At 33.0% G+C, this 65,956-nt stretch overlaps 3 protein-coding genes and 2 pseudogenes across 3 annotated transcripts; 2 read left to right on the top strand and 3 right to left on the bottom strand.

The window, feature by feature from the left end:
- Positions 1-17,302: 17,302 nt before the first annotated feature.
- On the bottom strand, positions 17,303-37,260 carry LOC128169395 (uncharacterized). Its single transcript, XM_052835546.1, has 11 exons — positions 37,195-37,260; positions 36,696-36,885; positions 36,214-36,324; positions 35,807-35,873; positions 35,574-35,707; positions 33,528-34,025; positions 32,252-32,359; positions 20,299-20,757; positions 20,103-20,200; positions 17,430-18,599; positions 17,303-17,329 (listed from the first exon to the last, which is right to left on the bottom strand). Exons 1-11 carry the CDS (start codon positions 37,258-37,260, stop codon positions 17,303-17,305), a joined length of 2,928 nt encoding a protein of 975 aa, XP_052691506.1.
- A 12,826-nt stretch (positions 37,261-50,086) lies between these two features.
- On the bottom strand, positions 50,087-56,048 carry LOC128169396 (uncharacterized). The gene is made up of 2 exons (XM_052835547.1): positions 54,909-56,048; positions 50,087-54,811 (listed from the first exon to the last, which is right to left on the bottom strand). The coding sequence occupies exons 1-2, from the start codon at positions 56,046-56,048 to the stop codon at positions 50,087-50,089; spliced, it is 5,865 nt and encodes a 1,954-aa protein (XP_052691507.1).
- A 3,041-nt stretch (positions 56,049-59,089) lies between these two features.
- Positions 59,090-60,283, top strand: LOC128169397 (uncharacterized; annotated as a pseudogene).
- A 13-nt stretch (positions 60,284-60,296) lies between these two features.
- Positions 60,297-63,553, top strand: LOC128169398 (uncharacterized; annotated as a pseudogene).
- Positions 63,554-63,751: 198 nt separating this feature from the next.
- On the bottom strand, positions 63,752-65,885 carry LOC128169400 (uncharacterized). The gene is made up of 3 exons (XM_052835549.1): positions 65,718-65,885; positions 64,890-65,002; positions 63,752-64,392 (listed from the first exon to the last, which is right to left on the bottom strand). Exons 1-3 carry the CDS (start codon positions 65,860-65,862, stop codon positions 64,303-64,305), a joined length of 348 nt encoding a protein of 115 aa, XP_052691509.1. The 5' UTR covers positions 65,863-65,885; the 3' UTR covers positions 63,752-64,302.
- Between the last annotated feature and the right edge of the window lie 71 nt (positions 65,886-65,956).

Below are 65,956 nucleotides of genomic sequence, written 5' to 3' on the forward strand. Positions count from 1 at the left end.
AAAAAAAAAAAAAAAAAAAAAAAAAAAAGTCTGAAATCTTGTTAAGAGACAATCTCATGATTCATCAATTTCAGATAAGCCTGAAGGTTTCGACCACCTCTTACTTTGTGTATAAAAAAAATGTTTAGCATACATTGATTTTACATGTATGACAATTGTGCTCTGCCAGAACAGTATTACCCCCCCCCCCCCCTGCATTTCCTGTTGCCACTGTTACTACCTTAAAATATTTTTTTTGGAAATCAACTTCAACATCCTAAAACAGCGTATGGTCAATTTAAATTTGAGGAATTTGTTGCGTGCATGTAACCTTTTTTTTTTTTGTAAATACTAAAAAAAAAACCCAAACAAACAAAGACGATAAAACTTGAAATGAAGTAGCAATTATTCAAGGATTAAAATTGTAAGCTACATGTACACTATCTTCTTCAAAGGAATTTCTCTAAGGACAAGAATTCAAGAATGTGGGAAACTGTTTGCATGATTTGAAGAGCGAACATGACACAGGGCGAGAACAACCTTGTATACAGTTATTATAAAAATGATCGTGACTAACAGAACTCCTAACAAATAATAATCATGAAAATAAGTTTACATGTAATGATACGGGGCTAAAATTACCCTATATGCAGTACTAGTGTGTAAATGTTGAAGCAGTTTATTCTGACGATAATAACGTATAATTTTAAGGGTCACAAGTCATCATGATAATGAATTAATATGCAAGATTCACATGTTCTTTTTTTTTGTTATAGGATGTAGTGGTGGATGGTCAACTGTTCTTAAAACTAGTACTAACGGAACGGCAATCACCGGACGTAAACGAGATCTTGTCGATCGTTTAGTAGCTGGAGATGACATCAGAATCTCATTTAATGAAAAAACATATTTCACATCAATACAGTCAGCCACTTTGACTGACAATGACAATGTTTGTGTTCAAGCTCTTTTTCAACTCAGTCGATCGCTTTCAAACACCGATTTTGATAGCGATATACACTGGGAATTTTTAATAGTATGTACAACTGGCCACCTACACGTATCTAAATGGTCTGTTGGTGAGCATGTAAATAGAGGTCGGGAAACAGGGAGAGCCGATATAGAATGGTATGTAAGGTAAGTATCCAAATATTACCCGATGTTATGCATATGCTTAGAAATCAAAGTTCGGATTTCAGTTTCTCTATCATGTCAAGTATTGAATTATGATGTCACTTTAAATATATATGTAGATCACAGCTTGGTCAGAAACGTGTCTTCTGCAATACGTATACGGGCGGGAGAATATGTGGTGAAAGATCTCTGTTGGAAAAGGCAGTATACATTGGCGCTAGTGTTAAAGTTTTTAATCCAGAAGATGGATTTATAACCAGTTTAACTAGAGTTGATGTGTCGAGTGATAGCTCGTCTATACACGGACAATACCCATGGCGCCTCGGACAAATCAAAGTGGGTGAGGGGTACGAGTTCACAACAAGAGTTTTCTGGTGGTTAACGATATGGTCAACCACAGGCTCTATTCCGACTTCTCAATGGTTTGTTGGGGAGCATACAAACCGGCTAAGAAGTCTGAAGAACGCCAGTATGGAGTGGATTGTGGATGATTGCTGGACACAAACCTACACTAACGACTTCTTTGGAAATAGTTTAAACGGGTCTTTAGACCTTCTTGTTGAAGCTGTTTTGGCAGGCAAAAGAGTACGAGTTAAAATCGACCTTGAAGAGTATGTTGTAGAAACAGATAACCTTTTTATAAAAGATGGCCATGTTTCTGCTCAACTTTTGGGACAATATACTAAAACGCGTCGTGCATATGACTTGCCAACTAATGTTCCGTGGGTCTGGTCATCTGTTTCAACGACAGGTCACATTACAACAGTACAAACAGTATTGGAATCTCTCATCTAAAATACACTAGAGGTGGCGATGAAAAAACCACGTGGTTTGTTGAGTCGAGACCGTGGTCAAGAGTACTTACTACTTCTAGCACCGGCATTGCCACACAAGGTTCCAAAGCTAACCTGATAACTGCCTTACAGCGCGGGTATTCCCTTCGTTTAGTAGTTAATGAAGAACAAGGTTCTGTCAGCGTCATAGAGGCAGACAACATATTCATTCAAAACTCGGAAGTTTCAGTATAGACTATCAGATATATCGGCGATGAAAACGGAACTAGGACGATTCCGACACACTCTCCCGTCTATTGGCGATTTAGTATGACATCAACAGATGGCAAACAGCGTGTTGTTTTGTGGAAGGTTGGGGAACACTCATCACTTCCGGCTTCAACCAAGAATTTCCAAGTAGACTGGGTTGTAAGTTGATCGTAGAAATGAGGTGTTTTAAATCTAGTTTATTACTGATTGACTTTCTCATAGAGATAAGAAATGAAAAAAAAATGTCTCAAAATAGTTTTTACTTTACAAAATATATTGACCTAATATTTGTTTAACCTTTTAACTTGATTTATCGCTAACACTTTTCATTTTATATAAATGACAATATCCGCCTAAACAGAAGTCACCTTTTTATAAAAACTCATTTATAAGCTTGTTGTTAAACTCGTTTTATCCTCAAAACACCTGTTCAACAACATATTTACTTTGATTGAGTTTATTTATGTTATTCACTTAAGAAATATGATACAGAAAGGATTGCATTGTATGTTTTTATACTGCAACGGACTGTATATACAGCGGCCACACGCTTTTGCAAAAAAAAAAATTAAAAATATTTATCAATTGTATTTATATTTAGATATTGAGACAATATGATAAAAACAAAATTGTCTCAATATTTACATATAAATACAATTGATAAACATTTTTAAATTATAAGCTTTCGAAGTTTGGCTTCTTTTGATACGGGGCCACATGTCAGAGTTAAAAGTTATATGACAAATACAGATAAAATGGCCGTTGAGAACAGGCATGTTGAAACCACGGGAACTAAAATCAGTGGCCGCTGGCCGCGTTCGACAGGGGGCCGCTTAAATCAGTTAAAATATAGTGAAAAACTAAACGTGCGGAATTTAAACTTGCCGCTCATGGCGAGTGGCGGCTGATTTAAAGTGGCCGTAACAACAGGTGCGACTGTACTTATGTTTTGTTTCCTCTCTTTAAGTTGTATATGGTCAAATTTTATAGATAAAGATAAATTTTCATATAACATTCACGCCTTATATATATATATTTTTTTTTTTACATATTTGTTATTTTACCATTAAATGTTTCACTTTTTTGTACTTACTATGTAACCTAATCAGCGACTTAAAAAACCTTAATTCTGTATTTCCTATGTAGGTATTTAAAACAAAGTACTTGTATGATATATGATCCATCCTTTGAAAGTTTCAACGAAAAAACACGTTATCACATTAACGTGGTATGATGATCGATCTTTCTGTGGATAATATAACACCATTTGAAAAAGCTTTTACCGTTTTAAAATAGGTTTTGAACATTGTTTGAAAAAAAATATGGAGCTAGGTTAAAAACACCAATAAACTACTATGTGTAAAACAAAAACCAAAAAAAAAAAAAACCCGAAGACCAAAAAAAAAAACAAAAACAAAACAGAACAAAAAAACCCCAGAAACAAATCTGTAAAACACTGAAGCAGAAAGAAAAACACTGAAGACAGACAAGTTCAGATGAAAACAGACTTATCCTGGTGACAACAATGATGACGTTTATAGATCAGTTTGCTACTATCGAACTTCCCTACATTATACCGGAACACAACCATCGCAGTAGCTCTGTACAGTCTAGACGGGACTCCCAAAACGGAGTTAACTCCCAAAACGGAGTCTTTGGCTCCATCATGCATTGCGGTAAAATGGCGTTTCTAATGTAATCAACGTTTGAGTTATGCCCCTTAGTTCTAAATAAATTTCTAAAATTGGCCAAAAACACGACAAAAATTAGTTTTAAACTTTCAAAAAAAAATTTCAAACATTTAATTGTCATATTTATGTCAAATGTTCATAACTGTTTACTTGTATTACGTAAAATTAATTTTTAAAAGGAAAAATTCACCCATCTCTTCGATCGCGCTAACTATAACTTTTTAGAAATAAATTAAATGCTTGGATATGATTATTTATCATTGTTTGTTGATGTTGGTCTCATTTACATCATTTTCAGGCTTAATTACTTAATTATCTTGAATAATTATGCATTTAACATGATGGTTTCGAAACGCCGCCAGCGATTAGACTTGTTTTGATGATAAATATCTGTTTAATTTTAAGAGTTATTGTATCTAGAGTGACAATTTGTTTAATTTTCTGGGTTTATAAACAACCAATCCTATTTTTGCAACACAAATAAGACGTTTTTAATCATCGCTAGAGCAGCCAGTTTTTGTTAGTAGTCGGGGCTCTTTTCGTTTATGCACAATACGAAGAAAGTACAATTTAATGCAATTTACCTTTTAGTAACGATAAAATTCCATGAAAAACACAAAAATATCACTTTTTAAGCATTGTCCAAACATCCATCTTCGGAGATAAATAACTTTCTTAAGTGCAAATAAACACCTATTTCGTGCAAAAGCGATCGATAGAAAATTATATCCTGGGTCTTTAAAAACATTTTATAGGTCTGCCAACACATGCAGTACTTTGCAAGATGATTTCTTGTGGACCCCTTCTTTTCATCGAAAAATCGCAATTTTTTGTACAAGTGCGCATGCGTAGACTCCCAAAACGGAGTCAAAAATACTTGCAGAAATTCATTTCCGTTGGCTCCGTTTTGGGAGTCCGTTTAGACTGTTGTATCACATGGCATGCTAAAACAGCTGCATATGAAATTATTCATTGCAAAAGTTCAACGTTATTCTTATGAGATATCCAATTGTTGTTTATGATAATAAAAAAAGTTTTTAAAATAACAATTTTAACAATACAAGTAACATATTCAAATTTTGCACTGATCGTTTTAGTAGTAACATTGATAATGTAGATTATTCACGTGTAGAATAAAAAAAAAATCCTGTCAATATTTAACTTGATCCGGTCGCTTTTGGATAAAGACAGTGATTTTGAATGTCCTATAAAAGTTAAACGCAACCCTTAATCTTGACAAGGCATCATTGAACTTTTGCAACATTTGACGAATGTTTATGATATTATGTAAATATATCGATTATAAAACGCATTGTTAATCAGGATCTTTGATTTGTGTATCTTGGTGAAAAATTTTTCTTGACATGGCCTTCAGATTGTCGATGATACTAATTGGTTTTGGTCAATTATGTTGTTAACTTAATGTCAGTTGAAATGTAAGTAGAACTAGACACGATCTCGTTGCGAGCAACGAGGAGGTCTTCCGTCCGATTTTCAGAAGGTGATATGACGTCATCGACTTTAATTTTCGACAACAAAACATGATCAGGATATAAAAGTTGAGTACTAATGCTTTCCTGTAATGCTTTTTATAAGTTATCTTACGTTGCTTTTTTAAATACTTGCATTTCTTCCAATTAAGTTAGAAAAGATTACTTTTTACCTATGGCCCCTAAAAACCCTAGTAACGCTTGAGAAAAGCAGGATATTTAAACGTATTATACTTAATTTTGCTTTTATATCCTATTACAAAACATTTCCCAGTAAACGACTATATAGATAAAAGACCTTAGAATAATCTTGATCCATCATTTGAGAAGTCACTCCCTTTTTCTTGATATCAAATGAAAGGTCTTTAAATTTTAAACATATTTTGTTAAACAAGTCTTTGTAAATTCCTTACTGTTCATGAAATATATGGGGAAAATGTTTTAGGGGCTGATCCATTATCACCTTATAGGGGCTGTTTAACGACATTTTTCTTCTATACTGCATATCAAATGATTTTAACTTTCTGATATATGGGTGATTGATTCTACAGGCATTTGACCTACAAAAACAACTAATTAGGTAACACACGATAAAACCATTACATTGCTTGGATAGATAACTGTAACATAACATATCTGCTTTAATGACATTTCACAAAATATCTCTCAGTAAAGGACTAGAAAAAAGTCTTTAGAGCCCTCTGGTCCCTTAAGTTGAAGGGGTCAGCCCCTTTTTCTTAATACAAAATGAAAGGCCTTTTAATTTTAAACACATTTTGTTAACCAAGTGTTAAAAAATTCATTACCGTTCTTGAAATATATGGGAAAGAAAGTTTTAGGGGCCGATTTATTATCTCTTTATAGGGGCCGTTTAATGAATAATTAATAACGTTTAACATTTTTAAGGTTTAATATTGTTTAGTACATCATTTTGAGCATTTTTTCTTCTACATTACATTTTCAATGATATTTCATTTCTGATTTATGGGTAATTAAAATGTCGGATATTTGACTAACATATCTGCTTTTAAGACCTTGAAATGAAAATTGGTCCTGTAAATAAGATCGATGGAATCTAATATTTATCAGAAGAATTGAAAACTTTGCAAGAATACACGATCAAGACCCATTGCATTAAATACATTCTATTATACTTAATTTGCAACATTGTCCTCTAAACCGGATGTTGTCTAATCCGGTCAATGTTGTTAGAACCACTGGATTAGACAATATATTTACAAAATTATTTCGCTTCGTGTTCAAACCGACCCCCTTACGTCGTAGCTAGTATGGTTGTATTACAACTTTGACGTCTGTGATTTTCATATGATCTATTATAACTAATAAACAAGAGGTCAATGGGGCCACATCGCTCACCTGAGCAACAATGGTCGTTCAAAAGATAGTGAGCCATATGACTCTCGGTAGAATAACAAAAAAATGAATATAATAAAGTATTCGAATTTTACACTTATTTTTGCATACACGTAATTTTTGACATTGTACCTTCATGAAATACTGTTTTTACACAGAATAAAAAAATCCTACGCAAGATAAAAAACTAAATATTTGGTAGGGGTACTCTGTTATATAACTTCTAATTCCCTGTATTTTCGTTCTGCCCCCTCCCCCACTTAATAAAGCGATCAAATTATATGAGACCATATAGGTACATATTATTCCTCAACTACTTACTAGTTATTGTATTTTTTAAAAAAATAATAGTTATTGTATTTTATCAAAAAATCCTACATGTATATATGCGAAGAAGAAAATTGCACCTCAATGCGCTCAATTTCTCAAATTAAAAATATTCAACAATTTAATTTGTCTTCTCCGTTATAATTAAATGACTGTTGTTTACCTCGCGTAAACTCGTGACTTTTTTAAACTTTACTCACACTTGATTGATGAATACACTGGAATGAAAAATGTTGTCACGCGACATGTTAAAGAGCTATAAAAATCAATGTTACCGTATTGACAGGCACATCACTCTAATTTACTATGGCCCACCCATTATTTTCATTTTTATTCAAAAATAATAAATGGCTACAAACCAGGATAATATTCCGCTGTAATATTTTCTTAGGAATAGCGATAATTCTTTAAATCCCGCAACAGAAATGTGTTAGAATTATGGAAACTGTTTTAACGATGTCGTTTTATTTACTCACATTTCACATTATTCATTGTATAAAGAGGGGGTCCCAGAGAGTAGTGATATACAACATATCTATACTACTATATTAAAATAATAGACTCGAATTTTTAGTCTTTAATACCGAGAAATCGGAAGAATACTGTCTTTTGTTTTATATATTTTAAACATCATTGGTTCTTGAAGATTACCAATTTGTTTTTATTTTTTCTCAGTAAAGCTTCGCTTATTAATAATCAGCGAAAATTCCTCAAAAAATCCCGGAAATCACCTGAATTTTTTTAATTTTACAATCTTGCGCTTGCGCAATACATTCACGCTAACGGGATCTTTTGTTTGTTTCCATAATATCACATCTGCATGAATAAACTCAGAAATGATAATACAGATACGGGTAAATTTTCATTGGACTTTTGCTATATATTCTGTTCATATACATGTATATTTATTTTAATGATTTCTTATGAGAGAAAGTATAAAATAACAAATATACTTTTCAACTAAGTTCTTACTTTTGTCTTCGTGATGACAAAAATAGTTGATTACATGCAAAAAAGTAACATTATATTTGTTAGGAGAGTGAAGATAGAATATGTTTTATCGTAAAAATGAATAATGTCCTACGGACCCAGTTTTACAACGAAAATACGTGCACGTTGGTGAAAAGGTGTTGAATTCTTACATTCTCTGGATTAAAATTTTTAGTTGAAAGGTATTTGCAGTCTCAAAAAGGTTTGTTGTGATGAATTTGACTATCATTTTCAAGGCAACTTTATTAATTTTCTCCAAAATCGTTCCGGAGCGATTCTGCAATTTTCTGCTACATTACGGGTATAAGGGATGCATTATAACTAGCTGTGGTGAGGGCCTCTCCCGAGACACAGTTAGATTATTCAAATTAAGGAAAGTGTAGTGAAATTAATAGCATTATTGTAGGCCTATAGCTTTGTTATGTAAATGTCAATAATAAGGTGTGTCGATGTACCTATTTCGTATATGTCCGATATGCAATGTCAACCCGTGCACGCACGGGTCAAAGTCTAGTTATTCTTTATTTTTTTGTGTACTAGTATTTAACATACTCTAATTCATACAGAACTTCTAATGATCAACCAAAATTTCAGCGTCAATCGTAGAATTATAAGCAAGATGAGCTCAAAATTTTGCTAGGTTTGAGTCATATTTTGTTCACATGAGTTTATTACATTGAGCTTAAGATTTTTAACTTGGAATTTCTTATTCGGCATTTAAAATGGAAAAAAAAAATGAATGGCCTCAAATTTGTGTACAAACAAAGAATTGTGAGCAAATCTCTGTATCTTGCTTATAATGCGAAGCTTAACAGTCAAATATGGTAAGTAAATAGAAATTGTAAACAATTAAACACAAGAAACATGCACTATAACAAATAAAGAACACAATTTATTTTCAAAATGAATCATATACATGTATATACCTAAATATTTCCGTCAGAGATATTAAACTTTATTTAAACTGAATTAATTTGAGAAAATGCCAAGCATCCCAACAAAACATATTGCATTATTCTACCATTAAGCAAAAGATGATACCGAATTACCGATAGCCTGATTGATTAGCATTTTAGTTCTTTCTTAATACATCAGATGTTGCTTAATTTGCGCAGGTAAACAGTAAACTGTTTGATTTACCGAAGTCTCTGTTTGATTTGATACTTAAAAATCAGGAAATACAAGCGACAGTTCCCAGGTTAACGCAAAGCATAAATGAAAACGAAACGAAAATCACAACAAGCTAACACCACCGTCATATGTGAAAACTGTCAACGCATTGAAATATTTAGCCTCAATTTACTTCACAAAATCGGCACCAATTTATTTTGCATGTTTCAAAAATTCCCTTCGTACACGAACTTTTGCACAACCAACAGATTCATCATTGTCAGATCGACCCGTTTATCATATAGTGTCATGGCTGCTTTAAACAAAGAACTATGTACATGTAACACGATTGTCTTGTGAACAAAAACGTTGTTCACGCTGTAACAAGAAACATATTTAATTTCTTACAGCAAAAGGCAAATAAATAATGAATAACACGTGTCCTCATTTACATTACAAATCAGCGCCTCCTTTCTATAAATTTTATTTGGACAAGGATGTCCCTTCGTTTCATGACGTTATTACGTTATTGGTTAACGTTATCAATAGACAGTGCTATGTTTAAATAAATATAATTTGGAAACCGTAAAATATATTTTCAAAAATCAATCTGTTTTAAATTAGGTGAGTGTATATTGTTTATTGAGGGTTGATCAGGATTGTGCCAACAACAATTATGTTAAACGACTTGGACGATGGGACAATGCCAACTGTAACGCCACGTATCATATATATATATATATATATATATTTTTTAAATTTATCACCTCTGAAAACAAGGCCGATTTTGCTGTTTACCGTGCCCAGTTTTTTTAAATACACAAAAGTGTTCTAACTGATAAATAAAGGTAAGATAACTTGATATAACTGAATGACATAGCTTTGCCCTTCAACTAACATTCATTTGACTGTATGGTAGAGGTACATCTTATGAATTCTCCTCCGTTTCCATATCTTTGTCATCTTCCACCCGATATATTGATACATTAAAAGCTTTAATTATCTTTTCTATCCTACATACGCTCGTCATTCTATTTGGTTGACAAGCGAATGAAATTCCAAGAGGCATTAAGATATCATTATTTCCCATTACATGAACAGCAGATCCAGATTCTCCTAAGCTAAAAAAGGGTATGTCTTTATTTATACTATGGACTCCAAAGCAGTTGTAGAACAAATACTGCTGTTTATATGGGAAAGAACTACGAGCTACAATGATTACTTTGTCGCTTGTTACATATGTAACACCCCATATGTGTTCCCAGTAAGTTTGTTTCCTTTGATGACTCCTATGGTTCCATCAAACGTCAGAGTGGGAACGTTTTGCAGTCAATAGTGGCAGAAATTCTACAATCATTGGAAAAACCAATTGATAAATACAAACTTTAAAAAAAATTAATAATGAGACAATGTATAGGTTTGATTTATTTTAAATAACGCTAACATAAAGTCATATCTGACCAACTCCAAATAGTTAAAGTTAAAAAACAACTCTATATAAAGGTTTAATTTAAGTAATGAAAATTAATTAATTGGAGCTAAACCCCCGCCCCGGCCGGGCTTGAACTCATGAACTATGGAACGCACTTTCCTTGCAGTAATCGGCCACCATCTAACCATTAGGTCAACTAAGCAAGACAAAAATCTTGCTTCCGAAGAAGAAATAACCTCGAGGATAGCATTTTTTGTGTAAAATTTCAAAAGCATTCTCTTTTTACCATTTTTTAAAATGTTATTTCTCATTACCTATTCCAACAAAGCTACATTTTGACGCACAGATATGAAGCATCATCAAAGCTCTTTTACCGAAAACAAATCAGTTAACAATTGAATTTACCATAAACATCTAAATATATTTACTCTGATAATTTGATTTTATTAAACAAATGGTATAATTTCATCAAATCAGGAGCACCTTAAAAAAAAAATTTCTTTAAATTAAACTCAATATTGTAAATGCATTGTTATCAATGAGTTTAAGTCCGTTTAGTAAGTCGAATAAGATCAGCTTCCCGATGTCAGACACATCTTTGTACATTAAAACACTATGGGAAAAAGTCATTAGATTCTTTGAAAATAATTTCGAGCTGGATAACAACAACCATAATAAAAGTGATTAACTGTAAAAAAAAAAATGTGTCTGTAGATTGTAATACGTTTTACCTGTGTTAAAAAAATGGAGAAATTGATTGATCCACCTCTCTCTACAACCACTATGTTTCAACATGTATGATTAGACGTCACAACACGATCTGTCAGTTGTTTATATTCAATGTTTTTGGATTTATTTGCCTTAGGAGTTGCTCGCAAAGGTAACTTAAATGTACGAGGTTCAATAAAAAAAATAGGAGGACAATGTGGCTATCTATCATATATTTTTCAATATATACATTTTCGAGTGTCTTTACCTGTGATAACACTTCTTATTGATTATGTTCCATATAACCTATAATTTCAAATAATTGGGATGCATAATACTCAATAATACTCACCCCATAATATTCAAAGAATGATTCCTTATTCCCTAATTGAAATTATAACAAACAGAATAATCTATGCAACAACACTTATTTAATCTATAACTGATTATGTTCAAAATTAACCATTATAAAATCACCATCGTCAATATTAACCACCTGAGTCCTCCATCTATATCAAGTAAAACTAGAAACAAAAGATGTATGTTACATGTACACTCTGCCACTATTGTGATTTTATTTTTATCTCAAATAAAATTACAAATGAAACCAAACAAAACTGATGCAAAAATAACGGAGTTACGCCGCTCCAAAGTGGCTATTTTACCTGCTTTGGGAAATCTGATCAAGAGAAAACAGATTGAGGCGATAACGAGGCTTCAGCGGAAGTGACGTCACGAGGTCAACGGGAGGGAAATCTCATAGCAAAGCTATACAAATTAAATTCGATTTTTCGGCCAAACTGATTGATATAGGTCTGATGTTTTGACGTATCTAGTTATTTTAAGTATTGTAAATTTAGAAATTTGTATCCGTAATTTTTTTTTTTAAAGGATTTAAAAATTTGCTTTTCTCCTCGCCTTTTTACCGATGAGGACGATATCTTAAAACACTTGCATGGGCAGATTTATGTTTCTTATTTATTTTTTCATTACATAATATCCTTTCACACACGAGTGATCCGAGACAATGACACAGGTAAACAGGTAAACTAACGAAGCCACTGCTCCAGGCACACGTGTATATGGGGCATGTATACACATGGTACACGAGTCTGGTAAACAAAGAGAGGGTTTCACACCTCTAGACTGGTAAATTGAGTTGTGTATACTTAGCTACTCAATTATTAAAAAATAAAACAGAAAAATAAATTAGACTGTGTAAAATCAAGCATTCGTAAGCTTATGCATGTGTATAGTCCGTCAATCATTGATTAAAGAATCATGCATGTTCGAAGTAAATGCTTTTATTGATACTTATCAAATCACTTAAGAGCATGTCTACGAGAGAACCATGCAAATATGGAAAAAAGCTGTGGCAGCAAGTCTCAAGAATGAACAGAATTTTATCATAGATTTAAAGGATACCCATCTAGAGTCAGATATATGATGTTTGTTTTTGCACTGGATGTTTCTATTTATAGTAACGGCCAGTATTGCATTCTGGTTAATTTGCCTCTAAAATCCAGAAAAGTTAAGAGACAAATTGTCAAAATCAGTTATAAATTACAAAATGTATAAACAATGTTTGATAAAAAAATCACACTATATTCTTAAAGAGGAAGTTCAAACCTTCAATCGTTGCATATTTATTTTCATATTTCTATATACAAATTGAAAATTTTATTTTACGAGAGATTTTAATCCACTGAAGTCAAAATTTGTAATTGAACATGAAAGAAACACAAAAAAATAGTTGTTATCATTGTTTCTAATAGAATTCTTATTCATTACATGTGCATTTAATTACTACTGTTAGAGTTGTTTCCCCTGTTGCGCTCTTCTGTAGAGAAGGTAAACTATTTAGAATGTTGACAAAACTATACAAGCTCAAGTTCAGGCAAAGTATTGAGAAATGCTGTGAGTGTAACTGTTGTTAATATATATTATGATATTGAATGATTTTAATTGCACAAAAATTGTCCCATCTTGTTAGTGTTATTCACTATATCACATATTGAAGTTTGATGGAAACTTGTATCTAGTCTATAAACTGCTATCTTCTGTTCCGATATTTTTAAGCAGCACATTTGGACGATTTCGATTTTTAATCAAAATATACAAACCTATGATAGAAGTGCAATTAAACAGATGAAAGGGAAATTTTCTAAGATAATATTATTCACAGATTATCATATTTTACTCGAAAAAATCCACAAAAACGAGAACTGATTTCTTAGGCCTAAAAAAAAAAATCTGTGTTTAGAGTAACACTGATGAAAAAATTAGGGTAGGTAGGTAGGGATTTGTTTTATATTTTATCAAATTTTTTTTCTGCATAAATCCTAAGAATGTTCGTTTGTGTTACATTTAAAAATATATTTTTTAATAAAAAGAATAAAAATTCACAATCGGATAAAAACAGACATCTAAAAAAGACCTGGTCCCAGAATTATAAAGCAGTCTTAGAAAAAAGTCAAAATTTTTACACTCTCTTATTGTCTTGTGATAAAAAAAAATGAAAAATGAAATGCTAATAAAATGTGTCTCTATATGATATTATGCTGATATTTACAAATGTTAAGCGTTATTTATAATGTATTATATTTTTATTAAGGATTTTTCAGGTTTGATATTGGTCCCTCCACCCCTCAAACAATAAAATTTCAATCCTTTATACTGTCGGACCAAAATAGTTACCAAATCTACCTTATTCTATAATAATTTTATTGGATAGACATTCATTGACAATGGGTTCCACACCACTTCCACATTTTAAAAAAATCGTCAGGTAATTTCAACAAATATATGTTTTCTGTTTTGTCCATTGAGGTGATTTTTTTGGTTTTGTTTTTGTTTGTTTGCTTGCTTTGCTTGCTTTGGGATTTTGTTTGTTTTTCTATTTTCGGGGGGGGGGGGGGGGGCTTTGAAATTTGATCCTACTTCCTGAATTAAAAGACCACTAGTTCAAGTTTAAAAAAAATGTAAAGATCAATACATGTATCACTATGTTTATCGAATGAGAGAGAGAGAGAGAGAGAGAGAGAGAGAGAGAGAGAGAGAGAGAGAGAGAGAGAGAGAGAGAGAGAGAGAGAGATTGCCAATCTGTAGTAAACAATTTGTAAAAAGCCTAGCTTTAAGTACTTCAGTACTTTGAGTTTTGTAGTTTTGCCCTTGTAATTATTCATTCGTGTATCTAATGGGTACTCTGTCTGTCTTAATGTGTAGCACTGGCAAATAATTGGGTGTGGGGTGTGGGGAGTATGTAAGCTTGCTTACTTTTTCTTCATTAATAGTGAGATATATAAGATTTTTAAAAATAATTAAGTTCACTTCAGCTTACATGTATATTCAAATTCCCATTTTCCCATGATTTCTCGTGTTTTAATTAATGGCATTGATTTAAAAAAAAAACCATGAAATGTGTTGAAGAAACCCTTCAGTTCAATAAAATATTGTTTGGCTCGCGAATATATCGGTTTTTTTTCCCATAATATACTTGTGACAATGTAAAACTAACGCTAAACTACAGATTCTGGAGAGTTTTAAAAGTAGAAAAATTTCCAATTTTAAGACAATATATTTGCAATATTATTGAGGGTCCAAAGACAGATTTTTGATATATTGTAATGATAAATGTCCTTTTATAACTAGAAACAGATTTAGTTAATTTAAAATGCCATTTTCTGACTTTTAAGCATTTAATAAATGTATATTTGTATAATTTTACAAAAAGTTGGAAACATGCCAAATTCGTGACCTATCTGCACTTAACATAAAGAATATTTGGGAGTTCTCACAAAATGATTTACACAAGTGTATCTTGTTAATGTTAACTCTAAATGACTTTTTGAGTTAATATTTAAACTAAACTCAGAATTTTTAAAAATAATTTGGTGAATTATGTAAAAAAAAAAATTCTTAAAAGGGTCAAAATGCTATTCTAAGTAACAGTGCTGCAGAACCAAGTTTAGACTGACCACATCAAAAAAATGTTGTGGGATATTATTTCATATAGATGCACACTGTTACACACAAAATATGAAGTTGATCAGAGAACCTTGCTCCCACCACCTTTTGCATGGTTTTTTCTCGTAGACATGCTCTTAAATAATGACCAAATTTACAATTCAGCTATGTAAACCTTTTTTATGTGATCAAGGAATTTATTTCGGAAGTAATAACGTTGGTCTTAATTTCTTATTTAATAAAGTGCATTTAACTGACAACGGATCATTATGAAATCTGAATAAACCTGAACATTTTGATAAAGGATGTTAGTGAGTGTAAAATGAAATTCCATTATCGTATTTTCAAAGGAATACAAGAACAGACTGAGTCATTCAGCCATCTTGGACTTTCGCCTTGATCCGTTTATAATACCGTGTTTGTTTGTTAAAGAATACATACTATATGATTGTTATTGGTCTGATATCAATATTATTGAATAATCGGGCTACATCATTTCTAATTTTATGCCGTATACGAGGAATAGACCCCGCGTTACCTTTTACGAAATATGTATTATCAATATAATTAATTACTTAATAATATCACGAACAAATCAATCGTGATAATGACAATATTAACAAAATATGTTTCTTACAACAATAGATTAATTGTCATTTTGCTGCATATGCTGTGCATTTATATGCAAAATGTGTCATTTGGCTAAATTCATGAAGCAAACAATTTTCCGAATTCGGCATTTTTGTTCCATAAAATACGGGATTAAACTCAAACAACATCATGATTATATTTAGTCATCCAGGGATGATAAGGAAATAAAACAACATAAAAAATGTTAATATATCGATAAAACAATGCAAAAAAAACCAACAATTTATATTTATGTTTCTTATACAGCAGCGTTGACACCGTGACGTCACAGTTTATCTCGCGCCAAATCGGCTTGATTTAAAACTCGTTCATGTGTGAAATCGGGTTTCCCCCAAATATCTCGTTAACTACTTATGCGATCGCTGTAAATTTTTTAGAATGATGTTTTTACACATAGATCTCCATTATATAAAAAATGGGTCGGCACCCACAGATACCCTTTAACAGTCTTACTGACCTCAGACAGTGAAGTATAATTAAATACATGTCAAATCTATAGTCATCATTCTTAGTTAAAAATAAATTAAACTGCTTCTTTTAAACCATTTCTTTGAAAACACATTATAAATAAAACGTCTAAAAATGTTTTTTGTATAATGTTTATGAGCATACAATGTTAATGGATAAGGTAAATCTATACAAAACTGTCGCAAATAAGCACAATAAATTGTATAAGTATTTAAAACATCACAACACACATTGTTTCCGTAGACTGACAGATTTCCACATATATTTACTACCTTTCTATTTCACTTTATCTCTTCTGTATTACTACTTATACCCTAAAAACATTTCAGACAGTAATTTTATGTTGGACATTATAGTACCCATGTTCTGGTTTCTAAAATGAAAGTGAAAAAATCAATTCTACGATTTGAGATTGTGTTGTTTTTATAAAACATTGTGAAGATAACTAAAGGCAATATCTTCAGTCTAACTTTATAATGAATTATAAATTTGCCTTTAAATAACTTTACATACTACAATGTAGAAGAAGTATTAATTTCATGTCAACGTTACCAACCCTACCCCCTCCCCCCACCCGCCCAATGCATAGGCTTTATTTCAGTTTTCTTGCGTGTATGCATCCCCCTTCCCCTCCATGATTTGTCATGTCAGGAGGAGATGACACGCCTAGAGATGCTCTTGTTTGAAATTGCTTTGATTTCTTTTTTTTCCAGGATAAGAGAGTTGTATAAGAATGTATTCCATAACCAGCTTTCACACTAGCTTCAGTGCACATAATAAAAAGCAATGTTTACAGTCCGAATTCTTTTATCTCGTAGCTAGTTACATGAAACCATTTTATTCACATTTCGAAGCTAGTTTATAATATGTGTCTGATATCATACATGTAAATGAAACAGAAAATTGTAACTTATATTTCTAGAGGAGGTATCAATATTGTTACTCACTTTGATTTTTCTGAGGTTCCTTAAAAAAATATTTCAAAAAATTAAATAATTTCAAATAAATTAAGATTTAAATGAAATCAGAACTTTAAAAAAGAATGACTTAAATATTTTACACCTACCCAGCATATGTCGTTATCCAGTACATGTTTCTTATCAACATCACATATTTCACATAAATGATCAGAGACAGGAAAATTACTCTGGGAAATGAATGATACGTCTTCTTCAACATGCAGCACATCTTTTCGACATTTGTAACCGATTTTATAAGAGAGGTCGTCTTCGTGTAAAATATCCTCGACTGAATCTTTTATCTTTTTAAGTAGGCTTCCATTATATATTTTTGGGGATGCCCATACCTGCACCCGAATTTCAAAATTGCAATTGCATAAAACCACAACATGTTTTTGGAAAGAGAAACATGCTGCATTTTGGTAAAGGCAAATGTTATTCTTTGCTCCTTCTGTCAATATGGACCATTTTTTTAGTTTGGAACATTTCAAAACTATGCCATGAAAAACATTAATTGGAAGCTGCATTTCATCATCAAACTTAAAGCAGATAATAGAGGACTTTGAATTGTTCTCACCAGTCTTGTCAAACCTTTTACTATTCATGCTAGGGAAATAATACACAGAAGAGTCAATGGAATGCAATTCTTTTAATGGCATCAACAATCCTAGTTGTTCCATGTATGCTAGTATTGTCGTTTTGTGCTTCAGGAAATCTTTTCCCTGGATATGCCAAATTCTATCTAGTTCTACATTGTCTAATTCACCAGTGCGACAAAAATGCATACGCTTTATATCGTTTTCCTCTGGTCTCACAGGATATTCAATGATACACTTAAATGCATCAAGGAGCCACTGGATATCAAGAATAATATTTTCCTTCAAACCATCTTTATCAAAGTATAACAGAACACCAACTCTATGAAAAAAGACCAACATTTTAGACATTTCTGATTCGTCTATCCTAAATTCCTGAGCGCTTAATTGGTCACAGTAATCTGATAATGTTTTCTGTTGAATCACTTTTTCAGTTTCTTTCAATCTATTTAATATATGTTCAAATAATGCCCAGACAGGTCGAATATTTTCTTTCGAATAACGAGGGCACTTCACAATATAAGCAATGCATTTTTTTAGGTCTTTCAAATCCTCCAATTCTGATCCTGAATCCGGAAGACCTATTGTATACATTCGGTCTGCATTAATATGTCTCCGAAGATTGGAATGAGACAAATTATCAAAGAATTTTAACAGACTCTCACGAAATTTGCGACATTGCTGCAATATAAAATAGAAGGAATAAGCAGAAAAAGAAGAATTGATAGGTATCTATTTGAAATACGGATGTTTTAAATGATTCTTCATTAGATGAACATGAGTTAGAGTTATTATTGATTGTTTTGAATTCATAAATTAATGACACGTTAAAAACAGACATGTTAAAAATGAAATTAAAGAAAACGCAAATTGCAAACGTATTAATATAATGCATATGGCCTAAATGTGTTGAGTTTTTTTTTAAGAAAAATGTAAAGAAATGTGCTATCTTGATGTTATAACTGCTACAAAGCCTTGTTGTTCTAATTGATTTGAAAGTGCTAAATATGTTTTGTTTCAGTTGATAGTTTTTAAAACGAATTGAATTGGCACATAAGATCTGGTGTCTGTTACAGATGTACTAGGGGAGATTAGAAAAAAAAGAACAAGGTGGTCTACGGTTACTTAACAGACTTTAAAACGACTGTTCAACTGAAGTGAACAGCCAGCGACGCAACAAAGTTATAACTAAGCCTGACGGACAGAAAAAAGGAAACCAACAAAAAAGCTCAATTGTTAATCATAAACCAATAATGATGGTAAAAATATCCATTGATTGAAGTTCGTCTTTCTAAATCAGTAATCCTTTTAAAGATACAGTTGAAATTAAAAATTCATTTTAGATAACTATCTGGACTTTTAATATGTGACACTCAGAATGTTCAAAATGACGATTAAAAAACAATTCCCTTAACAATGATCTTTCTATCACTTTTTTTCTACGAATAGAATTTATATGTACACATTAGCGACAAAAGTCATTAATGTGTGTCATTTATCATCCGTTTGATAGACACCCTCCTCCAGATTGGTTACTTTTCACATCCGATTTGAAAAAAGTAGATTTTTGACCGATTATTTTATCAACGTCTAACACAACTTATCAAAATAAATATTTCTTTATCATTATTTAGAAATGTCAAGCGTGATTGCATTTCTTTCTATCTTTCTTATCAACCCCCCCCCTCCCAAAGAAAAAAATAATTACACACCAACAAACTGTAACAATAAACTGTTTATGTACATGTACGTGATTACGTCAGTCAAATTATATCAAATACAAAAAATGAAGTGATTTTATGATTTTAATATTACAGGTTGCTTTGAATAGAAAAAAATTCTATCAACAGTATGGTTCTTCACCCATTCCCAAACTTTCTACGAATCCGAAGCTTACGCCTTTTTTCAGACAGCAAAAAGAACGCTATTCAAGCTATATTCCTCACCTCAACGAAAATCAATCAAAAAATTGATTACAAAGTTTAAACTCGGATTTTTCAAAAAGTTTTTTTTTGTCGATAATTTTCGATTTTGATTATAAACAAAACGTGTATTTAAGAAAACAAAATAAGTTAGGTATACTTTTAATAAATTATTAACCCCCCAAAAAATATCGAAGACGGGTTTCCAACAACTTACAGGTATTAACGCATATTGAAAATCGTGTCCTTATTTTTTACTTACTTCTTTTGATAATTTATCTGCATGAGTGCCGACAATTATTACTGGAGACTCGGTATCACTAAAACTGTCAATCGACTTCAACCAAAATTTGTAATAGTCTACAAAAGATACAAACATATTATAATAGTGCATATAGTTATGTTCATGTTGAATTCACTCATCGCATAACTAAACAAAGGATTAATTAATTTATGACCTCTGTATCTCCATGAGGCAAATTGGCTACATTCCTTTTCATTTCCATCCTGAACATCCACTTCGTCGTTGAGACTTTTCGTCATATCCACAACCAAGATGGAACATGATTTAGGACGGAGAAATATCTGATGAAAAGCATAGTACATACTTTGTCCTGCAAAATCTAAAAAGGTGATTCGTGGGCGCAAATCGTTTTCATTCAGCAACTCATTCACAGCATCCTTAATCTTTAAAATCGCATACTTTTCAAAATTAATTTTATCATCTTCTACATGTGTTTCATTTGTGTTTGGGGACAATTGGTTCTGAACACATATTTTGTCTTGTGGTTCAGGTATTGATTCTCCCTCATTTTCTGCATTATTGTTATTGGCTGGGTTGTTCGGTACATCCCTTGGTATGTTTTCTGTATTTTTCTGTGAAGAGTCTTCAACAAGTCGATTTTTTCCTCCAACACCTACTACAAGTGTTAAATTGCAGTATGATTAAAAATGGAAGATTTACAACTTAAGAAAAGTGGTGCAAATTTTAAGTTGGACATAAATTGTAAATTGTCAAACAGCAGCACGCATAATTTTTATTGATTTCTTTTGGATTTAACAAAACTAAACAATGAATTGAATAAAAATTGACAAACAAAAGAAAGGCATGGGCATAACTTTGTCAAAAGGAAGCTCACTTATAAAACGAAAACACATTAAAAACAATGTGTGTGTGTGTGTGTGTGTGTATGTGTGTGTGTTTTTATATAATGTAATTTACTTTGCAAATTAATAAGGACAATTTAGGATTGAGCTTCAAATCAGATAATCATAAAACGTTCTTTTGGACACGGCGTAAATTGATACATAAACATATATAATTTTCAAGATGTTAAAATATGCCCCCACCTCTCCTCACACAATCGTTTATAGACATGTAAGTACATTACATGTAGTGTAGCATGTTCTTGTTATGGAAAATGTTCCATCATATTGTCTTTGTATAAATAGTTATTGTTTATTGTTTTCGTTCGGTTTTCTTTTCCTACTATTATTTTTTTTTCTTGCAAAATTTGTGCGGGCGATTTCTCGGAAATGGCTGAGCCGTTTTTCGTTAAACTTTCAGATCTAATAGATATCAATCCGAACTTAATACACATTGTTTTTTTATTTTGATGACGTCATTTCCGTTCTTGAGAAAATGACGTTTTAGCGATTTTCAGAGGGTCGGCTTATCCATGGATCCCCTCCTAAACGGTAAAAGATATTGAGTTCAAACTTTCAGGGATTGTAGACAAGATATTGTAGATGTGTAATTTGGCATTCATATTTGTCATGCTTAAAAGGCTTTAAAGCTCGCCTGGTCCCGAAAATTGAGACTAAAAAACGTCGTATTTTTATGGTTTTCTTAGTTTATCTCCTTTCTGACAAAAATTTTGTTAACACATGTAATGCCTAAAAAGTTTATATTTACAAGACCTTCCATTTGATATCAAGAAAAAGGGGCTGGGCCCTCAAATTAGGGGACCAAAGGGCTCTAACTCTTTCATCTTTAGCCCTCTACTGAGGGATATTTTGTGAACAATTTTGGGAGCAAATATGTTTATTTTACAGTTATGTATCCAAGCAATGTAATGATTGTATCAATTGTTACGTAATTAGGGGTTTTTAGGGGCCAAAAGTCTAAAATTTTGATCCCCAATATCCCAGAAACTAAAAATATTTTATAATGCAGTATTTAAGAAAAGATGCTCAGAAATATGTTTTAAATGATATGCAATGTTCTAAATTTCGTTAAACGGCCCCATAAGGAGTTCAGGCTCCTAAAATGTTCTTTCCCATATATGTCAAAAACAGTAACGAATTTCTAAACAGTTGTTAGACAAAATGTGTTGAAATTTAAATGAACTTTTATTTGATATCAAGAAAAAGGGGCTGGTCCTAAACATTAGGGGATCAAAGGGCTCTCAAGTCTTTCATCTGTAGCCCTTCGCTGAAGGATATTTTGTGAACGATTATAGAAGCAAATATGTTTATCTTTCAGTTATGAATCTATGCAATGAAATGATTGATCATGTTTTACGTAGCAATGGGTTTTAGGGGTCAAAATTCCAGAATTTTGATCACCAATATCTCAGAAAGGACAAAAAAAATTGAAATGCAGTATAGAAGAAAAGATACTCAAAATGATGTACTAAATTATATGCAATTTTCAAAATTTCGTTCAACGGCCCTTATAAGGAGTTAAGGGATATATCTCAAGAACGATAACGAAATTCTAAACAGTTGTTGAACAAAATGTGTTGAGATTTAAATGACCTTTAATTCATATCCAGAAAATTAGGGAACTCAATGACTCAAAATCGTTCATCTGTAGCTCTTCGCTGAGGGAAATTTAATAAAAGGCTATAGAAGCAAATATGTTTATCTTACAGTTATGTATCCAAGTAATGTAATAATTTATTCGTGTGTTATATTATAAGGATTTTTTAGGGGTCCAAAGTCCATAAATATGACCACCTATATCTCAAAAATATTTTGAAATTCAGAATAGAAGAAAAAATAAGGATATAAGGGACCGGCCCCTAAAACGTGTTTTTTTTTCTCAGATATCTCAAGAACGGTGACGAATTTCTAAACACTTGTTGAACAAAGCTCTTATCCCTGAAACAAAATAGTATCTGGCCCTTTTAATGTAGACCATGTTTTTCTATTCTAAATCATGTTTAGCTGTTAAATAGTAAAATCAAGATCGAACATCTATCTCAAATTCTAAAATTAGACGGAAGACCTCCTCGTTGCTCGCAACGAGATCGTGTCTAGTTATTATACCATTTCTGAGAATGATTTTGTATCCAAAACAAGATAAATAATTTTGATTTCAGCAAACAATTTTATTTTTATTATCAATTAAGAATAAGATAACATTTTTGTAATATTTACCATTTTTATTTTTGTTTTTAGAAAGGGATGGAACGGTAACAGTATAATTGAAATCCCAACTATGGTGTAACTATTAACTTAAATTTATAACGATCAATTAACTTTCAGTTATAACGAAATCATTCAATATTAATTTTCAATTATACTTTTATCGTTGTAATTTGAGACTTGTATCTAAGTTAAAATGGAGCCCGTTCATAATACAAAGCACAGTTCAGTAGGTTTAATTATGATGACTGTTACAACAACTAGACACTGCCTTGCTCTGTTTACTTTGCATAAAGTATTAATGAACGACTTAAACACGTTGAGTACAGTTACACTTCTACTGTACCTTTGTTTAGCTAGTTCTTAATTTTACTACGCTTTTGTCCCTTTTTGACACTTATGTAGAAAGCATTGCTTACTACGGTTGTGAAGTCTGGGGCTTTCATTCTGCCCCAGATATAGAAAAAATTCATCTTAATTATTGTAAAAACATACTTAATGTTAAAAGGGGCACATCTAATGCAGTTATTTATTGTGAATTGGGCAGAATGCCTCTGCAATTTATCAGAAAAATACGAATTTTAAGATTATGGATGAAACTTTTATCATCAAGGAATTGCATTTTGAATTCATGTTATGTTAATATGTATAATGAAACTTTAGGTAAAAACAAATGTAAAAACTGGGCTGCAGAGATCAAGAACATGTTAACAAGTATTGGGCTAATGAACTTATGGGAAAACCAATTTTTTGAAAAGCCAGAAATTATTTTAACGATCGCCAAGCAACGTATTTTTGATAATTTTAAACAGTCTTTACTAGCTGACATAAATGCCTCTTCCAAATGTACAATCTATAGATATTTAGTTGATCATTGTACCTTGCAGTCATATCTAACAAAAAGAATTCCTTTACAATATAAGAAACTTATATTTAAATTAAGATTATCATCCCATTGTCTTACCATCGAAACTGGCAGATATAACAATGTTCCATTATAAAGACGTTTATGTCCTCTATGTACTTTAGATTTAGAAGATGAATATCATTTCATATTGAAATGTCCCTATTACTGTAACTTAAGAGAAAAATTCCTTAAGAAGTTTTATTATATTAAACCCTCTGTCTTTAAATTAATTCTATTATTGTCAACACAAAATGTAAAGGATTTGTGCAATTTAGGTAAATAAATTAAGAATGCTTTTGTAATCAGAAAACTTCATGTATAATCTTGCCTTTTTCAAGTGACCAGTATATGTATTATAACATGTGTATATTAATTGTATATGTCTATGAGAGGTACAGCTGTTGACTAATAAACAATACAATACAATAGTTTTTATTTCTTTTTCTTCCTTTTAAACGACATCAATTTATGGCGTGTTCCCGTTTTGCATCATTTGATAATTGGGTATAGAACAATAGGTATGATTTGGGTTGTTATAGTAATTATAGTCTGCTTTAATTTAAAGATTTTACCTGGATTTTACCTTAACGGTGAAACAATATAAAATATATATTTTGATGTGTTTTAGGTCTAATGACTAATAACTATCACCATTTTTTTTCATTTGATAAAATAAAGATAATGATATTTTTAGTCTTAAATTTCGACTCACTGATATGAAAATAATGATTCGATGATTAATAAATTGAGCATTACATTTTTGTCTATTTACCTGAAATACTTAACTAAATGAATTGAGGTAAAAATGCTGGTCCAAACCAATTGGACGCTGATTTAATGGATAATAATATGATGATGGGGAAAACTAAATGTACAGTCATATGGGGTACCCCGTGTCTCTTTTTACAACTTATTTGCAAAATATGTAAAACACTTCTTATAATTTGCTGTTTGGTATAAACAGAAAGAATATTATGAAAGAAATCAGACAGTAACTCTTATGATACACCGCTCTAGTATATTGCGGGTCACTTTCTTGTTTTTTACAAATCAGTAGCTACATGTTAATACATGAAAAAAAAATCCGACAAAAATAATAATTTGAATATTGATTCGATATACCTCAAACTGAAGAAGGTTGTAAATGCATGAATTAGGTCTAAATTGATATGTTTTGTGAAAAAATATGTAAATTTTTTTAGCATAGCATCATACAGTTTGTCTTCTGTGATTATTTAAGCCACAGCATCAATAAAAATATTGAGCAGCGTATTCACTTCACACATTTCCTCCATTTATGTCAGCAAAAGCGATATTTACATGTACATATGATATTTTCACTTCAAACCTGTAGCATGTACAAGTACACATGTACTCCCTAAAGTAAGTCAGTAAGTTAAACAAAGGCACAGCATACACAACTTTCTTTTGCAATAATCTTTCTTGTTCAAGGATATTAATAAAATTAAATTTAAGAACATGGCCATCAATTATTATGTCTATTGCTTTTATGCAGGTTACATGTATATTGTAACATAAAATAAATGTATTATTATACTTTTATTATCATTAGCTCTCACAGGAACTGTGATATAGACTATGGCAATTAAGCAATTATCTCACCTGGACAATTTCCCGTTTCGCACACATTTTTTGGTAACCAAATTTTCAATTGTGTGCAAAACGGGAACAAACCTTCCAATTTATTTATATTTACACAAATTTATGTACAGAGTAATTTTCAAAAGCCGATACAATTGTAATGAAACCTCAATCCAAAAGGATACACAACTTAAACGTATCACTTGTACTGGTCAGAACAAATTGCAATCAACCTGTCACAAATTCTGCAATCGATAGCTATCCATAATATTTTCATTGCAATGTACATGTTTCATTAAGAATATACAATTTTTAGATACACATATAAAGTACAGAGACTCAAATATATATATATATATATATATATATATATATATATATATATATATATATATATATTTATATATATATATATATATATATATATATATATATATATATATATATATATATATATATTAGTATCATATATATATATTATTCAATTGCTTTTATGCAGGTTACATGTATATTGTAATATATATATATATATATATATATATATATATATATATATATATATATATATATATATATATATATATATATATATTAGTATATATATATTTATATATATATATATATGTATATAGATTAGAATTTTTTGCAAAAAAACTACAATTTGCCAGCAACATAGTAATTTTTTGGCATTTTAACACCTGTAAGATGATGTCTGTAAGCTATATTTTAATTGTAATTGAAAAGTTGTCATTGTGAAAAATTTGGAAAACCACTTTCATTTTCCATGAAACTGACCGAAATTGCAAAAATGATAGCAAAGTGGTGGACACGCTTAGGCGGATCCAAGTCAGTTGGATTTAGCATAGAAAATACTTGCAATAAAATGATATTGAGATTACGTGATGAGTGAATATATTTACTTAGGACTTGCTTAGAGTATATTTAGAAGTACATTTGTGACAAATGATACATAAACAATTGTATTTCGTTTCTTGAGTGCGCCAATTTAGTTTTGATGAATGAAAGTTTGCAAAGCACGACTTCTTGTAGGAGAAAAGGATGGAACTTTCAAGAACAGGGGTGATGCCTTTATTGCGAGAAGTGTACGACAAGTTAATCATGCATCGCGGGCAGTTACCTTGAATAGGCAATGTATGGTAATTTAGAAAAAAAAGTAACGAACAAAACGGATTTATTTAATGTGATTTTATTTTTGCTGGAAAGACTTTCCAGAACGTGGGTACCTTGGAACGCAGGTAGACTGATTACGTTATGGCGTAATGTGTAAGATCTGGCAACTTCGGTTTAATTAATGCAATACACTTTTGTTTCTCTTTAATTTTATACATTTTATAGCACGACAGATTGGCTGTAAACCTTACGCATTAATTTGTGAACAATGAATAGGTTACGTTCTACAATGTACATCTACATTAAAAATGAGAAGGTGAAGTTAATGGGTTGTTTGGGGGGTCAATTATTTTTACGAAGCAAAGTTTGTTCTTTATCTTACTTTAAGGAATATGTTATAAAACAAGATAAATTTTTGACACAAATATTTATATATATATATATATATATATATATATAGGAAAATATTTGCCCCATTTTTTTCACCCCTTTTGCCCTCTTTGGCAGCGGGCAGATTTAAGTTCTAGCATACTTTCGTCCACAGGTAAATCATGACCAAACAAATAATCTCAAATCATGTGAACCAAACCAAAAACATTGAAAAGGACCAAAATATATTACGCTTTATTTTTATCGAAACAAAACCTTTCATGTAGTGTTCAAAATTGGTTTTATAGAGCGACCGTTTGGGCGAGCGCAGCATGTGATCAAATAATGAACTATGATAAATCAATTAAAACAAAAGAAGCAACGTAACGTCAATGAATTTGAATGGAATATAAAATAGAAAACCTATTTTTCAGTAAATTTTCATTACTGATAATTTATAAGATTTGAATCAATGTGCAACTATTCCAAATTTTCTACGCCTTGCCGCTAGAGCTCGATTTGCTCGCTATTAAGTTACCTGGTTGGTCTGCTTCTTCTGTCATTTTTCCAGCATTGGCTTTTAGTTCCATTTCCAATTTTTCTTTCGAAAACAAGATTGTGGGTAATGTGTCTTCTTTATTTACACCTGCACAAGACTTAAATGGTACAGTTATACGAATACATAATTCAATATATTAAGATCACATTCATGCATGTAATACAGTACACATAGGTGTCATTCCTTCTAAATTTTACGGTCAATGTACACCTATCTTGCACTTGTATCCTAATAAGAGCCCTCATCCAAAAGCGATATTTATATATGATATTTTCTTTTCAAACCTGTAGCATGTACAAGTACACATGTACTCCCTAAAGTAAGTCAGTAAGTTAAACAAAGGCACAGCATACACAACTTTCTTTTTCAATAATCCTTCTTGTTCAAAGAAATTAATAAATTTAAATTTAAGAACATGGCCATCAATTATTATGTCTATTACTTTTATGCATGTTACATGTATATTGTAACATGAAATAAATGTTCTATTACATTAATTATCATTAACTCTCACAGGAACTGTGATATACACTTTGGCAATTAGGCAATTATCTCACCTGGACAATTTCCCGTTTCGCACACATTGTTTTGGTAACCAAATTTTCAATTGTGTGCAAAACGGGAACAAACCTTCCAATTTATTTATATTTACACAAATTTATGTACAGTGTAATTTTCAAAAGCGGATACACTTGTAATAAAACCTCAATCAAAAAAGATACACAACTTAAACGTATCACTTCTACTGGTTAGAACAAATTGCAATCAACCTGTCACAAATTCTGCAATTGATAGCTATCCATAATATTTTCATTGCAATGTACATGTTTCATTAAGAATATACAATTTTTAGATACACTTATAAAGTACTCAGATTCAAATATATATATATATATATATATATATATATATATATATATATATATATATATATATATATATATATATATATATATATATATATATATATATAATCAAAAAAGAAAAAGAAAATGAACAGTTCCAAAGTTTCTATTCACTAGCGCTTTCTGGATTTACATCCTTCTTCAGGTGAATGTACATAAGTTATGAACTTGTTTTCCTTAGAAACGTTTACTATGACGTCATAATGTAACGAGAGTCTTTTCAGGGAAGAAATAAATTCATGACGTCATAATACAATATAAAACGTTCAAGTTCGGGAAAACTGAATTAGACAAAATATGATCATAACGACATCAATAAATTTACAAATACAAAGACTGGCTAGAATAAAGATGATTATATATACAGATATTTAATGTTTGTTTAGTTTTGTGGAAAATAATTTAATAAAATAGTTTTCTTTCACAGGTCTCATGGCGGTTGAATCGGTTTTAAGTTTATAAAATGGGAATACTTTATAATCTCTCTTAGCACATCTGTCAAAATGTTCACTGAATGAGGTGTTTCTGGTACTGGGATCATTGATCTGTTGGCGATGGACGCGCATGCGGGCGGTAAGTTGTGTTCCGGTTTGGCCGATGTAATCTTCACAACAGTGGTTACATGTAATACAGTAAAGCAGATTTTTGGATTTACACGACATATTTTCATTAACATAAAAAGTTTTGCCACATATAAAAGAAATCGAATCTCCTGTCTTTAGATAAGGACACGTGCCGCACCTGGAATCTCCGCATTTGGAAACAACATATTTTTCTTGTGTTGAATGAAATTTTGCTCTTGTTAATATTTTCTTCAGATTTGATGGTTGTCTTTGGCTATGGAGAAGGTCAGAATTCAGTGATTGTTCCATTTTATTTCTGGATATTATGGTTTTAAAAAACCAATCAAAAAGTTCAACATCTGTTTATTACAGATCCACGGACACTCACCAGTATCTAAATTTTAAATCTTGTCACCCTACGCACACCAAAAGAAATATCCCGTACAATTTATCAAGAAGGATTTGCACTATTGTTAGTGAAGAAACTACCAAAGATCAAAGATTGATGGAATTGAAAATGTATCTAAGTGCTCAAAATTATCCCAAAAAACTAATAGATTCGGCCATAGAAGAAACAAAGAAAATACCACAGAATATACTCAGAACAACCAGAAAAAAGGAAAAAGATCCATATTTAATTCCTTTTGTTACAACTTACAATCCCAAACATTTTAATATATTTCAAGAAGCAAAAAAGAATTTTTCTATCATTGAGCGGGATCAAGAACTTCAACAACTAATTAAAATATCTGACCTTCTCCATAGCCAAAGACAACCACCAAATCTGAAGAAAATATTAATTAGAGCAAAATTTCATTCATCACCAAAAAAATATGTTGTTTCTAAATGCGGAGATTCCAGGTGCGGCACGTGTCCTTACCTAAAGACAGGAGATTCGATTTCTTTTAAATGTGGCAAGACTTTTTATGTTAATAAAAATATGTCGTGTAAATCCAAAAATCTGCTTTACTGTATTACATGTAAGCACTGTGGTGAAGATTACATCGGCCAAACCGGAACACAACTTACCGCCCGCATGCGCGTCCATCGCCAACAGATCAATGATCCCAGTACCAGAAACACCTCATTCAGTGAACATTTTGACAGATGTGCTAAGGGAGATTATAAAGTACTCCCATTTTATAAACTTAAAACCGATTCAACCGCCATGAGACTTGTGAAAGAAAACTATTTTATCAAATTATTTTCCACAAAACTAAACAAACATTAAATATCTGTATATATAATCATCTTTATTCTAGCCAGTCTTTGTATTTGTAAATTTATTGATGTCGTTATGATCATATTTTGTCTAATTCAGTTTTCCCGAACTTGAACGTTTTATATTGTATTATGACGTCATGGATTTATTCCTTCCCTGAAAAGACTATCGTTACATCATGACGTCATAGTAAACGTTTCTAAGGTAAACAAGTTCATAACTTGTGTACATTCACCTGAAGAAGGATGTAAATCCAGAAAGCGCTAGTGAATAGAAACTTTGGAACTGTTCATTTTCTTTTTCTTTTTTGATTATTTATTCTGTGTGATATCACCTTTCACTCATTTTGGATTTTATATATATATATATATATATATATACTTATTGATTAAGATTTTTTGCAAATAAACTACAAATTGCCAGCAACATAGTAATTTTTGGGCATTTTAACACCTGTAAGATCATGTCCGTAAGCTTTACTTTAATTGTAATTGAAAAGTTGTCATTGTGAAAAATTTGGAAAAACACTTTCATTTTCCATAAAACAGACCGAAATTGCAAAAATGATAGCAAAGTGGTGGTCACGCTTAGGCGGATCCAAGTCAGTTGGATTTAGCATAGAAAATACTTGCAATAAAATGATATTGAGTGAATATATTTATTTAGGACTTGCTTAGAGTATAATTAGGAGTACATTTTTGACAAATGATACATAAACAATTGTATTTCGTTTCTTGAGTGCGCCAATTTAGTTTTGATGAATGAAAGTTTGCAAAGCACGACTTCTTGTAGGATAATAGGATGGAACTTTCAAGAACAGGGGTAATGCCTTTATTGCGAGAAGTGTACGACAAGTTAATCATGCATCGCGGGCAGATACTTTGAATCGGCAATGTATGGTTATTTAGAAAAAAAAGTAACAAATAAAACGGATTCATTTAATGTGATTTTATTTTTGCTGGAAAGACTTTTCCAGAACGTGGGTACCTTGGAACGCGGGTAGACTGATTACGTCATATCAGAATGTGTAAGATCTGGCAACTTCGGTTTAATTGATGCAATACACTTTTGTTTCTTTTTAATTTTATAGCACGACAGATTGGCTGTAAACCTTACGCATTAATTTGTGAACAATGAATAGGTTACGTTCTACAATGTACATCTACATTAAAAATGAAACGGTGAAGTTAATGGGTTGGATGGGGGGAGGGGGTCAATTATTTTTACGAAGCAAAGTTTGTTCTTTATCTTACTTTAAGGAATATGTTATAAAACAAGACAAATGTTTGACACAAATATATATATATATATATATATATATATATATATGTATAGGAAAATATTTGCCCCATTTTTTTCACCCCTTTCGCCCTCTTTGGCAGCGGGCAGATTTAAGTTCTAGCATACTTTCGTCTACAGGTAAATCATGACCAAACAAATAATGTCAAATCATGTCAACCAGACCAAAAACATTGAAAAGGACCAAAATATATTACGCTTTGTTTTTATCGAAACAAAACCTTTCATGTAGTGTATATAATTAGTTTTACGGTGCGACCGTTTAGGCGAGCGCAGCAGGTGATCAAATAATGAACTATGATAAATCAATTAAAACAAAAGAAGCAACGTAACGTAAATAAATTAGAATGGTATATAAAATAGAACACCTATTTTCAGTAAATTTTCATCATTAATAATTTATAAGATTTGAATCAATGTGCAACTATTCCGAATTTTCTACGCCTTGCCGCTAGAGCTCGATTTGCTCGCTATTAAGTTACCTGGTTGGTCTGCTTCTTCTGTCATTTTTCCAGCATTGGCTTTTAGTCCCATTTCCAATTTTTCTTTCGAAAACAAGATTGTGGGTAATGTGTCTTCTTTATTTACACCTGCACAAGACTTAAATGGTACAGTTATACGAATAGATAATTCAATATATTTAGATCACATTCATGCATGTAATACAGTATACATAGGTGTCAATCATTCTAAATTTTACGGTACATGTACACCTATCTTGCACGTGTACCCTAATAAGAGCCCTCATCCAAAAGTCATTTAGATGTAGTAGTAGTTAGTTTCCAGGAAGGTCGCGGATTTTTGCTCAAATCTAAAGCATAGAATGTCCTGAACAATATTTTGAGTCAATTTGTATCAAAATCAGTTATTTGCAATCCGTTTCTTATTTATAATGAAGTCTTTAAAATATCTAAATAAGAAAATAACGAAATAAGTGATTTTATTTTGTTAAAATAGTGTTTACATATTAGATTTTAATATATAGTAAAACAATATGTGATATACATGTAAGGGGCTTTGATTTTAAACATAAAAAGTATATGGATTATCTAAAGTGTAATCATTTGTACATAAAAAAAACCACAGAACAAAAGGATTCCATTAAGATGATTAATTATGAAAAATTAAGATAACTTTATTTGCTTAAAAAAGAATTGTAATTCACTTGACTGATTGAAAATGTTTAGCAAGTAATCATATTACTCCTAATTTCATTTGTGAAAAAAAATTATGCTATAAAAGAACAGTAAAAAATGGCTGCGTACAGATATACATTTTTCTCACATGCGTAGTAATTTTGTATTGGTTTTTCGATATCTGTTTAAATTTCTTTCTACACGTATCTCTTGATGGCATTGTAAATCCAAAGGCTTTCATGAATTATGATGATATGTTGATCTTTCTGGTTGATTCACCAGCTTTCTGACTTTGTATGCAAACTGAACATAGCATTCATTTTGGTGGACCCATCAATTATGTACTCAATAGCAGCTATAAACTGTTTTCGGGGTTTCACCGATTTTGTAGTATATGTTTTGTATGATTGATTTTTAGTGTATGTATTTTCACTACTTTTACATGTACATTTAATGTCCTTCTTTTTTGTAGAAGAAAGCAATCTGAATGATATATTATCCATTGTTCAATCTTTCAATAGACTCTTGCGCTTGAACATTTTAAGCATATCTTATTATTTTTATTTTTTTCCATTTGATATAAAAAGCTATATGTAAAAAAAAGAAATGAAAATAATTTTACTTTGAATGGTTTCTTCTTTTAACAGAACCTCAAAACTGTTAACGTGGAAATCTACCATTTCGGTCCGTTTAATCTCCATCAATTCGGCAAAGGAAGCATTCTGTAATCTTTTTAAAAGCGTCGTCTTTCCTGCTTTTCCACAACCAACTATGATGCATCTAACATGGCAAACAGAAATATTGCCTTTACTTAGAAATTGTCTAAGTTTATCATCATCTATTTCTTGGTTATGTTGTCGTTTCTCATCTATCATTGCTGATTTATATCCGGATTTTTCGTTTTGTTTCTCCTCTCTTTGAATCAATTTTAATTCCTGTGTATCTTTTTTGGCTGTATCAGATATCATGTCTGTCGATGTTGTTTGTATATAATTATGTTTTGACACATTTGTTGATGATGTTTGATCAAATTGTGCGGCATCGTTGAGTTCTATTGGCGGTTCTGGATCTTGCAGTAATGACTGTTTTTCATCTTGTTTGTTATATCTCTCGCCTTGCTCTATGAAAATAAGATACTAATCATAATAAATTAAAACTCACTCTTTTCATGAACTGTTTATATGCAAAAATGACTGAAAATATATTTAGTTTTGCAAACATATGATATGTAGTACAAATCAATTTTTTTTTACCATGATAAGCGACAACTATATTTCTACATGTAATACGATCAATATTTTAAAGTCTATACAAAAAAAAAAATGTTGTATTATAGATTTTGTTTAAAAGTATTTTCATTTTTTTCCTCTTGATATCTTTATGTTTATGTTAAGCATTTTTGTATCTGGATGAATTTATAATCATCTATGTAACTAAAAGCTTTCAAGTTGCTATTCAGATTTTAAACAATTTTTCATAAATAAAACACCCAAATCAAACTCGATTGGTGATTTTTGACAGAGTCATGCTTCCTCCTGAAGTTAGAAAAAAAATATAAATTCGTAGTTTTCACTCTCTAACTTTAATAGAAAAAAAACAAAACAAAAAACAAAACAAAACAAAACAAAAAACAAACTGAACTTTATTAATTTTACAACGATTGATAAACAAGTTCAACAACTGTTATTAATTTATCTCGCTGGCACGGATGTTAACGCAAGGGGGTCATAGGTGTGGGAAGAGGCCAGAGTACTCAGAGAGAACCCACGTGTCCAAGCGGGCGACCACCATACCCTATCACAAACAACCATTGTCGATCACGGGATCGAACTCGGGTCGCAGCGATGAAAAGCGAGTGCATTGTCTACTACGCTACTTGGAAACCTCTAAGTTTTTCATTTATGAATATTTAAAGTTTAAGTTTCATATAATATTAATTCATTAGAAAATACTAGTCAGTTTTGAACTTGTTCCAGTCCGATGATTTTTCACAGAATTTTGCCTCTTGAATTAAAAAAAAAATATAAAATAATATTCAGGGATCCATAACTTATTCTGCAATCAAACACATAAATTTGGCATTTGAAATTGTGTTAACCTCCGACACATCTACTTTTATTTATATCTCTTTAAAATAGTGGACCCCCTACTTTAGCCAGACCTTTGGGGTTCATGATTTGAACAAACTTGAATACATCCTCCCCGGCGATGCTTTTACACTGATGGTCAGACCAACATTGTCGTACAAAATAACAGCTAATAATTGTACGGACAACTATCAATACTACAAATCAAAGTTTAATTATCTAATGTCTACCGTGTCTTAAAAAATACACACCCCCTAACAAAATAAAAACAGGTATTTGAAATATATGTATTACACTTTTTTTTTCTAGGTTGATGTGTTGTTATGTGGTAATATGAACCCATATCAAGCAATATCGACCGAGGACACAAAGAAGTGATAACAACCAAGCCTGTAACTACTGTCTGTGTTAATGGTCAGTACTACTTATCATGGGATTTTGGGATGATATAACATCATATGATTTTTATGATTGGTATGATAAAAACTCGCAATATAGCTATGGCTGTTGAATAAGTTGTTTTCATACACAAAAGTAATGGAAATTACTTCCTAACAAAGACGGTAAATAAACAACGTTACCTTTTTTTCTCTTTCGAAAAATAAACCAAATCTGTATCATCCCCGCTGAAACAACAGCAATTATATATAAAATTGCAATTAATCTGGCGTCCATTTTAAAATTGTTGGAATAGGTTTCTGTTGTAGGGAATTCTCTAAAATATACAAAAAGCTTTAAATATATATTTTGTTGTCCTGAACATATTCATACGCACTTATGCACTTCACATATGACTTCGAAACTCAAAAAATACCTATCATTGCAATCATTATCGGCAACAAAACACCGGTGCTTCTTATCAATTTCTAGGCACGCTGGATCTGTTAAAATGGATAGACATGCAACATGTAGGTTATGGAATAATAATCCTATAATACATTATTTTTGTTATTTTTATAATTAATAAGATATGATACTTTCTCCTATTTTTGTTAAGAGAAACAAGACGCAACTATTAATGATTTTATCTATTTAAATTAAGATTGTATGTATATGAATAATAAAACTGTCTTATCTTATCGAAAACGGTTTCAAAAAACATTGTTAAATTAGAATAACATTTACCATCGACCTTATACACCGACTAAGAAATATAACACCATTGAAAACGAAATCTTAATTTCAAAAATATTAATTTATTTTTAAGAAAAGATCACTTACATTTATAAATCTCTTCATCATAATAAAATTCCGAAGGACAGCTACTATTGAACTTTTCTACACAGCTGTAATGGTCCAGGTCACCTGTACCTTCAAGTAACACACAGTTGCCTGTAAAATAGTTATTGTTATTGGATATTATAACTGTTTATAACCAGAAGCGATGATGAGATTAAAATATTGGTGTTTTTTTTTATTAATGCATAATTACATGTTAGTCATTATCATGATCTTGTTCTTTTCTTTCTGAACCGGATATATCAATATGTTGATAAACAAAATAATACAACTAATACCGTCTTACAGTCAAAAATATTACGTGATTTTCGTTATTGCCACTCAATTTGCTCTAGCCATTTTTAAATTGTGGCAGCACAAGAAACGACGTCATTTCTTTAAAATAAGTTGTGTAGGTACATGGATTATTCCTTTTTATTTTAATGATCGAATAATTATTGCATAGATAATATTTGTCATTATACCTTTTCCATAAAGACTTCTAGGTCGGTCTGTGCAGAATTCTATTAGAGATGATATGTATTTATTGGGGGCACACAGGTATCGTAAGCCTCTGGTGCAATTTCTTCTTTGTGCTCCTGTTTTAAATTCATTTTCGGTTCTAGGACATTCGTTTACAGGATAAACAGGAAATCGATAAGGGTTCGGTGTTACCTAAAATTGAAAACAAAGGACGAATGACAGTCTTTATGTTCTCCGTACAGGTGGCTTAAAGATGCTTAAAGGAATTTGCCAAAAACACCTCAAATCGACTAAATAACCTTTTAGTTAAAAAATCCCCCATATTTTCAAGCTCTATGATTAAAAAAAGAAACACTTTAGAAATTTGGCCTACTCATTGATTTTGTTGACACACTGTTACACAACACATGCAGAACGATTATTCTTTTAGAGTAACGTACTTGTATAGACTAAATATAAACTTTGCACAATCAGAAATATTAAAGTTTGTTTTATACTTACCGGATTTTCTGTGGCGATGCTTAATGCGTTAATGACTAGTAGCGAACGAAACAGTAAAGGTCCCATTATCAAATGTTCATTATTCTTCCTGTATCTGAAACTTAACATGTCAGAAAAATTATTTTCTAATGTGAGGGTGTTGATAAGCTTTCTTTAATTTTATATACACCAATGGCTTAATTGTTATGTTTGACATTCTATTGTGAATGGTCTTTGCTTTAAATATAATCACGACTTAATCATTAATCAAGATAATGTTATTATCTCACGATATGTACCGATCGTAAAAAAATGTTATCAGTGAACATTCTCCCGAATTATTAGGTCATGCTATAAACATAGAGAAAAAGAGCTGGCCCAACACTATTATTTCTCTTCATTTGAGAGGGATCTGTATTGTTTTAAATTGATTATAATGCACCACAACACACAAAGAACACAGATTCCAACTCTTTACAACAAAGACTTTGAAGGGACAGACTGTGTCGGCCATAATAATGTGTAAAATATAAAGTGATCCATTTAAACTCTAGCTTTCTGCAAGAAACTATGCACATGTACAATTCTTAAAAAAAAATCATTATTCTGATTTATATAAGATTTGAACTTTACCAAAAACTATTTAAAGTTATTTAACAATAAGCGTTTATGTAAGAGGCGACTTCTCATGAGAAGTAATCAGACAAATGGATGAAAAAAAAATGGCTTCCATGAATATACGGTTCAATTCTTAGCAATGCTATTGATGCACACATTTAGTAAATGGCACGAAATAACACGATATAACAGTCAGAAAATATTCATATACTTTACATACAAATACTGTTTTTGTTATTTTTTTTTGTTTCGGTTTCGCTCTGTGATTTGACATGTGAAGACCTGCGAAGAACCCCAGCGGGAAATCCAATATTGTATGGAAAGCCGAAGGGTTTAATATTCTTTCTACGCAGCACTGTTGCGGTGTACTATCGAAATACTAAGTGAGTTTAACTTTCGTAAAAACAAAAATATACATCTATTAATACAGAATATTTATGTTATGTTATAACATGATCTTATAAATTTGATAATAAATGAAACAACAATTATTTTAAATGCCACTTCCATGACCCTTAGTGTTGATAATTCACAAATAAATTTCAATAATGCAAGTGTAAACCCTTCTTTGCAATTATCTAGTCAATGACACAAGGTACTGCTATGTATAACACGATATAACGATTTAAAGATTTCATATATTTTAAGTACCATGCAGTACTGCTTTGGTTATTCTATCTAGTTTCGCCTTATGGATTGACATTCTTTGAGCAGCGTAAACCCAAGCTGGAGATCCAATGATATATGGAAAGCCATAAGGTTCAATATTCTATCTTCTCAGCACTGTTATGAAATATTATGAAAACATTAAAGGATTTAAATGTTTATTATAAAGTAAATCTTTTTAAACATTATTCATCAAAAATTATGATATTCTGATAGAAATCTGATGTTAAATGAGAGAGCATTTTATATTATTATACCTCATGTTAAATACTGAAATATGATTAGTTTAGACGCCGTTAATAATCCGTTCTATTACCCTCAGCGTTAGCAACAGACTTGGCAACAGGTAACACAACGAATTGTTACATGTGCGTAAATTATGCACGAACGATTCGCCGTAGAATTCACGTTATTTCTAAATAAAAGCAGTAAAACTTTCCCTAAAATTAAGACATTCAGTATAATAAAATAAATAGTGCCTGTTTGGGAGGATAACAGTTGAAATTGACACTCCTCAAAACCATTTTCAACCTCCGCTTCGCGTCGGTTGACAATGTTTTTTTTCGGGGTATCAATTTTAACTATTACCCTCCAAAACAGGCACTATTTATATAATACCACTACGATTACACGAAGCATTGACCCTGATATAAAAGTCACGTGATATGTGTTGATAATTCAACATCGCCAGGCAACGGTGAACCCTCGATTGAATAAACACGTGCACATGTGTCTAAGCGACCTGGGTGAAATGCCCGAGTGCCGAATGTTTTTCCCTTCCTGCATTGAACATGGATTTACAAAGAGGTATAGTGCAGTTATAATTATTATGACTTTACCGGTCGAGTAGTTCCTTGTAAATATGGATTCCCATTTCACGCTCTCGCGAGAATAAGCAACATTATCAAAAAAATTGCCATTTGCATTGTAAATAAACTGCTGTTGACACAAGGTATACAACTATGCAACATTCAACCCTTTAACATCATTTTACATTTATTTGACATTATTTTCCCGCATCAGTAAATTTTGAACTACAATGCAACTCCAAGCACTGCAGATGGCTTTCTCACGTTCTGGCGATGATCAAAGTAAAACTGTTGAGAACCAGATATAAAGTGTAATTTAAAGATCATGCTTTTTGGGTAAATAAAACAGTCTACTACGGGTTGTTTTAATTATCAGGGAAAGTTTTTAAAGAGGCAGACGACACTAATCCGACGTGAACTGTGACGCCACCATCCATTCATTAAGGGGGAATAACTCTTAACTGTAATTACAATTCGATGTACTGTTCATATACTGTAGCGTTAAAATAATGAAAAAAAGAATGTAAATATTTCTTTAACTGATGGACAAATTCATTTACATTTTTTAGCATTCATTTGTAAAAATCAAACCACGTTTTATTTAGTTTAGAAAATGATACGTATATACACTGTACATATTTATTTATAAGCTGTGCTCGCCCCACCGGTGACACCGTAAAACATCATTATGTTTACAAATTCAAGGATTTCTGACAATATATTTATATGTCACTCCTTTGACAATATACATAATAAAGACATTATAAATAGAACATACTTAAAATAAATACTTAACCCAATTACTAAACAGGTCTAAAACCATAAAAGCAGCACATACAGTACCGCTTAGACCCAACCTAACAGAAAGTAAACCCCAACTAAACCCTGGGTTTACTTTCTGGGTTTACTAGAGTGGACCCAGAGTAAACCCATAGTAAAAACAAAGTGGACACAGAGAATAAACCCAGTCAGACATATACCCCTGAAAGCAGACGCTAACTGTGTATTCGGAATATACAAAGGGTATGGATTACAGGCAGTAGGATGGTAAGATGAAATACTAGTCTGCTTCACACTTCAGTGCATACAGTTGACCTCACAAGCAATTTCAAAGTAAACCAAAAGTAAACCCGAGTAAACCTAAAGTAAACCCCGAGTGGACCCAAATTTTCAAAAAGTAAACCCAGAGTAAACCCAAAGTAAGCCGAAAAAGTAAACCCGGGGTTTAGTTGGGGTTTACTCTTGTGTTAGGTTCGGTCTGATCGGTACTGTAATTAATACTTGGTTTACACATACAGAATCAAACAGTTAATGCAAAAATCATATAAAAGAACATTTAAGGTTGACATATAATTTACCTTAAGTTTGACTTTTTGTTTTCGGGTGTTAACAACAAGAAAAGAAATATTTCATCCAAACAGTTTGAAATCATGCGGTTATCTAGCTGTCCTAGGCTATCATAAAAAGCCGCCAATCTATGTCTGTGCTTGTTGAAACAGTTCTATTTAGATCCGTGTTATCAAAGACTTGAACTTTGTACAGTACAGAAATGTGATAGTGGCACACATGTTCCCAAATGTTGGCGTTCACAACTTTAACGTTAAATGTCCTCATTTGTCTCCTGAAATATCTATTTTAAAAACCCTGAAACTGTTACAATATAAACTTAAATCTTTGAAAATGTATTGTCACATTAATTATGGGTATTTTCAAAATTACTAATTTTTTTTCCGAATATGTATCTTGAAATTTCTAAAATTTCATTTTAAAACTTTTGTTTTCTTTTTTTATCTTTTATTGATACTATGAGTTTAATATTAAAAACAAATCTTGCTATACATGTATATCGTTTACTTCTACTGCAATTTGGAACTGTTTGAACTTACTTATTTTAAGTGTATACACGGAAATCACATGAAGGTGTCACTGAATCTGCACTAGAATAAGGAAAACATGACGATGTCGTGTTTGACTGAATATTTTCAATTATAGTACGCATCAAATACCGACATAAAAAAAAAATTAGCATAATCAAATCAATTACATGCATGTATACTGGGGGAGTGTGGTAAATTTAATGTATAGTAAAACTCGGTTATAGCGAGGTCCAAGAAAGCAATGGATTTACTTCGTTATATCCGTAAATCGTAATATCCTTAGAAAGAATTCGTAAAAATAACTATAGCGAATTCATTATGTATATACATGTTATATTGACTTGACTATTATTTTACTTATTGAGTCTAAGAATAAAATACATTACTTTTATACCTTTAATAACCTAATTGTGAGTCGAAAAATTTATATGAAAATAAATGTATTCAAACTATTGTTAGTTTTTTCTGTAAAATTGTAAAGAAGTGTGTTATAAAGTGTTAAATGTCATTCGTATTTACTTCTAAGGGACTCAAAACAGTTCGCTATATCTGAAAATTCGTTAATTCGAATTCGTTAAAACCGTATAAATTTGCAAAGGTTTAAAAAGAAGTTTACCGTGTTCTTACTAAGCGAGTTTTACTGTAATGTAAGGAAGAAATAATTACATTAAGAGACGGGAAAACCTAGATTTTAAAACATGTTATACACATTTTCCTGATAACAACGACCAATTTGAAGCTATCCGTATGAGGTTATCTTAAAAATCATACTGTCGGACTATCTGATAACAGGCGATGCCAGTTACTTATTCAGGTGCACGTATTATAACTGAGAGGATTAGCATGTTCATTGTTCTATAGGTTAGGTTTTTTCGGAAGTAACATAAAACAGAATGTTACAAATGGCAAATCATACTCCAAGCTTGGAAATACAACAACTAATGCGTCTGTTTTAGATGTGTACCTAATAAAAATATTTCAAACGAATATAAATCTTTAATCTTGAACATCTACAATGATGTTTAAAGTTTACAATGCAAAAAAAAAAAAAAAAAGAAAATCATGCCAAAGAATTATTCCAAATATGATGGCTCAACTGTGTGTGTGATGATTCGAACAAACTATACAGAAAACTTTAAGGATTGGATGGAGTCACTGAAAAAAAACCCCTTGCCGGAGAGTTTATCCCCCCTACTCCACACACACACACACACACACACACACACACACACACACACACACACACACACACACACACACACACACACACACACACACATACACGCACCTTATGGGTAAAACTGATTTGGAACCTATCAGTTCTGATTGAACATTAGCGAAATTAGAGATCCAGAGGAGAACTGCTCTAAAAAATTACGCCATAGCGAAAGGCACAAAGTACTGTGCTGAACGAACATTACGATGACAGTAAAACAAGAATGTCAAAATGAGTGATTGTACACATAATAGCTGATAATGTTTGGTTGTTTAAAATAGAGCAGTGTTCATTACTATTGATATTGATATGCTCTAAACGTTCAGCAGATGTGCTGCTGTGAAATGATAACTTGTTGAAAAACAGACTTGCATGTATGAACCAAGTGCTTCTTTGGAAGACCGTTCTATTCTTCTTTTGTTTATTGTTATATTATTTCCATTTGCAGCGGAATACCATTTTATTCTCCTATAGAATTCTTTTTTCACTTTTTATGTTGAAAAAAAAATCCTAACAAATTATGTGCAGGCAATTTTTCGAAAACTGTTCGCCTGATTTCAGTCAAATTCAAAGATTGGATTTGTTTTTTAAAAAGGCGGCGGTTTTTTTTTTAATTTCACTTCCGATCCGGAGTTTTGTCATTAAACGATTTTCAAAAGCAAATTTCTCAAATGCGATTTGAGATAGAGAATTGATATCTTCAGCCATGATGAACATTGCATTTATCTTGCGTCCTACTGTCAGAAAAGGTCGTCACTCGAAGAAAAGAAAATTGGAATTTTCAACTTTGTTTTTTAATATATTTGTTTTAAATTAGGTTGGTGTGATAGGCTTGATATTGACCCGTTCACTGATTAAGATTATGTAATTTGCTTTAAATTGATCAACGCATGTTTGATATATTGGGCATCAAAGTTCTGAAGCGAGAGTTTAATATTTAATTTCTTAGGGTCGTGCACATGTGTCTAAGCGACCTGGGTTACATGTAAATCCCCGAGTGCCGAATGTTTTTCGTTTCCTGTATTGAACATGGATTTACAAAGAGGTATAGCGCACTTACTGTTTTACTGGTATAATTATTATGAATTTATCGGTCGAGCAGTTCCTTGTAAATATGGATTCCCATTTCACGCTCTCGCGAGAATAAGCAACATTACCAAAAGAAAAAGTGCCATTCACATTGTAAATAAACTGATGTTGACACAACGTACACGAGTATGCAACTTCAACCCTTTAACATCATTTTACATTTATTTGACATAATTTTCCCGCATCAGTAAATTTTGAACTACAATGCAACTTCAACCACTGCAGATTACTTTCTCACGTTCTGGCGATGATCAAAGTATAACTGTTGAGAACCAGATATAAAGTGTAATTTAAAGATCATGCTTTTTGGGTAAATAAAACACTATACTACGGGTTGTTTTAATTATCAGGGAAAGTTTTTAAAGAGGCAGACGACACTAATCCGACGTGAACTGTGACGCCACAATCCATTCATTAAGGGGGAATAACTCTTAACTGTAATTACAACTGGATGTATTGTTCATATACTGTAGATTTAAAATAATGAAAAAAAAAATACATATTATATTTTTTAACTGATAGACAAATTCATTTACATTTTTAAGCATTCATTTGTAAAAAAACAAACCACGTTTTATTTAGTTTAGAAAATGATACGTATATACACTGTACATATTGATTCATAAGCTGTGCTCGCCCCAACGGTGGCACCGTAAAACATATCATTCTGTTTAAAAATTCAAGGATTTGTGACAATATATTCATATGTCACTCCTTTGACATTTTACATGATAAGGAAATTATAAATAAAACATACTTAAAACAAATACTTAACCCAATTACTAAACAGGTCTAAAACCATAAAAGCAGCACATATTTAATACTTGGTTTACACATAGAGAATCAAACAGTTAATGCAAAAGTCATATAAAAGAACATTTAAGGTTGACACATAACTTACCTTAAGTTTGGCTTTTTGTTTTCGGGTGTTAACAACAAGAAAAGAAATTTCATCCAAACAGTTTGAAATCATGCGGTTATCTTGCTTTCCTAGGTTATCATAAAAAGCTGCCAATCCCTGTCTTTACTTGTTGAAACAGTTCTATTTAGATCCGTTTTATCAAAGACTTGAACTTTGTACAGTACAGAAATGTGATAGTGGCACACATGTTCCCAAAAGGTTGACGTTCACAACTTTAACGTTAAATGTCCTCATTTGTCTCCTGAAATATCTATTTAAAAAACCCTGAAACTGTTACAATATTAACTTAAATCTTTGAAAATTTATTTATGGGTATTTCTGAAAATTACTTAATTTTTTTCCGAATATGTATCTTGAAATTTCTAACATTTCATTTTAAAACTTTTGTTTTCTTATTTTTATCTTTTATGGATACTAGTGTGTTTAATAATAAAAACAAATCTTGCTATACATGTATATCGTTTGCTTCTACTGCAACTTGGAACTGTTTGAACTAGAGTTATTTTAAGTGTATACACGGAAATCACATGAAGGTGTCACTGAATCTGCACTTGAATAAGAAAAACATGACGATGTCATGTTTGACTGAATATTCGTAATTATAGTACGTATCAAATACCGACATAAAAAAAAAATTTAGCATAATCAAATCAAATACATGCATGTATATGTGGGGGAGTGTAGCGAATTAAATGTATAGTAAAGCTCGGTTATAGCAAAGTCCAAGGGACCAATGTACTAACTTCGTTATATCCGCAAATCGTTACAGCCGTATAACGAATTCATAAAAAATAACTATAGCGAATTCATTATATACATTTTTTTTCACTAGACTATAATTTTAATCATTGAGTCTAAGAATTTAATACATTACTTTTATACCTTTAATGATGCAGTTGTGAGTCGAAAAATTTATATTAAAATAAATGTATGCAAACTATTATGTTTAATATTTTACTACAGTATTTGCCGAGATCAAAGAAATGCCGCAAACATTACTTTCCAATATACCAAGAACGTCTTCCGCAAATGATCAGATCAGAAATACCTATTTGTCTCGCACTGACCATGAAAGTACAACTTCGAACCGTAAACGGTTTTAAAACTATGTCAATTTCACGTGTTAGTTGTAGTCAAAACGATGTGTACGAATTGCCTCAAATGTTTATTTTTAAGAGATCAATGCGGCTATTCCTAACACCCCCCCCATGCACAATTTTACTGCGTGTTTTACATTAAATATATAGCGTGTAGAAGACATAATCGTATTAAATTGTCTTTAAAATATAAAGAACATGATTCAAAGATATTTTATAAATAAGTAAAGAGTATTTCAAGTCCAAACAAAAATTCTGTCGTCTGCATGAGATTCCTTTGATCGATACACATGTAAACATTACTAACAAAACAATTGGGGCTGTTAGTAGAATAGGAACAAAGTTCTTGTTATCGTGAATGTTGCAGGATATCCTACTCCTTCTGTCCTAGTAAAACACAAAGTTTGGAATTAAAAAAAGCTATGTATTACATTTTAACTCAATGCATTTAAAATCTACCTTGAATCAGAGCCGTGTGTGTGTGTGTGTGTGTGTGTGTGTGTGTGTGTGCCATTACTTAGCTCTCCCTCGCCCGCGGCCATGAAAATCGGTCACAATGGTAGCGGCTGGACTACCTAGCGGTCATCGGTTATCTAATACACGAGAGTTGCGCCTCTCATATACATATATGTATGAGTTTATTTAGCTGCGAACTCAAGAATTGTTTTAGTTTTGATTACACATAAACGTTTATGGATTAAATAATTGGGTGTCTTTCTCACGCACTTTTGTATCGTGTGAATATGATTAAGTTGAGGAATAGCTTGGTAGGATGCCACTCGGCTTCCTATTGGGTGCTAATGGAAAAGAGAAACAATTCCGTAAAATTAAAACAAGTTCTTTATTCCTAAAGCGTCGGAAGGAAAGTGAATTAATAAATTCACTCACAATCCGGCTTAATTTGGAATTGCTCTCATTGACCAATTAGGATACTTGATTTAAATGCTAGCGGGCTAATTTCACAGAATTTCTTCTACGAGCTGACACTGATTACTAAAGGCCAAAAAGGTGATAAAGTCAATTAGATGGATTTCGATGTACGTATGTTAACAAAGACACCCCTTCGAATGTGTTCGGAATGTTTTCTTTGTCGTTGCTAAGTATGTAATAAATCCAGAGGTGCTCAAATGAAAGTTCACGAGACTTCACCGAGATTTGTTCAGTTCATGTGAAATTTCGAGCGGAAGTATAAGTGTTCGAATAAAATTTTCAAAATACGTAAGTACTGGTCGTTTTTAATATCATATCCTACTTGGATTTATGTTAAAACATGAACATTTTTTAAAATGTATGTCTTACTTCACAATCAAGCGGTTGTTAATATTAAACGATAGTATACAGAACAGAGTTATCGTTCGTGTTCAACCACGTGTAGAGTGGTTGAAAATATAACATTGGGTTGCTTAATAAAACCATAGTCATGTTTGATGCTTGTGGTGTGCAATACCATGTGTTTAGAAAAATAATGAGTGTCTCTTTTGCATAAAAAATTAGTATATCGGGCCATTTTCGAGGAACATTCTGCATAAAATAGTACAGTCTTTTTCACTATTAATGTTATTACTAGGTCAGGCGCGTATCAAAAATTAATCCTCAGGGGGGATTTCCACAAGCATGTTAACTTGCAACAGCAGACATAAACTATGTTTTTGTATTGTCGCATTTATTTCTAGAACACATTTTATCCACCAATTATTGAAGATAAAGTTTAAAATCAATAAACCTCTAGATTTTATATTTGACTTCAAGTACCTAGATTCTATGAAATAGAATATAAACACGAGGCATGTGTTTTACTGCGAAACTTAAAGGGTCAAATAAAATCACGTGGTCTAAAATTTAAATGACAATAACATTCGCAGGGGTGAAAGAGAAGATTAAGTAAAGCCGAAACGAGTAAATAAGTTTTCTGACGTAATGAAAATAGAACAATCTTCGCCAGTCGCTAAAGTGTCGCTCTGATAACACAAAGAATTTATCTTCAAAGGTTTGCCTGGACGAGGAATTTGTCAGTTTATTTAACAAATTAACTTATTGTTCGACAATCTGTCGTAACTTAATAATTTCCAGAAAAGTGTCAAATTGTTTAAATGCCATGGTTATACATTTAAAAAGTAAAACGCTACCAATAAGTTTCCTCGATTAAGAAATAAAGTATAACTTTTAACAGTGAGAAGAAAAAGCAAAGCATTTAAAATAAGTAAAATTTAAATGATTTTGAAATAAAAATTGTAACTCTAAAATGCTAAAATTAGAAAAATTAACTTGTGCTGAATTAACATTCAGAAATTATAACTGACTGTTTTAGATAGTTTAAAATTCTCTGAATTTTAAAACTTTAATGTAACATGTCAATTAAAGCTGCTTGGTTCGATTTTTTTGTTATTATACAGTATCAACATTTTTTCCATACAAACCAATTATCTAAGAAAATTATGGACTTTCTCCAATTTACACGAGCAGAATCAGTCTACTTTCAAAGTTAGAAATACTAGTATTCAAAGTAAATGGAAACAATTTCTTTTTGGTCAATCGAAAAAAAATCAAACCACAGTGCATCACGGGAATTTTTAGAAAAGGAAACCGTTTGGTTCGTCGACAGATTTCTTATTTCTCTAAAAGACCATGATAGTTCACTTGACTTGAATATATGCGCTTCTCAAAGTTACACTTAAGTGAGATAGGTGTTCGTTATTTTGGATTTTATTTATTGTAATTGGATATAAAAAAAAACCTTTTAACTGAAGTTGTGTAGTATGAGGTTGTAATGCAACTTAATTTACTTACAAGGTTAACTAAAGCCAGTGGAATACTAATTTTAGGTGAACAATGAATACCCAATATATTAAAATACAAGATAAATAGTTTCCAGAACTATAATAATATGCATGTGTACATAAAGGTTGCACCCTCATTTATATGGCTGTCGGTGAGTAGGTAAAGGTTTATCGATGTACATACAATATATGACTGCACATACGGATTCCGGACCGTACCTACAGGCGATTCCCGTTGACAGTCTTTCAATACATCTATGCGCAGTTTGATATAGAAACTGACCAGTTTCATAACTTCTTCGAATTTCCCTAACATGGACTGTCTAATTCTTTCCCATAATTCAAATTTACGCAAGCGCAACTGAAGTTTTAAGCAATTTAATTAGTTAAACCACTGACATAAAAAAGGATTTTGCATAATATTGCATGGCCGAGAGAAGAAATGTTTATTTCTGTAAATAAGGTCAATTAATTTCACGTTACATAGCGGTGCCTCTATGAAACAACACCATCTGGAGTAAGATTAAGATGCTCAATTTTGCAAAAATTCTCCCGCTGATCTTTGGTAGTTGATTATCATTTTGAATGTCCAATTCCACTCGGATCATTAAATAAAATCAGATGACACACACTTCCCTATAGAAAAGCTTAGAGATGCCATCAGTTCTGATTAATTACTAAATTTTGACAGCACGCAACAATTTCAAACTTGCACATAGTTTCAAAAATGTAGACAGATTTAAATATAGAAGTTATCTTAAAGAAAAGGTTACGTGTTTTATAGGCGGTTTCTTTTAAAAAAAAAAATACAATTCTTGACATGATTGAATCATGAGTACGGATATAACAATGCTTGCTACCCTTTGAAAATTAAACTCGCCATTAAACATATCTCATTGTTTAAAGAATTTTTGAAATGATTACACAAACAGTCTTCGACAAGTAGTTTTCCTAAAACATGTTCTTCCTGTTTTTTTTCAAAACACTTTGTGGGAGTTGATTTTAATCAACTCTCCTATGCAGTAACTTTGGCAAACCGAAAGTGAAACAGTGTTTGGACCTATTCTGTCTCCCGATTGATTCAGACAACGTAGACAGATAGATAACGATTTAATATCATAAAAGCTGCAAACAAAACAAAACACAAACTTAGAATAAAGTACAAATGTAAAAACTATGTAAACACTACGATACAGGTATAGGTTGACAATGTAGGTCAAGTGAACCGAAAAATGTAAACATTACACCGTTATATACCGAAAGGTTTATAGAAACCACGGTAATACCGAATTATGAAAGAAATAATGTACAAAATACATATATGTTTACTTACACTGGTAATGACTGTAAGTTTTGGCAAGAGTAGAAAGACAGAATGCCTTGGAACATAGGAAAATGTGCGAAGCTAAAATATAGCGCCAAAAGTTAATACGGAAAACAGTTCGTGACAATTTCGACAAAATAAACTGATATAAACGGATCGGATAGAAACGGAATGCGATCCACCACACTCCCCGTCCGATATCTGCAAGATATCGCTAACATACTATTTGTTTGAAAAATGATGTACAATTATAACTAGAAAACAAATTTCACAAACCTTACTGTGTACCTTTCACACTAAAAAATGAATGCATCAAATACCCTAACAAATCCTTTTTCCGACAACCCTTAACATAGTACCTGTAATACTGACAATGACTAGAAGTTACCCAACTGGTTTCATTTGCATGTCTAAAGATCTCATACAACTACCTGACAATAAAAAATAGCACTGTATACAAATACAGATAGATCAATGTACTTTGAAGTGTGAAAAATTAAAGTCTCTTTGGTAGTAGTTCAGTTTATTAACAGCACCAGTTCAGTAATAGGACGGGTGAGGATTACTGGTTTACCATCTCTTACAATTCGAACTTGCACTTTACGCACATGGTTATCATTATGAGACGGATACACACTCTCTACGGTTCCAACCGGCCACTGAAATCTGGGTAAGCTCGAGTCCTTCAGCAAAATCACATCTCCTATTTTGATGTTTGGTCTTTCCTCAGTCCACTTGCGACGAGATTGCAGGCTCTGGAGAAACTGTTCCTTCCACTGTTTCCAGAAGGTGTTTGCTAAAACTTGGACATGGCGCCACTGTGCCTTGTAGATGTCCTTGATATCCAAACCTTCACATAAAGTGGGGCATCCTGTGGTCCTCTGAGTGAGAAGTAACGAAGGACTGAGAATCATGGGAGCGTTTGAGTCATATGAAATAGCAGTAATGGGTCTCGAGTTAATGATGGCGCTGACCTCTGCCATCAGTGTAACGAGGACTTCGTGGGTGATCTCACGTTGCTGTCTAAGAAACATTGAGTCCAAGATCCTCCTTGCCATGCCTATCATGCGTTCCCACACTCCACCCATGTGGGAGGAGTGGGGTGCATTGAAGATCCAAGTTATCCCATGGCGGTCTAGGTGGTCTTTAAATGGCTCATCTTCAATGTTTACTACATTTGTCTTCATCTCGTCAGCGGCTCCAACGAAGTTGGTACCTCGGTCAGAGCGAAACTCTCTGACCTCTCCTCTGATGGCCACGAGGCGACGGATTGCGTTAATTACAGAAGAACTAGTCATATCTTCTACTACTTCTATATGAACTGCTCTGGTTGTGAGGCAGGTAAAAAGCAAAGCCCACCTCTTGTTGTGTGCCATACCCCCTCTAGTTTTCCTTGATATAACCATCCATGGGCCAAACGTATCTACTCCCACAGATGTGAATGGAGGCCCTGGCTCAATGCGATCCGTGGGCAAGTCTGCCATCTTCTGGTATTCAAAGTTTCCTCTGAGCTTTCGACACACCATACATTTGTGTAGAAGAGAAGATACAACTCTCTTAGAGCCCGTCACCCAGTACCCATGGTTGCGAAGAGCGCCCTCGGTAATGAGTCTGCCTTGGTGGTGCACAAGTTCATGAATATGACGTACAAGTAGAACGGTTAGATGGGACTTTCCGGGTAGAATGATTGGGTTCCGCTGTTCTACTGGTAGGCTGCTCTGAGAAAGTCTCCCACCAACTCGCAGGATCCCTTTTTCGTCCAAAACAGGAGATAAACGACACAGAGGACTTGCTTTGGAGACAGGTGACTTTGTACTCAATGAAGCTATTTCGTCTCCATACGCTTGCTTCTGAATGATCTTGATTAGGACCACTTCAGACTCCTCCCTCAGCCTCACTGGTTCGTTTCCTCCTTTCCTTTTGAAACGACGTCTAGCACGTCCCTTTATGAGAGTTATTACACTAACTAACTTGTGCCAACGACTGAATCTGTTGCATCTGTCCGCGAAATCCTCATCCAACGCACAAGTCGTTTTCTTCACTTCAATTCTGATCTCCTTATCCAATTCAGGTGACACGAGTGAATACTCCTGTGTAGCGCTGAGTTCAGGGTGTATCAAGAAAGACGGTCCCTTAAGCCATTTTTCTTGGAGGTCTCCAACAGATCTCAGGCCCCTTGTACCATGATCTGCTGGGTTGTCAACTGTCGACACATAAACCCATTGCTTTGGCTCTGTCACTGATAATATGCGCTCTACGCGATTGCTGACATAGTTGAAGAAGCGTCTGGTTTTGTTGTTAAGGTAGCCCAACACAACCTTGCTGTCTGTATGGTATCGAATCTCTTCTAATGTGGTCTGTAAATTCTTCCTGATGAATTCTCCAACTTCTGTAGCCAACAAAGCTGCGCAAAGCTCCAGGCGAGGTATTGTGTGGCCTTTGGAGGGAGCCAGTTTTGCCTTTCCCATAATAAAGGACACACTGATTTCTCCTTTGTAGCAAGACCTGAGATACGCAACGGCTGACACAGCTAACTCCGAGGCGTCTGAAAATACATGTAGTTGTACCCAGTCCAAGTGGCTCAAAGACTCTTTAAAGTACATTCGTGGGACCATTACATTTTCCAGCGAGGATAAAGAGTTTTTCCACATACGCCAACTTTCGGCTGTTCCAGGTTCCAAAGTTTCATCCCAGTCTGATGATTTCGTGATCTCTCGGAGGAGAATTTTTCCTGGAAGCAGTATTGGAGCGACGAACCCCATAGGATCATAAATGCTGTTAAGAGTGGACAAACAGCCTCGCCGTGTGTCAGGCTTCTCTTCAAGTTGTATCTGGAAGGTGAAGGCATCGAGATGCAAATCCCAAGACACACCAAGGCTCTGGTGAACCGGAAGCGTATCCTTTTCCGTGTTGAGTGACACCATCTCCTTACACAAATCTTCCCGGGGAAAGGCACTCATGACTACAGGGTCATTTGAGGCGATTTTGTGGAGATGTAGATTACCTTCAGTTTTCAGAGCAGTTTGTGTCCTTTTAAGGAGATCGATAGCCTCTTCCGCAGAAGTTAAGGAGGTGAGACCGTCATCCACGTAGAAATTGTGGGTCACGAATTCTGCTACATCATCACCATAGACATCTGTCTGTTGAACACATTTTCTAAGACCGTATGTAGCTACGGCAGGTGAGGGTGAATTCCCGAACGCATGAGCCTTCATCCTGTACTCAATTAGGGGGGCATCTGCGTCATTGTCCCTATACCAAAGGAACCTCAAATGATCTCTGTGATCCTCCCTGACTAGAAAGGAATAGAACATCTGTTCTATGTCTGCTACTATTGCACATTTCTCCTTCCTGAATCGAATCAGTATTCCCTGTAAGTTGTTTGTAAGGTTAGGTCCAGTGGTGAGAATCTTGTTCAGGGACATTCCGTTGAACTCAGCTGATGAGTCAAACACTCCTCTGATCTTCTCTGGTTTCTTTGGGTGGTATACTCCAAAGAGGGGCAAGTACCATGCTTCTTTGTCCTTAGTTAGTTCGGGAGCCACTTCAGCTGCTGATTCGAGCACTTTGCTCATGAACTCGACAAAGTGTTTTCTCTTTGTAATATTCTTCTGGAGACTCTTATCTAAGATGTAAGCGCGGCGTTCTGCTAACTCTTTGTTGTTTGGTAAGGGAGCGTGTGGTCGAAATGGCAATGGTGCCGTCCAATTTCCATCTCCTGCTCTCACCATTTCTTTATCCATTATTTCTAAGAAGTGTCTATCCTCTACCGATAGTCCGACTTCATTATCATCATCTTCTTTACGAAAGAGATTGTCGCCTGAGTAAGAACTGGCTACTCTCTGATCCTTGTCTGGGGGTTTGTTAGTATCCAGCCGTTTTACGGAAATGCCTTTGCTGCATGGTTCAAACAAAGAAGGACGTCCATCTTTTCTGACAGAGGTTTTCTTGCTGTTTACCATAAAGGGAGTCCTAGTTCTCTCTAAGCAGGCTTCTCCAATGATGACCCAACCATGATGAAGCCTTTGAGCAAAGGGTGTATCTTTGGGTCCTATTATCTGATCCAGCACGTGATGAGCTTCTGTCACGTCTCTGCCAATGAGAAGACCTATAGGCACATCTGGGTCATATGGGGGTATCATGTTTGCAATGCCCTGTAGGTGGGGAAAATGCTGCGCAACGTCTGGCGTCGGGATTTCAGTCACATCATTTGGAATTTCAGGGCACTCAATCACCGTAGGAAGTTCTAAGTTGTAGTCCTTGTCTAGTGACTGGATGGTAAGATTATGAGCTATTCTGCCGGCTGTTTGGTAGCTTCCTGAACAGGATGTTAATGTGTACTGTGTTTCCGCTGTATGGATTCCTAGTGTGTCTAGCACTTCAGGACTGATAAGCGACCTGTTGCAGTGCTCATCAAGCATGGCATAAACTTTAGTTGACCTCTCAGGATTCCCAGTTTTGTAGATGTTGACAGCTAAAGTCTTGGCACAAGAGCGTCCCTTGAAGGATTTTCCGCAGATAGCTGTACATTTGGAGCTGATTGGGATGACATCAAGATGCTCCCCGCCATCAACTCTCTCTGTCTTTGTCTGTGTCACTGGTTCTGTTCCCAAGGGTGTCTTTGACATGTGCATGGCGGTCATGTGTGAAGTGCTATTGCACTCCGAACATTTCAGAGATGTTTTACAGTCAGTCCTTAAATGTTCTAAACTGCAGCATCTGAAGCAGGCTCTATGTTCTTTTAACAGTCCTTTCTTTTCATCAAAGGATCTCTTGAAAAATTCTTTGCAGTCCTTCAACTCATGAGTTCGCGACTTGGGGTGTATTGGGCACAAGACTTTCTGTTTGTATTCAGATCTCTCGTCCTGTTTCACACCAGTTTTTTTTGTCGTTACATAACATTGTCTTTGTTTCTGCACTGGTTTCGGTTCTTCATTGACCTTTCTGTAATCAAACATGAAACAAGGGTCATTTAAGGTTGATGCCATCTCACTGACGAAGTCTATGAACACTGTGAAAGGTGGGAATGTTACACTTCTGGATTTCTTGTATCTTGCCGCGCGATCCATCCACTTGTTCTGAAGAAACTGAGGCAGCTTTGCTATGATAGGGTTCACGCCTGAAGAGGTGTCATAGAAGGAAAGCAAGGCTGCATAGTTTGAGTCTTCTTTCAGACACTGTATTTCTGACAGGATGTCGACCAGATCATACATGTGTCGAGCGTCTCGAGGAAGTTGGATGCGCTGAAAGGAAGCTAACTTTTTTTCTGATCGAACTTTCTATCAACTCTGGTGCGCCATATCTTTCGTCAAGTCTAGCCCAGATGCGTTGCAACCCAACAATTGGATTGTGGATGTTTGCTGCTCTTAAACTTAGAGCTTGTCTTGAGGAGTCAGGCCCTAACCACTTCACCAGGAGATCTGTCTCCTCCTGTGGTATCAAAATGAGGCTCTCTACAATATTCTTGAATGAAGCCTTCCACACTGAATAATTTGTTGGATTGTCATCAAATTTCATAAATCTATTCATGGTAATGTCTTTCTTTAACAGAAAATTATGAAATTCACTCAGTTGATTTGGATAATGTGCAGCTGATGGTGCGGGCGCAGATACTGGGTAACTCGGAAAATGGCTTAGAGTGTGTTGTCGCTGCCTGAGTTGGTCGACGTGCACGTCAGGTGTTTGCTGACTAAACACTTGTGGAGGCATTTTTTCATTTTTCATGAAACTTGTTTCTGTCTGCAGGGATTTAAAATTTGCATTTTCTATAAAGTTCCTTGTCTTCTCAACGCCTGACAGTTTGGGAATATCTTTAAGACGATCATCTTCTTGTGAGTTCAGGTCATCATCGGATTCCTCTTCAGCTACTTCCTGTTTCGTTCTGTTAAGTTCAAACATGGTACTTAGCTCTGCACGTCTTCTCTCTATACTCGCCTTCTTTTCCTCTTCTGCCAACTGGGCTTCAATAAGCTTTAGTCTTGCTGTTTCTTCAGCCAGTTTGAGTTTTATGGCACTTCGTTTGGATGATGATGTTTTTTGAGATTCTTTATCTTTATCAATGAGTGTCAAGTGCTTTTTTGCTGCCTCTAGTGCACTCTGTGTCTTCATGTTTACCTCTTGGTATTCACTTACTTGGATGTTTTTCTGTCTAAGGCTCTGTTCTGTTGAATAGCCTTCTAGCAATGCCACATAGTTTTTATGAGTGAGTTCGTATTTTGCACATCCAATCTCTAATCTTTTTATTGCTTCCCTGATTTCTTTTGGGTTGGATTTCACAATTGCGATTGTCATGAGTTCGTTTGATAACTGATCCTTGCATTTCTCTAATTCATTAACAAACCGCACACAATGAGTCTCATACAGCTCTTTTCCTTTTTCGGTAAGAGTTCTTATGCGTTTTTCTCTCTCTGCGGTAGATTCCTCTGGGTTCTGTGCTTCGGGCGATTCAACATGGTCAAGGTTTCCCTTCTCGTCCGCCATACTGTTGTAGTCTCAGTCTTTTACTATTCTGTCTCCCGATTGATTCAGACAACGTAGACAGATAGATAACGATTTAATATCATAAAAGCTGCAAACAAAACAAAACACAAACTTAGAATAAAGTACAAATGTAAAAACTATGTAAACACTACGATACAGGTATAGGTTGACAATGTAGGTCAAGTGAACCGAAAAATGTAAACATTACACCGTTATATACCGAAAGGTTTATAGAAACCATGGTAATACCGAATTATGAAAGAAATAATGTACAAAATACATATATGTTTACTTACACTGGTAATGACTGTAAGTTTTGGCAAGAGTAGAAAGACAGAATGCCTTGGAACATAGGAAAATGTGCGAAGCTAAAATATAGCGCCAAAAGTTAATACGGAAAACAGTTCGTGACAATTTCGACAAAATAAACTGATATAAACGGATCGGATAGAAACGGAATGCGATCCACCACAGGACCTCAGCTCAAATAATCACCGCTGACACAACTTAGATATCAGAAATAATCTATAAATTCGCTATAATGAATTCTGAAGCATTGTTTCTCAGTAACTTATTTATTGATACCTTGAAAATAGTAAGATTTTAAATGGTAGGAAAAACAATTCAGACATTTTTTGTAGTGGTATGTTTTCCTACGCTAGAGTTTACTATAGTATCGTTCAACCAGACGATCGGTAGTTTCCGTAAATCTTCGACAAGCAGATAATTCGCTTGCTTGTCGGAGATTAACGGAGACAGCCGAGCGTCAGGTTGAACGAAGCTAGAGTTCAATATTGCTTGGATCCATACCATTTTTTAGAAATAATTTGATTGCTAATACGTACATTGATGGAATCAATAGTATGTTTAATATCGGTATTACACGGCATGATTCATATGTGGTTTTCTCGAAAATAATTTTCGGAAAAGTCTGAAAATTTATATTATAAAAAAAATGTGCGTAAATCAAATGACGTCGCGCACGGTGTTGGTGTTAAAATGTCCTTTCAGAGTGCGCGCACAGTATTAGACTATTTTTTTAAAACAGGAAATAGGGAAATATGTAATTTTATATACCAATCTGTTCGAATGCGTGTGGACCTCAATAAAAAATGTATTAACATGTAGGATTTTTATTTATATTTGATAAATCGGTGTTAAAACCTTAAAATTTTACTAAAAATGGCATGTAGATAGGTAACACTTTTAAAATACATATCTCAAATAAACTACAATATCTCAGTGAATGTTCATTTTGGGGGGAACATTTTTGGCGGACTAATTACTGTGATGATGTAACAGATATACGTCATAACGTTTTTGACGTAATCAATGCCAGAAATCAACGCCGGGTCAAAGAAATCTCAGAATGAAGATGTAGATGGGTAACAAAACTTGAAAATGGCCACGCCAGGCTCAGGTAAATTACAAAATATAAATTGTGATCCAGGATCTTGCAAGGATCTATTGAAGCTTTTTTTAAAATAATATATATATGCATTGTTGGCAGTAAAACTGTATACATATATCTTCTATTAATTCCTCATTTAAAAGCATTTGTTGACAGAAACCGTTATTCAACTATTTTTTTTAAAACACGTGTCACAAGAGAGATATTTCACAGTCGAACGTTATGCGCAGCATGGCGATCACAAGTATCATGCTTATAAAAACAATTCTTGGCTATATTTCATAATAATAAAAAACATTATAGAATGTGCATTTTCATAGGTTGTATAACCATTAAAAAAAAGTACATGTGTCCGCAATTTTTTTTAATAGAGACGTATCAAAATGTCAACATGAATGTCACACTTTCATAAAAATACATTAAATTGCATTAGCAATGAAAAGAGAAAATAACTTGGACACTTCTTTTAAAAAATGGTGCAAAAAATTCACAAAAATGAATCGCAGTTAGAAATGTGCTTTTTCTCCCAAACATTTTGATGCCAAATATACAAACATTACAAATCAAGATAATTGATTTTTACAAATAAAATGATGTCAACATTATATGTCACGGGTACGTAAAATGACGCAAGGGCTCAAAACGTTATGTGTACGTTTTTTTTTTCTTCATAAAAACAGTTATAGTGAACATTATAAATACATGTACCTACAGATTATTTTGTGAAAAAAAGTAGCAAAATATATATACTAAGAAAAATAATTTAAAAAATAGGAATAACAATTTAAAAATTAAATTGATGCCAAATATCCAAACCTAGCGAGTCGAATTAATTCATTAATACAAATGAAATAATAACGACATTATTTGCCATAAGTATATGTAAAATGACGAAATGACGTGATGTGACGATGAACATGTATTTTAATTAATTAAACAGGGTCTTTGACTGCTGCACAAAGAATTGAAATTAATAAAGAAAAAAGGAAACAGAGAAGGGTAGAACAGACTCAGGAATGGAGGAGGAGAGTGAAGGAAAAACAGAAAACTGATTCCAACTCCAATATCTTTCCGCCGAAAGGTAAAACGGGTTCACTGCAAGTAAATGGGCAGTAATGATTTCGGTTAAGTGATAAAACAAACCAAATTAGATATTTTTGTTCTGCAGAGTATAATACTAATAAAAACATACGTATAGATTCATAAAGTTTAAAATTTGCCGATTTTAATTTTTAAAACAGTAGACTACTGATAAATTTTACAATGAATTTACATGTACATCGAATTTCAGAAGAGACAGTCAAAGCTGCGACGCTGAGAAAACGTAAACAGCGCGAAAGAGAACGTATCAAAATAGAAAATAATCAGAACGGAAAGAAAAAAGAAAAGGAAAGTAGATAAAAATTAATTGAACACGAGGAATCAATGCGGAAACGAAAATCGCTTGCACAAAAGAGATGGCGCCAAAAAAAACACAACAGCCAAATTCGGAGCGAAAATACAGAGGACGGTAACCTAAGGTCACCATTTAAAAACAAAATGCAAAAATGTCGAGCTGTGAGAAAATTAAAAAGAAATTTACCGACATCCCCGACAAAAAGAGCAGCCACCATTGCGGCCTCTCTAAAAAATGCTAACTCTCCAACTGTTAAATTACTTCAAAATTGCAAAATTATTCCTTCTCCAGAGGAATAGGAATCAGCTACACTTCAATTGTCCGTTCTGTGTGACATAAAAGAATCGGTTTCAAAGCTAAAACTTAAACGCTGCGACAAAGCAAGGGAGGCCATGGATTTTCTAACAGCTTCTTTCAGCGGCGAAATTGTTAAAAACAAGAGCAAAGTCTTCACTAGCAAAAAAACTTGGTCTTCCGATCCGTAGAATATCAAAAGGGTACAAAGTTCGTACAAAAATCTTACATTCGGAATCATCATCGTTCACTTATACAAAGCGGAAAACAAGATCTGATGCTCTGTCTGATGATACCCGAAAAGGTGTGTATGATTTTTGGTGTTTGGGTGAAAATTCGCACCCAACTGGAAACAAAAATGACGTGAAAAGGGTTCGAATAGGCCCAAAACAGTATTCATATCACGTTGTTCATATCTTAGAAAAAACACAAACAGAAATATATGCCAACTTTATTTCAAAAAACCCAGAAATTCGTATTTCTCAAAGACTTTTTGAGGCATGTAAACCCTACTATATTCGCCCAGCTCGTCAAAAGGATCGAGTTACTTGTTGCTGCCGTTATCATCTTGAAATGAAATACGTTTTTAAAGCATGCATGTCATTCAAAAAGACTTATGTTACAGACCCTGTAATATATCATGATATGTATGAAATAAGTAATCAAACTCTTTGTCCTTCTAATTCCGACGGTCTACATAACAAATCATGTTTAGACAGAACTTGCTTGGATTGTGGTGTTCAGAAACTGCACTTGCACCCCGAGGAACTAAGAACTGACGACGCTTCCCCTGATGTTTCTTGGGAGTGTTTTGATTATGTAAACATTAAGTCAAAAAGAGGCGACACCAAGAAACTTATGCTCGTGAAAAAGGTTACAAAGCCTGCTGAACTTTTCCAATATATGATTAAGCTTCTCGAAAAATTTCCAATGCATAATATGGGGGCTCAATGGCAAGTCCAACAATTGAGAAATTTGGTTCAGAATTTACCTCAAAATCACTGCGTTACGATTCACGACTTTTCCGAAAATTATCGTTGTAGTGAAAGGAACGAAATACAATCAAATTATTTTCAAAAAACGTAAGTCTCTATTCATGTAACCATACTTCACAGGCATGCTATCCTTGAATAGACCATTCCCGAGTTTCGTTTCGTCAAATCAATGAATCTCATTTTTATACGCGGAATCACGTGACTACGGACAAGAAGTTGCTTAGCGCACGTAAACAATCTCGTAAATGTCGGCTGCCTTCAGCGAAAAAACAGTTCCACAATTGCACGAGTTTCTCAAAACAAAGGGAATTTCAGTTGCTGGGTATAAAAAGAATGAGTTGGTTAAAATAGCAGAATTTATTTTCAACTTTAAATGCCCTACAGATCCTGATTTTACTGGCGATAACACAGAGAAGGTCATCAAAGAGAGATATAAAACAGCAGGCTGCGATGTAAACCCTTTCGAACTTACTGGCTTCACTTCAGACCTTTCCAATATTCCAAACTTTACTCTTTATGATATATTCAATTATCTGCTTTTACACCGGGCTGATTATGACAAGAAGAAGCTCAAAGCTATCAAAAGCGCAGAAGATTATAGACTGTACTATGACGGGCATGTGGAACATTTAGAATGTGTGCGTAATGGACAAACGTTTGTTTTCAAGACAAGAGTAAAACCTACTCAGAGGGACAAGACATTCGATCAAAAGAAATACTATGAATCTTGGTTTATCATTTCAAATGCCACTGGGGAAGTTTTGGCTGCATACTGTGAATGTCCCGGAGGGTAAGTTGAATAGCCTATGAGCTACTTGCATTTCGTATGTTTTTCTACTTTGCCTTGATATCAAATTCCACATTTTTAAAAGCAATTATTCTGCAGTACAAGCTATTTATGAGTATTTATGTTAGCTGGTTTAATATATATAGCGCATGTTAAAAAAATAACATTTTTATAACCACATAAAAAGCAAACTTCAATATGCTATTGATCATGCAAATTTCAAAATGATTTTAACCATCTGCATAAACATATACACTGTCTATGGATGTTTATAAAGCTTTGCAGTGATAAACCATTAATATTTTTAATTACAAACTGCATACATGTAGTTTATTACAGGCATGTAGCATCGTTTTTGAAAGGGGGGGGGGGGGGGGCAGGCAAACTCATGCAAAAATTCTTTAAAACAAAAAAAATAAAACAAACAAACATGATGATTCCACAGTAATTTAAGAATCCCCCTTATGCTATGTGCCTGCAATATCTGCCCACACAATAAAGTTTTGTAAATTTTGGAATTAAGTATTTTATATCAGTTTTATAAACTTATTTTAGAGCAGACGGAGCTTGTGGACATATCGGTGCAAGTTTGTATGAACTGGAAAGTTATGAGCAGAAATCCGTCACGGATGGTCCATGCCAATGGAAAAAAAGGCCACGAGCACATGATCAGCCAGTAGAAATAAGGCAAGCTACAGGTATAAACAATACATATTTAATCATAGAAACCTTGAACATGGAAATGCATGTACATGTACCAAAACAAAATATGTTATCAGATTTTACATTTTAAAATTGTAATTTAGTACAATTATTTTTACTTAACAAATATAAACCTCAATTTTGATTTGTAATGTTCTATTGATTGACAATGAAATTAATTAATTGAAAGTATTTAACATATTGACAACATATATAACCATTTTATAAAAATAAATATATGTTGAAACAATCTAATCATTAAGAGTTGAATGATATGTTATGTCAATTGTATTTCAGTGACAGGAATGCGCCAATTGAGGAAGTAAAAAATGCCTTCTTTGATCCTCGACATTTAAATGACAGAGCCCCCATTAGCGAGGAAGACAAAACTGACTTTGCCCGTAAACTCCATCAGGTAAAACATAAAATTTTCAGAATCTGCGATTGGTATATTATTAGTTGCTGAAAAATATTTGACAAAATTTGAAAATTTAGGCTAAAAAAATCAAAGTAGACATTTAATATAAGTTAATGTCCAATTGGTTAAAAAATGAATCCCTGAACAAAGAGCGTGTTAAAATTTCAAGTATCTGCAATTAATAGCATCTGAAAAATCTTTGACAAAAATTTGTTTGAAAATTAAGGCTTTAAATATATATAAACAAAGTCGTCATTTAACACAGTGAAACAGGTACAAAAATGGATCCCATTTTATGGCATGCCTAAACAAAGAGTAGGTATGTTAAAAATTCAAGCACCTGCGATTTATAGTTTCTAAGAAAAATGTGACAGAAATTTTGTTTACAGACAGACGGACGGACAGACAAACACAAGGGCAAAACAGTAAACCCCTCTCTCCTTCGAAAGCAAGGGTATAAAAAATCATAGTTTGATCATCATCATTATATTAAATACATATGAATTACATGTATGACTGATAAGAAAAGAGTATCAATGAAACATTTACCAATTACAAAATACAATTAATGTACGGTATTAATTATGGTCATACAACATTGTTTTCTAATTTCAGATTAACCCAGATGCTTGTGCTCTTGAATTCCTCCCTCTTCCAGAAATACAAGATGTACACGAAAAAGTTAACAAATCAGCAGTGCCACTTAACATTATAACAAAAGCGAATAACTTCCTAAAAGAAAATCCCGACATCTCTAATACTGATGAGCTTTCTTCTAAATTGTTTGAAAATTTGAAGTTTTCGTGTGAGGAAATATCCAACATACAGGAAATGACTTTGGGCCAAAGTGAAAACAAATGTTGGTTTGAAATGAGGAAAGGTCTCCTGACAGCATCAAATTTTGAAAAAATATGTACCAGTAAGTCTTATAATGATAGCTTGCTAGCTGAACTGATGGGTTATGTCCACAAACCTTCAAACAAATTCAGTACAATGTGTTGTGACTGGGGACTGAAAATGGAACCTAAAGTGCGCAAACTGTATAAAATCAGTGAATGTAGAAAACATAAAAAACTCAAAATCTTTGAGCATGGACTTAAAATTTCTGAGCAACACCCATTTATTGCTTGTAGTATTGATGGACTAGTGTCTTGCTTATGTCATTCTAACAAACTTATTGAAATTAAGTGTCCGTTTTCATTGCGGAACAAGCAACCGAAGGAAGCAGCGCAAATGAAAGGATGCATTCTGGAGAATGGAACATGGCATGTAACAGCAGATGGACCTTATTACCACCAGATTCAAGGCCAGCTTGGTATCTATGGCTTGCAGCAATGTGACTTGATTATCTATACAACTAAAGGATATGTAGTAATACCTTGTATTATGATGACAATTTCTTTCAGATGATGGTTTCAAAGTTAAAAAAGTTCTATGTTTCAAATGTATTACAAGAGTTGATATCAGGTGATGTAAAAAAAGCAATTGCTCAAGAGTCTTAAAACTACGGTACTGTACATGGTACATGTGGTACAAATCCATATAGTGTAATATTGTAACTTAAATCTACAATACAATGTGAATCCTACTTTACTCTTCTGTTGTTTAGATTGCAAAGAGCAGTACATATGCATACAATATGATCTAAATAGGGTTTAATTTTCAATGGAATAATACCTTGAAGAATCTTTAAACTTTTCAAGTCCCCTATAGCTCTTTCCACATGTATTCTGGCTCTTGCTATTCTCCTAGTCTTAGTTGTTGCTCTGCTGCTCAGCTGTTTTCCACATGTAAAGGGTGGTATATTTAAAGTGCAACCTTTAAGAGCGAGAGCACCACTTATCATAAAACCCCTATCAGCCATTATATCATCACCATACTCTAAGTTATTCAGAAACCCAGATTCTTCAACTATCTTTTTATCTGATGCAGAACCAGCCCAAAGTTTTGAAATAAATGTAAATGAGCCTGATGGGGAAATAGAAACCAATAGTTTAACAGTGTTATGGTGTTTGTATGAACTCCATGTCACACGCTGGCTAGATGGTAGGCTTGGTCGTTGAATAAAAAACTCAGTGCGGTCAATCACAGCTCTAGTTCTCGAAAAGCACTTGAACACTTTAGGTAATTTCAGACGAATTTGATCTCTGGTCGGCCATTGGATTAAAAACTTGAGTTATAGTTGTAACAAATTAATCCAGGTTATAAATATGCGGCTTATACTTGAGCAAGATATGGCGAAGATGTCAGCCTATACCTCAACATCAAGGCCTCTTCTGATTCTTACAAGGGTTAGCAGAAATTCTTCAAAGGAGGATAGTACACGTGCAGGTCCTCTTTTCTAATTGAATGAAAAAGAAAACTATAAATTGATATATATATATATATATAGAGAGAGAGAGAGAGAGAGAGAGAGAGAGAGAGAGAGAGAGAGAGAGAGAGAGAGAAATGTAATAAAAAAAAGACTGGCAATAACCAAGACTCTAAGACACATGATAGAGCATGTCAATTAGTTTCAGTTGTTTGTGTTAATTAGTAATCAAAAATTTGTTTCATTTTTGTATAATTAAATTTCAACTACACCATATAAGCACCATGCTTTTGATATGGATGTCCTTTTATATTTTGCTAAAGACACAGCTAATTGATTGACATTAATACATGCTTAACATATTTAAAGTCTATTAATTACCTTGACCTTAGTTTACAGTGGACCACATGCTTGGGCCATATAAGCACCATGCATGCAATGAACATTTTTTTATATTTAGCTACTTTTAAATTTGTTCTTGCAAATTACCATAATCGTTCAGTATTAAATTCAAGCAAATTCTTTACATTTCCATTTGGGGCATCAGGTAGGTCTCTTGCACTTCCCTGCCAGTATCTCATTCTCTCTGCCTTGCTTCGGATTACATCAAAGATCAACATCAGAGTGGCCAATGTCACACCTGTAATTGATTGACCAAATTTTAAAGTGCAAATTTAAACATATACATATGCAGTTTTTTTTTATATTTAAATAACCAAAATATTGACTCTAATGAATAAAAAGCTGAGAAGCACACAGGAACAAATCAATTAAATTATCTCCTGGGGGGGGGGGGGAGGGGGTTGTGGAGGGATCATGAATTTCACAATTATATTCTCCTCTTCTATTGTTTGATTAAAAACCAAATTTAGGCAAGTTTGGCTCACAAATTAAAAACTTAATATGTAGATTAATTGGTAAAGGACAGCTTTTTAAAGTTGACAAGGGTCTATGACAATAGAGTGACCTTAAAAAATGTTATAATTACTCCATGGACTAAATTACATGTATACTAGCTAGCTTTTGTATAGATTTATTTTTTTTGAAATGTTCAATATCACCAAGGACCATACATATAAGAATGGTTATATAGGGGTTAAATCAAAAGGATATAAATGTTTGACTACTGTGACATGTACATTTATAAGTTTTTGGGAGCTAGAGGCTTGCAGATACATTTTCTAATTCCCAAAGGGAAAGTAGCTATGCAAAGTTAAGTGACTCATTAGCTCATACTTACTGCACTATTTTCTGGTATTCTAGCTAGCTGTCCTTCAGTGTATATAGGGTACAAAGATACTTGAAGTATTAAATCTGAGATGTGAAATATAAATTAATTGACATATAATATGTACCTGTATAGAATTTACAGGATGTGTCATCCTTGGTAACATTCTTCACAAAGATGGTACGGCTCAGACTTCCTCCTTGAAGATCTTGGTCAGTGCAGTCCTTAAGATCATTAAATGTCAAATCTGTCTGCACTGCCATGTCTGTCATGACTCTACCTACAAAATTACAAATTAATAGCTTAATAGCTATATAATACTGAAACTGATTAACTCTATTTTTAGATAATACAATAATCATAATG

This window comes from Crassostrea angulata, unplaced genomic scaffold (assembly GCF_025612915.1).
Source record: "Crassostrea angulata isolate pt1a10 unplaced genomic scaffold, ASM2561291v2 HiC_scaffold_126, whole genome shotgun sequence".
Taxonomy (NCBI): Eukaryota; Metazoa; Mollusca; class Bivalvia; order Ostreida; family Ostreidae; genus Magallana; species Magallana angulata.

Excerpts from the sequence above, each read along its gene's own strand:
- LOC128169400 (XM_052835549.1), bottom strand. The coding sequence starts at position 65,862 with ATGACAGACATGGCAGTGCAGACAGATTTGACATTTAATGATCTTAAG. Across the intron at positions 65,003-65,717 it reads ATCCTGTAAATTCTATACAG|GTGTGACATTGGCCACTCTG; the intron begins GTACATATTATA and ends AATCAATTACAG. Across the intron at positions 64,393-64,889 it reads CTGATGCCCCAAATGGAAAT|AAAAGAGGACCTGCACGTGT; the intron begins GTAAAGAATTTG and ends TCATTCAATTAG.
- LOC128169395 (XM_052835546.1), bottom strand. The coding sequence starts at position 37,260 with ATGGGACCTTTACTGTTTCGTTCGCTACTAGTCATTAACGCATTAAGC. Across the intron at positions 36,886-37,194 it reads GCATCGCCACAGAAAATCCG|GTAACACCGAACCCTTATCG; the intron begins GTAAGTATAAAA and ends TTTCAATTTTAG. Across the intron at positions 17,330-17,429 it reads TGGATAACGACATATGCTGG|GAACCTCAGAAAAATCAAAG; the intron begins GTAGGTGTAAAA and ends TATTTTTTTAAG.
- LOC128169396 (XM_052835547.1), bottom strand. The coding sequence starts at position 56,048 with ATGGCGGACGAGAAGGGAAACCTTGACCATGTTGAATCGCCCGAAGCA. Across the intron at positions 54,812-54,908 it reads CAAACATCCACAATCCAATT|CGCATCCAACTTCCTCGAGA; the intron begins GTTGGGTTGCAA and ends GCTTCCTTTCAG.